A 72,089-nucleotide genomic window follows, 5' to 3' on the forward strand; every position below is an offset into this window, starting at 1 on the left:
CCACCCCACCTGGTAGCATAAAATCCCTAATCATGCCTCAGAGTGCCTTATGGTCATTGATTCTGGTAGAGCAATCACCATCATCCTGCCTGGGAACACCATCACCCTCTTCTTGCCTCTGTACCTGGGACAATGATCTCTTTCATCCTGCCATGGAGAGTCATCTACGAATCCTGCATGGGGGTGCTTATTCTTCCTTCCAGAAAATGCAGTCTCCACCATCCTGCCTCAGATTGTCGTCTGCATCATCCCGCCAGAGGGCATCTTCCCCAACACCTTGCCTGGCAACACGTCTCCTTCATCTTGCCTGGAAGAATGGTCCCCTTCATCTTGCAAGGAACCGCCAACTCTGTCATTCTGCCCAGGAGGACCAAATCCTTTTCATCCTGGCAGAAAGCACCATCTCCCGCGTTCCACCTTAGGACACCATTTCTCTCATCTTGCCTGGCAGTGCAATGTCCCTCATCCTGCTTCAGAGTCTTTATCGACATTTCGCCTGGGAGAGCCATATCTGTCATCCTGCCTGGGTGGATGGTCTCCCTCTCCCTCTTGACCTGAAGGAGTTCAGTGTCCTTCATCCTGCCTTATAGCATGATCTGTCATCCTTTCTGGAAGCATGCTCTCCATTCTGTTCAGATGACGATCCCCAACATCCACCATGGAACTGTTTTTTGTCATCCTTCCTAGGAGTGCTATTTCTTTCATCCTACTTGGGAGCATCCTCTCCCTCATACTTTTTGGGAACATGCTTTCTGTTCTTTTACCTGGGAGTGCTTACTGGGGCATGACCTCCATCCTTCAGGGTAGGAGCTCAAGCTCCGTCATTGTGGTGGGGAGCATGGTATCTGCATACTGAATGGGAACACGATACCCACTCTTACCTAGGGACATAAACCCCATCATCCCATCTGAAAGTGCCATTCTGTTATTTTGCCCAGGAGCGCAATGTCACTGTAGGAGCCATTTCTCCACCATCCTTTTTGAGAGTTGATCTCCATCATCCCTTCTGAGAGCATGGTATCATTCACCCTACCTGAGAGCTACAAGTGCTTCTTTATGCCTGGGAGTCCTATTTCCTTCAAACTGACTAGGAGCACTGACTATCTTCTCCTGTCAATTGTGAACTCCATCATGCTCCCTTGGTGTGTCTTCTTTCATATTTCCCAGAAGCCCTATGTCCTGCTTTCTGCCTGGGACCATCATCTCCTTCAACCTGTTGGGGGAACTCAGTCTCGAAATCCTGCCTGGGAGCGCCTTCAACGTCTCCATTTCTGGTATCGTGTTACATGTCACCCTGCCTTGGAACACCATATTCATCAACCTTGCCATTAGGCGCCGTCTCGGGTTTACTCCCTGGGAGCACTATATCCACCATTTTGCCTGGCTAGGAGTATTGTGTAGGTCCCCCTGCCTGGAGGCCTTATTTCTTCCATCGTCCGTGGAAGTGCTGGCTCTGTCTTCCTGCCTGTAAGGGTGATTTGTTTCTTGATGCCTTGAAATGCAATTTCCCTCAACATGCCTGGCAGCGTGATCTCTGTCATTCTACCTAGAAGAGGATCTACAACATATTAATTGGCAGAGCAATCCTGGTCTTCATGCCTGGGAGCATTTTCTCCTTTTGGGAATGTGATTTCCATCATTTTGCCTGTGAGCACCCTCTTTGTCACCCTGACTGGGATCATGATCTCCTACTTCCCACCTTGGAGTGAAGACTACAACTCCTGCCTGACAGTGCCTTCTGCTTCATGCTGTCAGGGAGAAAGAAATTGTCATCGTGACTAGAAAGGCCACCTCTATCATCCCGCCAGGGAGTACTCTCTCTTTCATCTGGCTTAGGAGTGCTTCTCCCTTGTCCTGCCTGGGAGAGTGATGTCCTTCATCCTATTTTGGAACTACAGGGTAATCCAGCGTGGAAACGAGGTATGACACATACTGTCTGGAACATGATCTCTGTCAACATGTCTGGCAGCGTTTTCCTCATACTACCTGATAGCACAATATCTCACATCCTGCCACGGAGTGACCTACAGTCATTTACCCTTGTGGAGCAATCATGGTAATCCAGCCTCAGAGCACAATCACTAGCATCCTGCCTAGGGAGTCTGTATCAGTCATTTTACCTGGGAGCATCTTTTCCAGAATCTTACCTGTGAGTGTTGTCTCCCTCATCTTGCCTGGAAGAATGGCCCTCCTCCTCTTGCCTGGAACCACCGTCTCTGTTGTTCTGCCTGGGAGTGCCAACTGCTTCCTCTTGGCAGGATGAATAATCTCCCTTATTCTGCCTTGGAGCACCATTTCTGTCCTCCTGTCTGGTAATGCAATATCAGCCAGTCTACCTTGGAAGGCCGAATCTGTTAATTTGCCTGGAAGCATTATTGTCATCCTCATGCCTGGGAGTGCCTACTTTGTCAGTCTCTTTGTAGCACTGTTTCCATCATCCTGCCTGGGGGCATGGTCTCCTTGATCCACGTGGGAAAGTAGTCTCCTTAATCCTGCTTTACAGCATGATATCCATCACCCTGCCTAGGAGTGTGATAAACGTTATCTTGTTTAGAGCATGAACTCCAAAAGCCAGCCTGGGACAGTGGTTTTGGTCATCTTATTTCAGAGCATGATTTCCTTCATCCTATTTGGGAGTGTCCTCTCCATCACGCTTTATGGTAAAGTGATTTCTTTTGTTTTACCTGGGAATGCTCTCCATCACTCTGCTTGGCGGCATCATCTCCGTCCTTCAGGGTGGAAACAATATCTCCATCTTTGTGGCAGGAAGCATTGTAAAGGCAGCCTGCCAGTGAACACGATATGCACCATTGCCTGGGGACACAAACTACATCATCCTACTTGAAAGAGCCGTTCTTTTAGGTTGCCGAGGAGTCCAATATCCCTTATCCTGTGTAGGAGCACCTGCTCTGTCATCCTTCCTGCTAGAGCAGTCACTGTCATCCTTTCTAGGACCACGATACCTTTCATCCTACCTGACAGCGCTGTGTCCTTGATTATGCCTGTGAGTGTATTTTATTCAGCTTTCCTGGGAGCACCACCTGCTTTATCTTGCCTTGGAATGAGATCTCCATCATGCTTCCTTGGTGTGCGGGATCTGCTGAACTGCCTTAGAGCGCTATGTCCTTCATCTTTCTTGGGAGCATGTTCTCCTTCACCTGCCTTGGAACTCGGTCTCTGACTCATGCCTTGTAGTGTCTTCTCCATCATTCTTCCTGGTATCATGTTCCCTGTCCTCCTGCCATGGAACACCATCCCTACCACTTTGCCATGGAGAGCATCTCAGTCTTCCAGCTTGGCAGCACAATATCGGTCATCCTGCATGCCTATGGATGCTCTGTGCAGTCTCCTGCCTAGAGGGCCACCTCTTTCATGATGCCTGGGAATGCAATCTCCATCATCCTATATGTGAGCGTGATCTCCTGTCACTCTGCCTGATAATACGATCCCCTACTTCTTGCCCTGGGGCACAGTCTAGGATTCCTTGCTGAGATTGCTTTCTTTGCCATCCTGACTGCGAGCAAGGAAAAAAAAAATGACATTCTGCCTAGAAAGGCTGTCTCTGTCATCCTGTCAGGGAACACAGTCTCCATCATCCTGCCTAGGAGCGATTCTCACTCTCCTTTCTGCCTGGGAGAGTGATTGAGGTACTTCATCGTAGTTAGCAGCACCAACTGCATCACCCTCCCTGGAATCAAGTTCGTAGACATACTGTCTGGAACATGATCCTCATTATCCTGCCTGAAAATGTTTCAGTCATCCTGAGAGATGACCCTTCTGTGTAGCACAATATCCCTCATCTTGCCTCAGAGCCCTTACAGTCATTTACCCCGTCAGAACAATCATCATCATCATCATCATCATCATCATCATCATCATCATCATCATCATCATCATTTCTGGACAGCCATCTCCACCATCCTGTTTTGGTGACAGGGAGAAGAATCTCTTTCATCTTGCCCTCAAGCACCCTCTCTGAATACTGCCTGGGAGCACTTATTTGTCTTCTTCCTGGGAGCATGATCTCCATCATCCTGCCTAGGAAGGCAGTGTCTGTCATCCTGCCAGGGAGCATATTCTACAACATCTTGATTGGGTGCTCATCTCCCTCAATCCTGCCTGGAAGAGTGGTCTCCTTCACCTTTCCTTTGGCTGACTTCTCCATCACACTACCTCAGTGCCTGGGAGAATGGTCTCTTTTATCCTGTCCTGGGGCATGGTGTACCAAACCCTCCTGCGAGTGGTTATCTATCTTCCTTCCTGGAACCACCATGTCCAACATCCTGCCTCAGAAGACCATCTCCTTCATCCTGCCAGGGAGCATATTCTCCAGCATCTTGCCTAAGAGGGCACCACTCTTATCCTGCCTGTAAGAGTCATTACCTTCATCATGGGGCACCTGGGTGGCGCAGTCGGTTAAGCGTCCGACTTCAGCCAGGTCACGATCTCGCGGTCCGTGAGTTCGAGCCCCGCGTCAGGCTCTGGGCTGATGGCTCGGAGCCTGGAGCCTGTTTCCCATTCTGTGTCTCCCTCTCTCTCTGCCCCTCCCCCGTTCATGCTCTGTCTCTCTCTGTCCCAAAAATAAATAAAAAAACGTTGAAAAAAAATTAAAAAAAAAAAAAGAGTCATTACCTTCATCTTGCCATGGACCCGCCAACTTTGTCATTATGCCCAAGGGCACCAACTCCAGCATCCTAGAAGATCTCACTTGCTTCTCCCATCCCGCCTGGTATTAAAAAATTCCTAATCCCTATGAGGGCCTTACCTTTCATTTTCCCCAAGAGCACCATATTAATAATCTTGCCTGGGTGCATGGTCTCCCTGGTCCTCCTGACCTGAACGAGGGAAGTCTCCTTCATCCTGCTTTGCACAGTGATCTCTGTGATTCCGTTGTGAGCATGATCTATGGCATCCTGTTTCATGGACGATCTCCACTATCCAGCCTCAGAACATGCTTTTAGTAATCCTACCTAAGAGTGTTATTTCCTTCATTCAACTTTGGAGCATATTCTCCATAATCTTTTTTGGGAACGTTATTTGTATTGTTTTACCTGGATTTCCATTTCCTTCAGCCTGCCGGGGACATGAGCTCCGTCCTTCAGGATGGAAGCGCCATCTTCACCATCATGGCAGGGAGCATGGTGTCCACATCCTGCCTGGGAACATTATATGCACCATACCCTGGGTACACAGACTCCATCATCCCTGAAAGGGCCGTTCTCTTGCCTAGTAGCACAATATGTCTTATCCTGTGTCAGAGCACCTTCTCTGTCTTCCTTTTTGCAAGTGCAGTTTCCATCATCCTGCCTGAGACTATGATATCCTTCATCGTACCCAAGAACACCATGGATTTCCTTCCACCCACCTTCAAATGCCATCTACGTTAGCTCCTCTAGGAGCACAATCTTCATCATGCTTTCTTGGTGTGCTGTGTCTGTTTTACTTCCAGGGAGCACCGTGTCCCTCATCCTGCCTGGTTACATGACCTCCCTCAAGATACCTGGATACTAAGTCTCCAACTTCCTGCCTCGGAAAGTGTTTTCTTCATCCTTCCTGCTATCATTTTTCCTGTCCTCCTGTTTGGACCTTGTCTCCCTCATCTTCCTTTGGAGCACCATTGGTGTCTTTTTGCCTGGAAGTACTTATCCATCCTCCTGCCTGCCGTGGAGTGCTGTGTCCATCCTCCTGTGTGGAGTTGCAATCTCTGTAAATCTTCCTTGGTAGTTCCATCTCCTTCCTGCAGTCTGGAAGGGACATTTTCATCATAATGCCCAGGAACACAAGCCCCCTCATCATGCCAGGGAATACAATCTTTCACATTTGCCATGTATAGAATGTCCAATTCCCCCTCCCCCCCCGGGATATCACTCTCTCCCTTCCTGTCTGGGAGTGTAATCTCTGATCTCCTTTCGGGAAGGTTATTTACATCATTTTAGTGGGAGCACCCTCTCCATCATTCTGTCTGGGATCATGATCTCCATCTGCCGGCCTTGGAGGCTCTTCTACAATTCCAGCGTGTGAATACATTCTCTGTCATACTGACTGGGACCAAGAAACCATATTCTGTTTTGAAAGGCCATGGATATCATCTTCCCAAGGAGCACCATCTCTATATCATGCTGCCCACAAGTGCATCCCTCTCTCATGCCTGGAAGAGGGATCTCCTTCATCATACCTGAGAGAGCCATCTCCATCATCCTGATAGGAAGCCTGTTCTCCAACCTACTGTGGGGAACATGATTTCCATCAGCCCACCTGGGAGCAACGTATTTGTCATCCTATCTGGTAACGCAGTAACCCTCTTCCCGCCTCAAATGCCTTACTATCATTTACCCCAGTAGAGCCATCATTGTCTTCTTGCCTGAGATCCTGTCTCCATTTGAGATCCATCAGATCCTGAGATACTGTTTCAGTGCCTGGAAGAAATATCCCTTTTATCCTGCCATGGAGTGCTCTCTATGAATCCTCCTGGGAACACTTATCTGTCATCCTCCCTGAGAACATATATCCATCATCGTGACTAGGAAGGCCATCTCCATCATCCTGCCAAGGAGCGCCTTCTTCAGAATCTTGCCTGGGAGCATGTCTCCCTCATTCTCCCTGGAAGAGTGGTCCCCATCATCTTGCCTGGGAGCAACAATCCATCATCCTAGCAGGAAACATAATATCCCTCGTTCTTCTTCTTCTTCTTCTTCTTCTTCTTCTTCTTCTTCTTCTTCTTCTTCTTCTTCTTCTTCTTCTTCTTCTTATTATTATTATTATTATTATTATTATTATTATTATTATTATTATTACTATTATTATTACTATTATTATTATTATTTTTTAAAATTTACATCCAAATTAGTTAGCATGTGGTACAACAATGATTTCAGTACTAGATTCCTTAGTGCCCCTTTACCCATTTAGCTCACCCCCCTACTACCCCTCCTGTAATCCTCAGTTGATTCTCCATATTTATGAGTCTCTTATGTTTTGTCCCCCTCCCATGTTTTTATATTATTTTTGTTTCCCTTCCCTTGTGTTCACCTGTTTTGTCTCTTAAAGTCATCCTATGCGTGAATTCATATGACTTTTGTCTTTCTGTGACTAATTTCACTTAGCATAATACCGTCCAGTCCCATCCACGTAGTTGCAAATGGCAAGATTTCATTCGTTTTGATTGCCGAGTAATACTCCATTGTGTGTGTGTGTATGTATGTATGTATGTATGTTTACATACATACATATATGTGTGTATGTAATATGTGTGTGTGTGTGTACACATATATATCTTCTTTATCCATTCATCCATTAATGAATATTTGAGCTCTTTCCTTACTTTAGCTATTGTTCATAGTGCTGCTATAAACATTGGGATACATGTGTCCCTTCGAAACAGCACCCCTGTATCCCTTGGATAAATGCCTACTAGTGCAATTGCTGGGTCATAGGGTAGTTCTAATTTTAGTTTTCTTAGGAACCTCTATACTGTTTTCCAGAGTGGTTGCACCAGCTTGAATTCCCACCAACAATACAAAAGAGATCGTCTTTCTCTGCATCCTCACCAACATCTGTTGTTGCTTGAGTTGTTAATGTCAGCCATTCTGACGGGTGTAAGGTGGTATATCATTGTGGTTTTGATTTGTATTTCCCTGATGATGAGTGGAGTTGAGCATTTTTTCATGTGTCTGTTGGCCATCTGGATGTCTTCTTTAGAGAAGTGTCTATTCATGTCTTTTGCCCATTTCTTCACTGATTATTTGTTTTATGCGTGTTGAGTTTGATAAGTTCTTATAGATTTTGGATACTAATCTTTCTCTGATATGTTGCTTGCAAATGTCTTCTCCGATTCTATCAGTTGCCTTTTAATTTTGCCGATTGTTTCCTTTGCTGTGCAGAAGGGTTTTTGTTTGTTGGTTTGTTTGTTTTTGTTTGTTTGCTTCTGTTTTTGTTTTTTTACGTGGTCCCATTAGTTCATTTTTGCTTTTATTCCCCTTGCTTCTGGAGATATGTTGAGTAAGAAGTTGCTGCAGCCAAGATCAAAGATGTTTTTTCCTGCTTTCTCCCTGAAAACCTCCCTCATTATTACTTGGAGCATCATTTCCCTCATCCTGCCTTGTAGTACAATATCCCTCCTGCTGGTTTGGATAGGCTTATCTGTCACTTTGTCTGAAAGAGCCATTGCCACCGTCTCGCCTGAGAACACCTTCTTTGTCATCCTCCTTGGAGTGCCATATCCATTATCATACCTGGGTGCATGGTCTCCATACTCCTGCTGGGGGGATAGCCTCCTTCACCCTGTCTGTAGCATGATCTCTATCATCCTGCCTGAGAGAATGATCTAAGCCTTCCTGTTTAGAGGATGATCACTGATATTAAAGACTGGGAGTATGGTTTTGGTCATTCTACTTGGGAGTGCAATTTCCTTCATTCAAATTGGGAGCATCCTCTCCATCATCTTTTTTGGAAATGAGATTTACCTTGTTTTTCCTTGGGGTTCCATATCCATCACCCTGGTTGTGGTCACCATCTCTGCCCCACTGGGTGGAAGCAACATTTACGGCTTCATGGCAGGGAATGGGCTAACTACCTCCTGCCGGTAATACTATGTCCATCATTGCATGGGGACGCAGATTCCATAATCCTGCTTGAAAATGGCATATTGTCATCCTGCTTTGCAGTGCAGTATTCCTTGTCCTATGTGGGAGTGCTCGTCCGTCATCATTCCTTTGAGCAGCAGTCGTCATCTTCCTTCATGGGAGGACATATTGTTTCTACATGAGAGCACCATGTCTTTCATTTTTCCTGAGAGCATGACCTCCTTCAAGCTTCCTTGGAGCGTGGTCAACCTAATCTTGCCCCAGAGCATGATCTCCATTATGCTCCCTTGGCCTCCTATGTCTGTCATACTGCTGGGGAGCACAGCATCTTTCAGCATGCCTAGGGGCATTATCTCCTTAAACCTTCCTGGGAATCTCAGTTTCTAAATTCCTGCCTACGAGATCCTTGTACATCATCCTTCTGCCATCGTGTTCCCCATCACTCTGCCTTGGAATACCATCTCCATAATGTTGATATGGAGCACTCTCCCCATGTCCTCCTTCCTTAGAGCACCTTATCCTTCATCATGCCTGCCTAGGAGTGCTGTATACATCATTTATCCTGGGACCTCCCTCTTTGTCATCGTTTCTGGAACCATGATCTACTACTTTCCACACTGGGGTGTATTTGGCTGTCATTCACCCTTGACAATGTGGAGTGCTATTATTATCAGGGCTTTATTAGGGTAAGATACAATGAAAATTAATTTTCTTAGGTATCCATAATACAATTGTTTTATGAAGTCGCGTTTTGTCTTTAGCAATTGAGATTTTTTATGTTTATGATCTTGGTGGGGTTTTTTTTGATGTCCCTAAATTTGGATTCACATCACCTGACTTCAATTTATCGTGAGGAGTTATACTTCTAATGTGCTGTGAATTCAGTACGTATTATCACATTGCTGATGCATGTGGGTATACTGCATGAGAAATAACTTTCAGTATAGGTGAAGAAGGCATTCCTTTTCTTTAAACTCATACAGAATCATGCATTGGTTTGATTGTAGTTTTAGTGAAATGCCATTTATGTCTAGATTAAAAAAATGGGTTAGTGTGCATGGGATTTGCATAGCCACAATATAGAAATGATGTTTGCGACCTGAAGAACTTAGACCTTTCCCCGAGTCAGGATGAGAGAGGTGACACTCTCAGGCAAAACAACAGAAAAAAGCATCATAGACAGAATGATCCCAAGTAAGATGAAGGAAACCGTGCTCCCATGATGGATGTAAGAGATCATTCTCTAAACAGGATGACAGAAATCGTCCTCCCACACAGGGGGACAGAGATCATGTGCAAAGCAAGATGAAGAAAATAGCCCTGTCAGGATGATCAGGGAGACCATGGACACAGTAGGAGGACAGATACGTTGCTCCCAGGAGGATGACAAAGAAGGTGCTTCAAGGCATGATGACTACAATGTCACTCCCAGGCAAAATGACAGAAAAGACCCTGCAAGGCACGATGGGGGATATTGCGCTACCAGGCAGGATGAGAAAAACGGTGTTCCAAGGCAGAACAAGGGAGATCATGCTTCCTGTAAACGTGATGGTGTTTGCATTCCAGGCACGATGACAGAGATGGTTGTCCCAGTAAAGAGGAAGGGGACTACTCTTCCAGGCAGGATGAGGGAAATGTACTCCCAGGGAAATTCTGGAGAAGTTTCTCCCTTGAAGGACAATGGACACAGCCTTCTGAGACAGGGTGATGTACATCATGCTCCCAGAAGTGTGACAGACAAGCACTGCAAGACAGGTTTGGTCAGTGAGGGGTACTGTGCCTCCAGGTGGGATGAATAAAGGACAGTTCCGGGCAGGATGATGATGACCATATTCTACACAGGATGTCTGAGAACTCACTTCCTTACAGAATGGTGCAGTTGGCCCTCCTATGCATGACCAAGGACATTGTTCTCCCAGGCCATACGAGGAAGAATCACTCCTAGTCAGGATTATGGAGACTGTGCCCCCTGGCAGGATGACAGAGATAACCTTTCTATGCAGAATCATGATGTCCCACTCCCAGTAAGTATGACAGAGAGACGCTCTCAGGCAGGAATTGTAGACTGCACTCCAGCACAGAAATTAGGAGATCATGTACCCTGAAAAGATGACAAAGAATGAGCTCCCGGGGAAAAAAAAATGATGGGAATCAGGTTCGTGAAGAGGGAATGGAGATGATGCAGGAACACCTAGATAGCTCTCCAAGGCAGTAAATCCAAGATCTTCCTCTAGACACAATTACAGAGATTGTGCTGTCAGGCAGGATGGCAGGCATAGCAACCAAGGGAGCATGATGGAAATCACTCTCCAAGACAAGATAAGGTAAACGGCACACCCAAGCAAGCTGAAGGTAATCACACTCCCAGTTATAATGAAGTGTGCAGCACTCTCAAGTAAGATGAATGATATCCTGTTCTCAAGAAGGGTAACAGAGATGCGCTAGCAGGAAGGATGATGGACAAGGCCCTCCCACACAGGATAAGAGATATGGCTCTCCTGGCCAAGATGACAAAACGGTGCTTCCCAGGAGGATGATGGAGTTCATGACTCCAGACGATGGTGGATATCATGTTCCTATGAGTGATGTGAACACCACGCTCTCAATCAGGATGACAGAGATGGCCTTTCCAACCTGAAGGACAGAGATATTATTCTCAGTCATGGTAATGGAGATGGCATTTCCAGTTAAAACAAAAGAAATAGCTTTTCCAAATGGATGGTGGAGAGGACACTCTCCAGAAGGATTAAAGAAATCGCGCTTCCATGTAGTATGTCTTCATAGGCAGGATGCTGGAGACTGTGCTCTGAGGAACGGTGACAGATATGCAGTCCCAAGTAGAATTTGTAGATGGTACCCAGCGCACTGATGAAAGAGGTGCTTCTTCCAGACCCTGATATAGGATGAAAGAGATGATGCTCCCAAGCAGGATGACGATGATTGTTCTAGCAAGGTAAATGACCATAGGGTTCTCTGAAGCAGGATGCAAGATATGTGCTACCAGGTAGGATGAATAAAACAGCAATCCCAGGCAGGTTGACCAACATCATGTTCCAGACGGTATGTCTGAGAACTTGAATTCCAGACAGAATGAGATAGTTCGTGTTGCTAAGCATGATGAAGTACGTCAGTCTCCCAGGCTGGAAGAGGGAGAGTCACCTGTAGTCAGGATTATGCAGACTGTGCTCAATGGCAGGATGAAAGAGATGGCCTTTCTATGCAGAATTATGGTTTCTCACACCAGTAAGTATGACAGAGATGACACGTTCAGGCAGGAATTGTAGACTGCCCTATAGGGAGAAATGTTGGAGATCATGCTCCCAGGAAAATTTATGGAAATGATGGAAACCATTTTCCCAAAAGGAGAAAAAGGTGACACTCCCATGTTAGGAGACTGGGATTCCTCCTCAAGGCAATAAATCAGAAATCTTACTCTAGACATAATTAAACAGATCATGCTCTCAGGCAGTATAAGAGACACAGCAACTAAGGGAACGTAATGAATATTGCTCTCCAGGGCAGGAAAATGTAGACAGCACATCCAGGCAGGTTGAATGTATTCACACTCCCAGGTATAATGAAGGATACTGCACTCTCAGCTGAGATAAATGATATCCTGGGGGAGGAGCCAGGAGGGCAGAACAGCATGGAAGTTTTGTGTGTGTCTCACATCCATGAAATACAGCCAGACCAACAGTAAACCATCCTACACACCTAGAAACTGATTGGAAGTATAACACAACAATCTGCACAACCTGAACCACAGAATTCAGCAAGTATGTGACACAAAGAGCTGAACTTGGGGAGCAAGAAGCCCCAAAAGGTAGGGAACCGGTTTTGTGGTCAGAGAGAGGACAGAGACTGGGGGAGGGAGAAAACATACGGGAAAAGGACGCCTCCCCAAAAGCAGCTGGAGAGAAAGTAGAAATTTGGAAACACCCACAGGAACTAAACTAAAAAGGGAGAAAGGGCCAAGGAGAAAGCAGAGGGTTTAAATTCCATGAAGACTGTAGACAAGGGGAGTTGCAAAGGCTGCAACTCCTCAGCTCGATACCTGGCAGTGCCCTGGTGGGAAAGGTGAATCCCCAGGAACAGAGTGGGGTCTGGGAGGTTCTTGGGCCACATGGGGAAAACTGGTTTCACTGCTGGAAGACCATTTGGTAGAGACTGTTGATGTCACCTGTTCCCAGCTGACCCTGGAAGACAGCCACATTCGCTGGTGCTGGGGCAAGGTTGTTGAGGGTGAAGCCTGGTGCCAGATCTGTGTTGCGATTTTCCATAATCCCTGAAAAGCTGATGTTACACTGTCTTGCGACCTTATCTGGGGGCAGGCTGGCACCTGGCCGCAGTGTCGGGACACTGGCAACAGCAGAGTCCGGCGGGCATTCCTGGGTGCAGCCAACCTCCGCCATTGCTCATTTGGCCATTGCTCGGTGAGACCCTCCCACAGAGGGGTGCAACAGATCAAAGCCGCAGTCTGTCAGAAGTAAGCGGCTGGGGAAAACAGCCGCATCTGAGACAAAACTTGGGACAGAGTACTGCCTGGGGCCTGGTCATGGAGAGTGCAAAAGTGGGGAGTGGATGAAAGCTGAAGATGGAGGACCGGTGAGCGATTGAAGATCCAGAACAGACTGGGTAACTGGGTGGCGCCTTTTTCACCACTGGCACAATGCCTATGCCCACCTAACAGCCCTGGAACAATCAAGCACAGTAGGCTAGCAGCGCCATCTAGTGGAGAGCAGAGCTGTTACACGAAGCCCCGCCCAACTGGGCCAACTTTGCTCTTCAAAAACAAAAACCTCATCCCCGGCTTAATTTATGGACTACAAAGAGCTACATGGACTGATCTGTAGGGGAAAATGAAGCCATTTCAGTCCTACTTCAATCTGTGAGCAGTATCATCTATTCATTTTTTTTTCTTTTTTTCTCTCTTTTCCTTTTTCTTTTTTAGAATTCTTTTCTTTTTCTTCAATACAGAAAGAAAAAGAGTCATTTTATTTTCAATTTTTATTAAATATATCTGTCTTTAGTTTTTATTACTAAAAATTTTTCCTTGTGTAATTTTTTCAAATTCTACTTTACATCCATCATTGTATTTTAATCTACTTCAGTGTACTCACCTTTTCAAATTTTCAAGCAATTTACTTGTTTTCTTTTTTCTTTTTCATGTCTTTTTTTCTTGAATGCAGAAAAACAGAAAAACTTCATTTTACTTTAAAATTCTTTTAAAATATTTTTATTTAATTTTTATTATTACATTTTTTGCTTTTATATTTTCTTTTTCAAATTCTATCTTACTCCCATCATTTTTTTTTTCAACATTTTTAATTTATTTTTGGGACAGAGAGAGACAGAGCATGAACGGGGGAGGGGCAGAGAGAGAGGGAGACACAGAATCGGAAACAGGCTCCAGGCTCAGAGCCATCAGCCCAGAGCCTGATGCGGGGCTCGAACTCACGGACCGCGAGATCGTGACCTGGCTGAAGTCGGACGCTTACCCGACTGCGCCACCCAGGCGCCCCATTATTTCAACTACTACAGTGTATTCACTTTTACAAATTTTCAAACTATTTCTTTTTTTTTCTTTTTTATCTTTTTACTCTTTTTCATTTCTTTCTTTTTTCTTAAATACAGAAAACTAAAACATTCATATTTCTTATTAACTTTTATTAAAAATTTTTTCTATAATTTTTATACTATATTCTCTACTATTGTGTATAATTTTTTCAAATTCTATTTTAATCACATCATCTCATGTTAGTCAACTTAAGTGTAATCATTTTCTCAAACTCTCAAACGATTTCCATCTTTTTTCACACACCCCCTTTTTTTTTTTCATTTCTCTAATCTGTCAAACCACGTTAACACCCAGACGAAAACACACCTAGGGTCTAGCATCATCTATTCGATTTGTGTGTGTGTGTGTGTGTGTGTGTGTGTGTGTGTGTGTGTTTAATTTTTGATTCTAATGTTATTTAATTTTAATTTTTTTAATTTCAATTTTTCTACTTCATTAATTCCTTTTCTCCCTTCAAAAGGACAAGATGAAGGATTTCACCCCAAAAGAAAGTGCAAAGAAATGACAGCCAGGGATTTAACCAACACAGATACAAGAAACATGTCTGAACCAGAATTTAGAATCACGATAACAAGAACACTAGCTGGAGTCAAACATAGATTAGAATCCCCTTCTGCAGAGATAAGAGAAGTAAAAACTATCCAGAATTAAATTTAAAATGCTATAACTGTGCTGCAATCACAGACGGATGCAGTGGCGGTAAGGATGAACAAGGCGGAACAGAGAATCAGTTTTCTGAGAATATAGAGCACAAGCTTATAGAGAATAACGAAACAGAAACAAAGAGGGAGATTAAGGCAAAAGAGCACGATTTAAGAAGTAGAGAAATCAGTGACTCATTAAAAAGGAAAAACATCAGAGTTATAGAGGACCCAGAGGAGGAAGAGAGAGAAATAGGAGTAGAAAGGTTATGTGAGCAAATCATGGCAGAAAACTTTCCTAAACTGTGGAAAGATACAGACATCAAAATCCAGGAAGCACAGAGGACTCCCATTAGATTCAACAAAAACCGACCATCAACAAGCCATATCATAGTCAAATTCACAAAATACTCAGGCAAGGAGAGAATAATGAAAGCAGCAAGGGGAAAAAAAAAGTCGCTAAACTACAAGGGAAGACAGATCAGGTTTGCAGCACACCTATCCACAGAAACTTGGCAGGCCACAAAGGAGTGGCGGAATATATTCAGTTGGCTGAATTGAATATGGCTGAAGTAGTAAAATACACAGCCAGGAATTCTTTACCCAGCAAGGTTGTCATTCAAAAATAGAAGGAGAGAAAAAAAGTTTCCCATACAAACAAAAATTAAAGGAGTTTGTGACCAGTAAACCAGCCCTGCAAGAAATCTTAAGGGTGACTCTCTGAGGGGAGAAAAGATGAAAATTATATATACATACATATAAAATATAATATATAACATAATATATAATATAATAAAATGTAATAATCTTATATGAATAATATATCATGTAATGTAATGTAATATAGTATAATATAACATGATATAACATGATATAACATGATATAACATGATATAACATGATATAACATGATATAACATGATATAACATGATATAACATGATATAACATGATATAACATGATATAACATGATATAACATGATATAACATGATATAAGATGATATAAGATGATATAAGATAATATAAGATAATATAAGATAATATAAGATAATATAAGATAATATAAGATAATATAAGATAATATAAGATAATATAAGATAATATAAGTTAATATAAGATAATATAACATAATATAACATAATATAACATAATATAACATAATATAAGATAATATAAGATAATATAAGATAATATAAGATAATATAAGATAATATAAGATAATATAAGATAATATAAGATAATATAACATAATATAACATAATATAACATAATATAACATAATATAACATAATATAACATAATATAACATAATATAACATAATATAACATAATATAACATAATATAACATAATATAACATAATATAATATAAATATAATATAACATAATATAATATAATATAATATAATATAATATAATATAATATAACATAACATAACATAACATAACATAACATAACATAACATAACATAACATAATATAATATAAATGCAAAAATATGTATACATATACATATATATGTATATGTATGTATATAATATATTTACTATATATATGTGTGTATATATATATACACACACATATTTATATATATATATATATATATATACACATATACATATATATATACATACATATACATGTATATATATATATATATATATATGTGTGTGTGTGTGTGTGTGTATACCAAAAGGAATAAAAGACTAGAAAGGACCATAGAACACCAGATAATTCAACTCTACAAGCATCATAATGGCAATAAATGCATATCTTTCAGTACTCACTCTAAACACACAATGGACTCAATGCTCCAATCAAAAGATATGATGGATAAGAAAACAAGATCTATCTATATGTTACTTACAAAGGACCCCCTTTAGACCGAAAGATATCTTAAGATTTAAAATAAGGAGGTGGAGAAGGCAGGAATAACCATACGTCTATCAGACCATCTAGACTTTAACATAAGGACTGTATCAAGAGATGCAGAAGGGCATTATATCATAATCAAGGAGTCTATCCACCAAGAAGACCTAAAAATTATAAACATTTATGTGCCAAATGTGGGACCATCCAAATATATAAATCAATTAAAAACAAACATAAAGAAAGGAATCAACAGTAATACCACAATAGGAGGAGTCTTTAACACCCCACTAGCAGCAATGGACAGATCATCTAATCAAAAATCAACACAGAAACAAAGGCTTTGAATGACACACTGGACCAGATGGACTTCACAGATATATTCAGAATATCTCATCCTAAAGCATCAGAAAATACATTCTTGTCCAGTGCACATGGAACATTCTCCAGAATAGACCATATACTGGGAAACAAATCTGCCCTAAGTAAGTACAAAATGATCAAGATCATACCGTGCATATTCTCAGACCACAATGGTATGAAACTCAAATCAATCACAAGAAACAATTTGTAAAGGTAACACATTCTTGGAGACTGAAGAACATCCTACCAAAAATTGAATGGGCTAACACAGAAGGGAAAGAGGAAGTTAAGTATATGGAATTCAAAGAAAATGATAGCACCACAACCGAAACATCTTCGATGCAGCAAAGGTGGTCATAAGAGGAACGTATATAGCAACGCAGGGCTTCCTAAAAAAGGAAGAAAGATCTCAGAGACACAACTTAACTTTATGCCTTAAGGAGCTGGAAAACAACAGCAAATAAAACCCAAAAACACCAGAAGACAGGAAATGACAAACATTAGAGCAGAAGTTAATGTTATCAAAACCAAAAACAAACAAACAAACAAAACAAAACAGTGGAACAGATCAGTGAAACCAGAAGCTGGTTCTTTGAAAGAATTAACAAAATTGATAAACCACTAGTCAGTTTGATCAAGAAGAAAAAGGAAAGGAACCAAATAAGCAAAATCAAGAACGAAAGAGGTGAAATCACAACCAACACAACAGAAATACAAGCAATAATAAGAGAATATTATGAACAATTTTATGCCTCTAAAATGGACTATCTGGAAGAAACGGACAAATTCCTAGAAATATATACACTACCAAAGCTGAAACAGGAATAAATAGAAAATGTGAACAAACCCATAATCAGTAAGGAAATCGAATTAGTAATAAAAAAATCTGCCAAAAAAAACACGATTCCAGGCCCAGATGGTTTTCCAGAGGAATTCTACCAAACACTTAAAGAAGAGTTAACACCTATTCTCTTGAAACTGTTCCAAAAAAAACAGAAATGGACAGAAAACTTCCAAACTCTTTCTATGAAGCCAGCATTACCTTGATTCCAAAACCAGACAGAGACCCCACTAACAAAGAGAACTATAGACCAAATTCCCTGATGAACATGGATGCAAAGTTCCTCAACAAGGTATTAGCCAACCCGATCCAACAATATTAAAAAAAAAAAAAATTATTCACCACAACCAAGTGTGATTTATACCTGGGATGCAAGGCTGGTTCAATATCCACAAAATAATTAACGTGATTCATCACATCAATAAAAGAAAGGACAAGAACCATATGATCTTCTCAATAGGTGCAGAGAAAGCATTTGAATAAATACAGCAACGTTTCTTGATAAAAGCTCTCAAGAAAGTAGGGATAGAAGGAGCCTAACTCTAGATGATAAAAGCCATATTGAACGACCCAACGCTAATATCATCCTCAAGAGGGAAAAACTGAGAACTTTTCCCCTAAAGTCAGGTACAAGACAGAGATGTTCACTATCTCCACTATTATTCATCATAGAATTAACCGGAAGTCTTAGCCTCTGCAATCAGGCAACACAAAGAAATAAAAGGCATCCAAATCAGCCAGGAGGAGGTCAAACTTTCACTCTTCACAGATGACATGATACTCGATATGGAAAACCCAAAAGATTCTGGTCTTCTGGACCAGAGAGGGGAGGCATTCCTGATCAACTTCCAGATGAGAGAGAGGGAGGGCTCTCCTGACTGACTTCTGGGCGAGAGAGAGGGATTTTCCTGCCTGACTTCTGGATGAGAGATGGGAGGTTCTCCTGAATGACTTCTGAACGAGAGAGGGGAAATTCTGCTGACTGACTTCTGGACCAGAGACTGGAGGTTCTGGTGACCAACTTCCAGATGAGAGAGAGGGGAGATTCTCCTGGCTGACATCTGGACCAGAGACCGGAGGTTCTGCTGACCGACTTCCGGATGAGTGACAGGGATGTTCCCCTGATTGACAAGATTCTCTCTGGATGAGAGAATGGAGGTTCTCCTGACTGACTCTGGACCACAGAGTGGAGGCTCTCTTGGAGGAGAGACAGGGGTGATTCTCCTGACTGACTTCCAGGCGAGAGAGAGGGGAGGTTCTCCTGACTGATTTCTTGACCAGACAGGGGAGGTTGTCCTGTCTTACTTCTGGACAAGAGAGAGGAGAGGTTCTCCTGAATGACTTCTGGACCAGAGAGGGGAGGTTCTTGAACGAGAGAGAGGGGAGGTTCTCCTGAATGACTTCCCAACGAGAGAGAGGGGAGGTTCTCTAACTGACTTCTGGAGGAGAGAGGAGAGGGTCTGCTGACTGACTTCCAGACAAGAGAGGGGAGATTCTCCTGACTGATTTCTTGACCAGACAGGGGAGGTTCTCCTATCTTACTTCTGGACAAGAGAGAGGAGAGGTTCTCCTGAATGACTTCTGGACCATAGAGGGGAGGTTCTTGAACGAGAGAGAGGGGAGGTTCTCCTAAATGACTTCCCAACGAGAGAGAGGGGAGGTTCTCTAAATGACTTCTGGAGGAGAAAGGAGAGGGTCTGCTGACTGACTTCTGGACAAGAGAGGGGAGGTTCTCCTGACTGACTTCTGGATGAGAGAGGGGAGGTTCTCCTGAGTGACTTATGGACGAGGGACTGGAGCTTCTCCTGACTGACTTGTGGACCAGAGATGGGATGTTCTGCTGACCGACTTGCGGATGACAGAGTGGGGAGGTTCTCCTGAGTGACTTCTGGACGACAGAGTGGAGGCTCTCCTGACTGACTTCTGGACCAGAGAGTACAGGTTCTGCTGACAGTCTTCCAGATGAGAGAGAGGGAATATTCTCTTGACTGATTTCTGGACCAGTGCCGGGATGTTCTGCTGTCTTAATTCTGGACAGAGATGGGAGGGTTTCCTGACTGACTTCTGGATGAGAGAGGGGAGGTTCTCCTGATCGACTTCCAGATGTGAGAGAGGGGAGGTGGTCCTGAATGACTTCTGGATGAGAGAGGGGAGTTTCTGCTGACTGACTTTTGGATGAGAGAGAGGGGAGGTTTTCCTTACTGACTTCTGGACCAGAGAGAGGAGGGTCTTGAACAAGATGGAGGGGAGGTTCTCCTGACTGACTTCTGCATGAGAGAGGGGAGGTTCTGCTGACCGACATCTGGATGGGGGGGGGGTTTCTGGCAGGAGACAGAGGGGTGATTCTCATGACTGACTTCCAGGCGAGAGGGGGGGGACGTTCTCTTGACTGATTTCTGGACCAGACAGGGGAGGTTCTCCTGTCTTACTTCTGGACGAGAGGGAGGGGAGCTTCTTCGGAATGAATTCTGCGCCAGAGATGGGAGGTTCTCCTGACCAACTTCCAGATGAGAGAGAGAGGGGAGGTTCTCCAGACTGACTTCTGGATGAGAGAGAGTGGAGGTTTTCCTGCCTGACTTCTGGTTGAGAGATGGGAGATTCTCCTGAATGACATCTGGACCACAGAGTGGAGGTTCTGCTGACTGACTTCTGGATGAGAGAGAGGGGAGATTCTCCTGACTGACTTTTGGATGAGAGAGGGGAGGTTTTCCTGACTGACTTTTGGACGGGAGCAAGCGGAGGTTTTCCTGACTGGCTTCTCAACCAGAGAGTGGAGGTTCTTGAATGAGAGACACTGGAGGTTCTCCTGAATGATTTCTGGACGAGAGAGGGTAGGTTCTGCTGACCACAGTCCGGATGAGAGAGAGGGGAGGTTCTCCTGACTGACTTCTGGACGAGAGAGGGGAGGTTCTCCTGACTGACTTCTGGACGAGAGAGGGGAAGTTCTCCTGAGTGACTTCTGGGTGAGAGACTGGAGTTTCTCCTGACCGACTTCCGGGCCAGAGAGTGGACAATCTTGATTGAGTGAGAGAGATGGGAGTTTCTCCTGACTGACTTCTGGACAAGAGAGTGGAAGTTCTCATGAATGACAGAGAAGGGAGGTTTTGCTGACTGACTTCTGGACAGCAGAGAGGAGAGGTTCTCCTGAGTGACTTCTGGACCAGAGAGGGGAGGTTCTTGAACAAGAGAGAGGGGAGGTTTTCCTGACTGACTTCTGGATGAGAGAGAGGGGAGGTTCTCTTGGCTGATTTCTGGACCAGACACGGAGGGTTCTCCTGTCTAACTTCTGGACGAGAGAGAGGGTAGGTCTCCTGATTGATTTCTGGATCAGAGAGGGGATGTTCTCCTGACTGACTTCTGGATGAGAGAGGGGAGGTTCTCCTGACGGACTTCCGAATGAGAGACAGGGGAGTTTTCCCTGAATGACTTCTGGACCAGAGAGGGGAGGTTCCTGAACGAGAGAGAGGGGAAGTTCTCCTGAATGACTTTCGGACGAGAGAGAGGGGAGTTTCCCCCGACAGACTTCCAGATAAGAGACAGCGGAGGTTCTTCTGACTGACTTCCGACCAGAGAGTGGAGGTTCTCCTGACCGATGTAGGATGAGAGAGACAGGACATTTTCCTGACTGACTTCGAGGCGAGAGAGAGGGGAAGTTCTCCTGACTGATTTCCGGACCAGACAGAGAGTTTCTCCTGTCTTACTTCTGGATGAGGGAGAAGGGAGGTTCTCCTGAATGTCTTCTGGACCAGAGAGGGAAGGTTCTTGAATGAGAGAGAGGGGAGGCTCTCCTGAATGACCTCCAGACGAGAGAGAGGGAGGTTCTCCTGACTGACTTCTGGACCAGAGAGTGGATGTTCTGCTGACCGACTTCCAGATGAGAGAGAGGGGAGGTTCTCCTGACTGAATTCTGGATGAGAGAGGGGAGGTACTCCTGACTGAATTCTGGATCAGAGAGTGGAGGTTCTCTTGCTGGAGAGAGAGGGGAGATTCTCCTGACTGACATCCAGGAGAGAGAGTGGGGAGTTTCTCCTGACTGACTTCTGGACCAGAGAGGGGAGGGTCTCCTGACCGACTTCCAGATGAGAGAGAGGGGAGGTTCTCCTGACTGACTTCCAGAGTTGAAACCAGGCAGGTGCTCCGCATGGCTATGTCAGCGCGAGGAAGCATCTTTACATTTGAAGGTGCTTGGGGAATGATGGCAACTGGGAAGTGCCAACTACCTCTTCTCAGGTGTAACAACAGTGGTTGTAGTGTTTGCTCCTTTCAACTACAGGCTGACTTCACTGATAGCAGATTCAGACAAATTGTGCCCAGCCAGCTCCAGGGGGCTGGTGTGAGCAGGACTCTGTCAGGATGGTCAGCAGGTGTGAGCAGGTGACCCACTGGGATGGTCAGCAGTTCCGAGCAGGTGCCCTGACAGGATGGTCAGCAGGTAGCATGTTGCAAGGGCCTGGCAAGGACAGTGTAGGTGAGCAGTGTTCCGGGGATTATTGCCGGGCTCCTATCTTTCGAATGGGATGGATGTTGCAACTGCTCACAGACACACCCCAAGGGGAATTACAGGGGATTTGGAAAAAGTTGTAGGGACTAGCAGTCCCAGAGGGTCTCAGGGCCTGAGTGGACGGTCTGTCAGCCCAGGTCATGTGTCAATGTTTTCAGGAGGTCAGTACTTACTGGGGACACCCTGGTTCTGTGTTTAGAGGATGGGTCAGGGGCACAGTGGGAGATGCCAGCTGCAGATCAGAGGAGGGGGCTGGACTGGAGAAAATCATGTGAGAATCACACATTCCTGTGTGGCTGAGGCCAGGGCCTGGGTGAGGTTCCAGAGCAACAGTGAGGATGTCACCCATGAGGGAGTGAGGCCCACCATCTCTCTGTCTCTCACTCCACTCTTCTCTCTGTTTCTGTCTCCCCCTGTCTCTCCATGTCTCTGTCTTCTGTCTCTCCCTCTCTCTTTTGTCTCCCTCTGTCTCTCCTCTCTCTCCCCTCTTCTGTCTCTGATGAATGCCATGGCTGCCAGCTGGGTAGAAGAGACTATGCCTTACCAGCAGGCTGAGGAGCAGCGGGAAGGTCACTGGAGACTGTAGCCAGGGGAGGAGTGTTTCTGGAAGGAAGTCGGTGCTGGGAGGTCCAGCAAGGGTATGGAGGATGGCGGTTGGGTGTGGACGGGTGGAGGCCTCAGGAGACCCTGGGGAGGTTCCTGGGCCAGCTGAGGGGTAGGAGCAGTTTGGAGTGGATGCAGCAGTGGATGACCTAAGAAGCTGGTCTGGTGCCCTCAGATGCCTCCAGAGACTGTAGCTGGGGGAGCACTCGAGAGAAGTGGAAGGAGTTTTCAAAGGGAAGTACTGAAGCTGCATACAGGTGGATGCAGCCAAGAGGGGAGTTTAAATGTGAAAGGAGAGAGAGAGAGAGAGAGAGAGAGAGAGAGAGAGAGAGAGAGAGAGAGAGAGAAGGGAAACAACAGAGTAACGACCTCTGAATGTCACTCTCCCACTAAGAAAAGATGGCCAAAATGGTCAGAAGAAACTTTTCCACAACTCTAGAAATTAATCAAAGTCTTCCAGGAACATAAGTTTTTCTGTGTTCTGGTATTCCGTTGTTGTTTCAAGGAAAAGCAGTTGAATTTTGTTAAGAATGGTGAGAATTCTGACTTTCCCCATATCGCTCCTGCTCTGCAACTCTGGGTGACCTTGAGTACCAGCAGTGCCACCCAAGGGGTGAACAGAGCCGGGGCTCGCCGAAACCTCCTCCTCAGACCACTGCCCTCACTATACGTGTCCTGCAGTTGCTTGGACCCCTCTGTCTATGAGGCTGTCTGTTTGCCTTGACTGGAGCTCACCTGGCGTGAAGTCAAGGAGGGGCAGGTGACAGACAGAGAGCCGGCCACTCAGTGATGGAGCACAAGAGCATTTCAGGTGGAGGGCACAGGTGCAGGCCCTGAGGCTGGAGTGAAGCTGGTTGGGAGCCCAGAAGGAAGATCGGGGGTGGGGCAGGTGGGGGAGTGCCAGAGAGGAGGGCTGGGGACCCTGGATCTCACCCCATGGGCACTGACGAATTCTGGCTGCGTTTTGAGTTGGGGAAACTGCTCTGAGGTGGGGTGTTACTTTGTCTTTGAGCCACGATTCCCGCTGGGAATAGAGACTGCCTCTTACATCCTCAAGACAGAATCCTGTCATCTGTCACAGGTCCTGTCATAGGGGCATTTAGGGAAAGAAAGAAGGAAGGAAGTTAGGAAGGAAGGAAGGAAGGAAGGAAGGAAGGAAGGAAGGAAGGAAGGAAGGAAGGAAGGAAGGAAGGAAGGAAGGAAGGAAAGCTAGCCGGGTGGCCGAAGCTCACGCTGTTGCGCCTCTGCCCTTAGCATGCTGGAGGGGGTGCTCTGATTTGGGATTTGAGGCCTTTCCTGACTGTTTAGTTTAGCATCTGTGCCTCTTGGGCCTGACATGCTTCTAAATTCAATACCCTCTTCCTCTCATATTTTATGCCAAATTTCTTTACCTTGGAAATTCTAGATCCTTTCTTCAGGGAAAAAAAATGCATGTTTTTGATGCCATAAAATATAATTTGCTGGGAGTTACAGATATCTTTTCCATTTAATCATTATTCATTTGATCAGTTTTCCATTTCTTCTATCAATTTTATACGACTGCGTTTCTCTCGGTTGTTAATTAGAGCCAGTCTGTATTCCAGGCATTCCTGGAGTCAGAACGCACAGGTTCGTTGTTTGCAAAGTTGAATGGGAGTTGCCAGCCTGTGTCTGCCCCCAGTATTCCCCAGTATGCCCCAGTATGCACAGTATACTCTGCATTTGCACATTCTCAGAAGGCACCATATGTCCCCATATCTGGCTGGGGAAGCCGTTGGTGGCAGTGATGGTCCTCACATGGTGATGATCTCTTTACTGAGTCTGTTAAATAATGTAGTCACTGTTATTAATTCTCAGTCCATCTATGCAGGAGAAAATACCTGAACAGGCATATGGTTGACTTAAAAAAAATAATGTTTATTTATTTTTAGAGAGAGACAGAGCCTAAGTGGGCGGGGGCGCTAAGAGGGAAACACAGAATAGAAGCAGGACCCAGGCTCTGAGCTGTCAGCACAGAGCCTGACACGAAACTCAAACCCATAAACCATGAGATCATGACCTGAGCTGAAGTCAGACACTTAATCAAGCGAGTCACCCAGCCGCCCCCATACGGTTGACTTTTTAATGACTGCAAAATTCCTTTTTTTTTCTTTTAGGAAATTTATTGTCAAATTGGTTTCCATGCAACACCCAGTGCTCATCCCAACAGGTGGTCTCCTCAATGCCCATCACCCACCTTCCTCTCCCCACCCCCCATCCCCATCAACCCTCAGTTTATTCTAAGTTTTTAAGAGCCTCTTATGGTTTGGTTCTCTCCCTCTTTTTTTTTTTTCCTTCCCCTCCCCCATGGTCTTCTGTTAAGTTTCTCTGGATCCACATATGAGTGAAAACATATGATATCTGTCTTTCTCTGCCTGACTTATTTCACTTAACATAATACCCTCCAGTTCCATCCACGTTGCTACAAAAGGCCAGATTTCTCATTGTCAAGTAGTATTCCATTGTGTATATAAACCACAATGTCTTTATCCATTCATCAGTCAATGGACATTTAGGCTCTTTCCATAATTTGGCTATTGTTGAAAGTGCTGCTATAAACATTGGGATACAAGGGTCCCTATGCATCAGCACTCCTGTATCCCTTGGGTAAATTCCTAGTAGTGCTCTTGCTAGGTTGTAGGGTAGTTCTATTTTTGTTTTTTTGAGGAACCTCCACACTGTTTTCCAGAGCAGATGCACCAGTTTGCATTCCCACCAGCAGTGTGAGAGGGTTCCTGTTTCTCCACATCCTCGCCAGCATCTAGAGTCTCCTGATTTGTTCATTTTAGCCACCTTGACCAGCGTGAGGTGATATATCAGTGTGGTTTTGATTTGTACTTCCCTGATGAGGAGTGATGCGGAGCATCTTTTCATGTGCCTGTTGGCCATCTGGATGTCTTCTTTCAGAAAGTGTCTATTCATGTCTTCTGCCCATTTCTTCACTGGTTTATTTGTTTTTTGGGTGTGGAGTTTGGTGAGTTCTTCATACATTTTGGATACTAGCCCTTTCGATATGTCATTTGCAAATATCTTTTCCCATTCTGTTGGTTGCCTTTTAGTTTTGTTGATTGTTTCCTTTGCAGTGCAGAAGCTTTTTATCTTGATGAGGTCCCAATAGTTCATTTTTGCTTTTAATCCCCTCGCTTTTGGAGATGTGTCAAGTAAGAAATTGCTGCAGCTGAGGTCAGAGAGGTTTTCTCCTGCTTTCTCCTCTAGGGATTGACGGTTTGCTGTCTCACATTCAGGTCCTTTATCCATTTTGAGTTTATTTTTGTGAATGGTGTAAGAAAATGGCCTCGTTTCATTCTTTTGCATGTTGCTGTCCAGTTCTCCCAGCACCCTTTGTTAAAGAGATTATCTTTTTTCCATTGGATATTCTTTCCTGCTTTGTCAAAGATTACTTGGCCGTACTTGTGTGAGTCCAATACTGGAGTCTCTATTCTATTCCATTGGTCTATGTGTCTGTTTTTGTGCCAATACTATGCTGTCTTGACGATTACAACTTTGTAGTAAAGGCCAAAGTCTGGCATTGTGATGCCTCCTACTTTGGTCTTGTTCTTCAATATTACTTTGGCTATTTGAAGTCTTTTGTGGTTCCATATAAATTTTAGGATTGATTGTTCTAGCTTCTAGAAGAATGCTGGTGCAATTTTGATTGGGATTGCGTTGAACGTGTAGATTGATTTGGGTAGTATTGACATTTTAGCAGTACTTACTCTTCCAATCCATGAGCATGGAATGTTTTTCCATTTGTTTTTTTTTTTTTCAATTTCCTTCATAAGCTTTCTATAGTTTTTAGTGCACAGATCCTTTACATCTTTGGTTAGGCTTATTCCTAAGTATTTTATGATTCTTGATGATGATTGAAAAATTCCTGATGTCACATGAAAGATTCTGGATGTGTGCACATTAAGACTGATTTTCTGCTAACTACCAAACCTAGTTCAAATCCCCTCCTGGGGGACCTTTACTACGTGGCTGTGTATTTAAGAAAAGGGGACAGTTCACAGAGCAGGCACAGAGCTGCAATGCATACTTAATGGCTTGTTCCAAGGAGTAAATTAAGCCTGGAACTGTCAGTGTATTAAACTTAGCAGAGCAGGTCCTGAGCATTAAGGAGAGACATTTCTGAGAGAGAGGGTTCATTCTTTCACATTGACTCAATAGTAAAATAAAGTGAACTCTGACAATGTGATTTAGCAAAGACTCTAAAACATAACATGTTGGAGTGGCTGTGTATCAAAAGTTATTTTTCTGTTCTATTACCTTTAATGAATAGCTTAGATCACCAAGTATATTCACAGAGCTATGGCCCAGTACATTTTTGATAAGGAGAAAAAAAGTACCCTGGGTTTTGGTGTAATTTTATATATGCCGACGTTGCGTGCTCAGTGTCCTGTGTGTGCAGAAGTGCCTGTCCCCGTGCACAGTGTCCGTGTTTGTTTACACACAGGGGCACGTGAAGATTTTACCTGTGGGGCTTCAACTGAATCAGGATAGGTTTGATAATAAAGAGCTTTATTGTGTTTTTCATCTTAAATAAATAGAGGCGCACAAAACCCTTTCTTGGAAATTCACTAAAGGGAAACACGTCATCAAATTAGTCCCCACAAGGCCAGCTGTGAGGTGAAGTGGTGAATCTATCTCAGATGAGTCACTGCTCTGTGAAAATGCCTCAGATTATTTAGCCCATGGCCTTGAAAGGACTAACTGTCTCCCAATGCATAGTTTCAAGCAGAGTTCAAACCACCCATTCCTTATTTTCAGAGTTCAGGTGGGAAGTTTCCACTTGCCTTCTGGGCTGAGTCTCTTCTCCCCTTCCAGCAGCGTCTTCAGCTGCTGGGTGGGGAAGACAGTCCGTCTGCCTCCCAAGGCTGGGTCGGCCAGTGACTCCTCTGCTATAGGACCCCATCCTGTACCGGGGACCACTACCTGGGTAGAGAATCCTGGACAGGAATACTCTCCGAGGGGGTTGTGGTAAAGCCCTCTCCCCCACCCGCCGCAGTCTTCTGCCTGGTGTGGGTCAGCGTGCCTCAGCTGGGACCACAGCTTTGCCGACGCCACAGTCACTGGAGGCGCCCCCGCCACCACCCCTCTAGCCTTTCTTCAAGCTGCCCACCCCTCAGGGCTTTTGCTCTGACTGCACCTTTTAGCTGGAACACCCCCAGCCTGGTTGCCTTCTCCACATTCCTCTAAGACTTTTTTACCTTCTGAATCTATGACCATTCATTCATTCATTCATTCATTCATTCATTCATTCATATACTTATAACGTTTATTTTTGAGAGAGAGAGAGACAGAGAGAGAGCGTGAGCACTAGCAGGGAGGGGCAGAGAGAGAGAGGGAGACACAGAATTGGAACCAAGCTCCAGGCTCTGAGCTGACAGCACACAGCCTGATGCGGGGCTCGAACTCAGAAACCATGAGATTATGAACTAACCTGAAGTCACACAACTGATTGAGCCACCCAGGTACCCCGACACATATTTTTTAAAGTTTATTTATTTTGAGAGAGAGGGAGAGAGCAAGAGCGAGCAATCAGAGTGCACATGAGTGGGGATGAGGCAGAGAGGGGGAAACCCAAGCAGGCTCCACGCTGTCAGTGCAGAGCCCCACACAGAGCTCGAACCCATGAACCGTGAGATCACAACCTGAGCCGATATCAAGAGCTGGACTCCCAACCGACTGAGCCACCCAGGCATCCCACGTCCAACCCATTTTTTTGATGACTTCCTCTGGATGGGAGGCACCAGGTATAGGTGTGTCTCTGAACGAGCCATATGGGGGACTCATGTTCTAAGCAGGGGAGACAGTATACGTTTCATGGATGAGGACAGGCATCACACACAATCTGTCCTGTGCTTGGCACAAGCCAGGCGACACATGGGTTCAGGGGCCCTCATTCGGGCTGTCATAGGCATTTGTCATGGTGTGCACCACGCTGTATGAGAAAAGACCTTTGCCACTCCACTGTAAGTTCTGCAGGGCAGAGCCATGCTGTTTTGATCTTTTTATACATAGCATGGTGCCTTCTTGGCGGCTTCTAGAAAATACTTTCAGTAATCCATCCCACAAATATTTACTGAGCTCCTGCTGTGCAGCTTGCCTCATTCTAGGTACCAGAGATGGAGATAGGTGAGGCTGCCACCCCCTGGGGAACGAGGGGAGGAAAGGAGGCTCAGTCAACTAGTGCACCTGGGACCCACCATCTCCAGAGTCTCTGATCAGGCAGGCGTGCCACGGGGTTTGAGAGTGTGCATTTGCAGCAATCCCTGGAGCTGCTGCTGCCAGTGCATAGGACATTCTGAGGAGGGGACGTGGAAATTGAGGCCTGGAGGAGAGGAAGGGGGCAGAGTATTTCAGGGAGGGGCATCGAGGGCAAAGTCCCCGAGGTAGGAACAACCCGATCATAACACCACGGGCCCCGAGGCTGGCGTCCAGTGAGAGGGGAGGAGGGACGTGACACACGGGGGATTTGGTGTCAGGTAGGTCCCCCAACCTGGGGCCACTGAGCTCAGCAAGGAGCTGAGATTTTTGCAACAGCAGTGAGAAAGTGCTGTGGCCTGTTAAGCAGGGAGTGGCATCAGCTGATGTACATGACGGTAAACAGTGGCTTCAAGCAACACTGTTCTTCCCAGCTCCGGGCTCACCTGTGGTCTCACGGGGCTGAAGTCATGATGCCCACACGCCGCATTCGTCTTGGAGGCTCCCAGGGAGACTCCCACCTCCTGGCCTCTTCCAGCCGCTAGCGGCCCTCGTGGGCTGGAGTCCGCCTGCTCGGTGGTTAAGACCCATGACGGTGCACCCGTCAGTCTTTCTCTGCTCCCTTTCCCACCTTCAGGGCTGACCCACTTGGGTGACCCAGGGTACTCTCCTAATCCTGCGGTCCACAGATGAGCCATCTTTGTGGGGAGCACTGTTCTGCCCGCACATCTGGTTTACGTTTAAAGTGAACACTGTGGATACAGTTCAGAGGTGGCAGCACATGGGTCCCAAACTGGTCCAAGCGTGGGATGGGCGGGCAAGGATGCCATGAACTGAAGGACGAGGAAGATGAGGGTCAGAGTCAAGTCTGTTCAACCTAGCTCACTTACCAGTATACACACTGGGCTTTAGAAGCACATAAACTTTATTTTTTGAACCAGAAGATGAATCTTGGGCTCTAGTGTCTTAAGGAAATCCATCACTCTGTGGGCTGGCACTGATTGACCTGTGGGACAAAAGGAATCTGCATCAATTCTGGAATGTTTCATAAAGAGAAAAAAGATGTTGGAAGACTGTGCTTGAAAGGAAGTGTGGACTTCTGGGATGGGCACAGGCTGACCTGAGTTTGAATCCAAGTTGGTCACTTACTAGTTGAGATATTCCAAGAACTTGGCTGACTTCCCTGACTCCTTCATCTGGAAATATGCCCTGAGAAATCATCCTGTGGGGTTGTCTAAGACTGGGCATGCTGTACGTAAATGCCTCACAGCTCCTGAGAGTTCATTCTTACACTCTTCTGGTCTCTGTTGAGTTCTAATGAGTTGGAAATCATTTGTTCTGACATTAGTACTCTGAGGCAACGACTTTTTTAGGGTGCTATACAATTACTGATCCAATTGATATGCCCTATGAAGGCTCCTCAAAGCAGCCAATAATTAAAAAATTAAGCTTTGTAAAAAAGTTCAGCATCCTTAAAAATATTTGTATTGTTCGCTCTTCTTTATAGGCCAGCAGGTGTTAAGAAAAGTTTTACTTTAAAAAAAATTTAACTTTTTTTTTTATTTTGTGAGAGAGAGAGAGAGAGAGAGAGAGAGAGAGAGAGAGAGAGAGAGAGTGACGGTGAGTGGGGAAGGGACAGAGAAAGAGGGAGACACAGAATTTGAAGCAGGCTCTAGGCTCTGAGCTGTCAGCACAGAGCCCAATGTGGGGCTGGAACTCATGGACCATGAGATCATGACCTGAGCCAAAGTCAGACATTCACCCGACTGAGCCACCCAGGTGCCCCAAGTTTTTCTCTTCTTTTTTTTTAAATGTTTATTTTGAGACAGAGAGAGAGAGAGAGAGAGAGAGAGAAAGGGAGAGAGACAGAGAGAGAAAGGGAAAGAGAGACAGAGAGAGAGCGCGCAGTAGAGGTGCAGACAGAGAGGAAGAGAAAATCCCAAGCAGGTTCCGCATTGTCAGCACAGAGCCCTACATGGGGCTTGAACCTTGAGATCTCACGAACCCTGAGATCATGAACTGAGCCAAAATCAAGGGTCAGATGCTTAACTGACTGAGTCACCCAGGTGCCCCCCTGAAAAGTTTTTCTAATGAAAAATTTGGGAATCTGTGAAAGTCCAGCAGCCCTCTTTGAGAGGTAGGAAACGTTATGTACAAAAACAATACATCATCTGATGTTTTCCAAACTGCCTTACTTCTCTCCTCCTGTGTTCTCATCTCTGTGTACTCTCCCATCTGGCGATGCGCACAAGTACTCATCAAAAGTCAAAGCCATATTAATATGTTTGTTTTCTCAGACGGTTGGCAGTGAGTGAACAATTAGCAGGTCTGATTATGGTTTTAAATTCAGTCCCGCCTCCTAGTTGCCAAACAAGACAGGCTTCACGACCCGCAGACACTGTGAGTTTATTTTTCATTTGTATTCATGACACTTGTGATCTGAAATGGCCATTTTCATGTGTCCCCACTCCTCTTTGCAACACATGAGTGGATTCAGGTGCTTCTGACCCGAGGTCTCGTTTGTTGTGCCAAATGTGACCTGGATGCCAAGTTCCGTCTCAGCATTGGCCTTTATAGCACATTGGACATAAAGAGATCCTGACGGCCCTTATCTGCGGTTTGGGAAGGGGCCAGCAGTGCAGTACCACGGACAGCTGCCCGAACGCGCCTCCAGACACTTTATGTCTGGGGATGCAGTGACCACAGGCTGTCCCTCCCACACAATGGTTGCTGATGAGAGGGGACAGCTCACAGGCTCTACTCCAGCACTGGCGTGTTGATGAGATGATTCTTGGTTTTGGAAGGGTTTGGGGCTAAGGAATTTCAAATACCTTTACTTTCATTGTGATTATTGATGCAGAATCTTCAGGTTGCTGAGTGTAGCATTTTAAAAAATAATAATGTTTATTTATTTTTGAGAGAGAGACAGAGAGCAAGTGGGGGAGGGGCAGAGAGAGAGGGAGACACAGAATCTGAAGCAGGCTCCAGGCTCCCAGCTGTCAGCACGGAGCCAGATGTGGGGCTCCAACTCACAAACCGTGAGATGGTGACCTGAGCCGAAGTTGGACGCTTAACTGACTGAGCTCCCCAGGCGCCCTAGTGTGGCATTTTTCACCACTATTTAAAAATATTATAAAGGTAATATATACAACATATGACTTTTACAAAGTCAAATGTAGAGAAGAAGGTAGAAGACAGATGCTACACTCAGGAGTGGTTTCTACCGTTCTAAGTAGGATCTCAAAGATGGGGAGGATGTAGAAGCCTAAGTTAGGGTTCTCTCCACCCCTTCCACTGTGTGCTTGTTTTCTACACTTGACCTTCCACTGTGTACTCATTTTCTACACTTGATCTTAGCCACAAGGATGAGAAGCAATGTAAGTTTATTTTCTAGAAGTAGTATTTTTAGCTGCTAGCTACTTTATTTCTTATGTACCTTTATAGAAATATGTATGCATTTACCACAATGTCATCTATATAATACATCTCTATGGTACTTATAAGGCATCTCCATATGTATACATATGCACATTTGAGAAGCCTGATTTAGATGAACTTTTCCCATTCTAAATGCACCTTTTTCCTTATCCGATCTTGAATATTTCATATGTACAGAAGAGTACATATACTGGGTGCATTCCTTAAAGAATGGCAATGAGTGGATTCTTTACCCTACTCAGGTAACACAAGGAAGCCCATGAACACCCATCAACTGTACCCCTTCTCCTGTTACCCCAAATGCTATAATTATTTCTTTGCTTTTCTTTTTTTTTAATTTTTAAAAATTTTTTTTAACGTTTTATTTATTTTTGAGACAGAGAGAGACAGAGCATGAACGGGGGAGGGGCAGAGAGAGAGGGAGACACAGAATCGGAAGCAGGCTCCAGGCTCTGAGCCATCAGCACAGAGCCCGACGCGGGGCTCGAACTCACGGAGCGCAAGATTGTGACCTGAGCCGAAGTCGGACGTTTAACCGACTGAGCCACCCAGGCGCCCCTCTTTGCTTTTCTTATAATTCATCACATATGCATACATCTCCCCCTCCCCCCAAAACTCAATATTTTCTTTTACACACATGGAATCCTCTGTTGTTCTGCAGTTTTCTTTATTGGGGGTAGAATATTTTTGTAAAATTAATCTCGATTGATGGATAAAGGCAGATATTTGGATTGGAGACAATATGGGCCAATCAGGGGCGATCGAGGATGCTGACCGGGACGCTGAGAATAAACACGCCCCTGAGGTTCCCATGGCTGATTCTTCAACGCATCTGGTTGGACCAGAACCCCGTGCTGTACCCACACAGCGCCACCCCTCTGGCCTGGGCCACCAACATCACTCCTGCCTGGGTTATGGCAGCCAGCCATCCTCACTGCGCCCCCTGTACCCAAGATCATGTCCCATCAGCCTGCAGAGCAGCGAGGGCCACATTGTATCTCAGCACAGAGCCCGTCCGTGGACTCTCATGTCACCCCAAGCAGAAGTCAGGGTCCCTACAATCCTCTCCACGTCCTGACCACGAGTCTCCTGGACCTCTGCACCATACCCCTCCCTGCCCTGCAGCCTCCATCTGCCCCCGACACTCCTCCCCAGCCAGCTTCCTGCCAGCTCACTAGTCTCTTCCAAAATGTAAAATGGGGCATCTGGGTGGCTCAGTGGGATAAGTGTCCAACTTTAACTCAGGTCATTCATGATCTCATGGCTGGTGGGTTCGAGCCCCACGTTGGGCACTGGGCTGACAGCTCAGAGCCTGGAGCCTGCTTTGGATTCTGTGTCTCCCTCTCTCTCTGCCCCTCCCCTGCTCCCGCTCTCTTTCTCTCTCTTTCTCTCTCAAAAATAAATAAACATTAAATTAATAAAATTTTTTTAAAAAGTGTAACCTTCTGCCAAGGGCTCCTTGAACCATCCTCTAAAGAACTACATCCTACTGCCCTCTCCCCCAGCTCCCTGCCCCATGGCCACGGTATGTTTTCAGTACTACTTGTTATCCGCTAACATATCGTGTAACCTAGTCATTTGCGCTGTTAATTGTCTTTCATAGCAGAACAGAATCTCCTGCTAGAATATTAGTGGGGAGCTGTGTTTGTTTTATTCTCTGATACATGTCTAGCGTGCAGAAGAACGTGGGGCACGTGGTAGGTACTAAATCAGTCTGTGTTGTATAATTGAAAGGAGGAATAAAATGGGACAGCCAAGTGTGCCCCGGATGTTTCTCTGACTGCGTCAGTGATGTGGGCTGCAGGTAGAGCTGTAGGACAGAGATGGACACATAGCTGGTGCCGGTAGCCTGAGCGAGCTCACCTGGGAATGAGCAGTGATGCAAGAAGAGGATGGAACAGTGACTGTCAGGGTAGGAGGTGTCCCAGGTGAGCGTGAGCCCTGGGGGCGGAGGAAAGAACATGCAGGGTGCCACCCTGGTGACAGTCTGACTGTGAGATTTGGTGATGGGATCCCTCGGGTCTTGCTGGAGGAGGTGATGGGAGTAGGGGATGTGAACGCCCTTCTGTGGGAAGGTTTCAGGGAAAATGGGAGGAACAGAGGTGATGACATTGAGTATGGTACAGCCTCTGAGACCTTTTCCATAAAGGGGAGAAGAGAGTGAGGTACCTGCTGTGGGAGAAGGGAGCTTACGTGGTTTGTTCAAGGTGGGAGGTATTTTTGGCACATCTGTGGCCAGAAGGAATTCTGTAGAGAGGAGAGTTGGTAACGAAAGACAAGATGACCGTGATTGAGAGGTGTCCTTGAAGTTGTGAGGGGCCCAGCGCTCTGGTGTCCACACAGGGTCCCCAGCCTCTGCATGGCACACGGGTGTGTGTTTGCAGGAGTGAGCAGGCGGAGGAGACATGGGGACATGGGTGCCAGGCGAACGATGGCTGGGAGGACCTGTGTCTCTTTCTTGTTGCTTCTGTCTCCCTTGGTGATCTGGGAGGGAAGGCTGTCATGGGGAGAGGGGAGGCCAGCAGCCCCCGGCCCTTGCAAGATGGGTGGCCTTGAGTCCTGGAGCGACCTGGACACACGTCTGTGCTGGCCTACTGCCACGGTCAGCTGGGTGGGTGCAGGCACACATAGGCAGAGCGTTTGGGTTAATCAGGGCAGGGTCTTCTGGGGACATAGGCCATGTGGGCAGAGGCCAAGGGGGTTGACTGCTCAGGAGGGATCAAGCTGCATGAGGAAGGAAGGCGAGGGACCCCAGACAGGCCCCCAGATCTGCATCTCAGAGACTCTCAGAAATGGCTGGGGTTTGGTTGTAAAATGACCAGAGCGGGTGAGTCACTCTGATACGTGTCTAAATACATGTGGTGTTTTGAGAGTGCTGTGCTCGACGTGATTGTATGGAGGTGGTGTGTCTTCACCAGCCACAGGGTCAGGAGAGAGCCATGGGGATGGGTGACTGAGGCATGGAGGGTGAGGTTACTGGAAGAGAGAAGCCAGGAGCTATACCCAGTGTCTTCATAAATGCTGTGGCTTGAGCATGTTGAGGGCAGAGGTGGGCTGGCTACTGGGACAGGCATCCATTTTCTGAGGTTACTTTTATGGGGAATTAGGATGTTGGCTGAAGGAGTTGGGGAGTGCTTGTATGTCCTTGTGTCGGAGGTGAACAGAGAGGATATGAGAGTCACAGAGCGACAGTGACAATGACGATGGTGCTACTCACTGTTCTTAGTCACTTAAAAGCATGGGTTTGGTATGTTTTTCGTGACAACCTGAGGAGGAGGGCACTGTATTACCCACACATTGCAGACAGTGAAACTCTGGCACAGAGGGTTTACATCACCGGCTTGAGATTGAATAGCTCATCAGAAATGGAACTAAGTCCACACCCCAGAGATCAGATTTCAGAGCCCATGTTCTCATGACTTGGAGTCCGTGCTGGACCCCACCTGCCTGCCGTGCCTGTGCACCCCTCTGAGGGAGGATGACGGCCAGGGAGCACCGAGCAGGTTGCCTAGCCACACGGCATCTCTGGTGGGCTCAGGGCTCAGGGCCACCGTCTGCAGAGCCAGCTGCATCCAGCAGAACGGAACACAAGTGCCTGAGCCCAGTGTGCACTCAGCCACTACTTTGTTTCCCCTCCAACGTTCCACCGTACAAACTTCACACGTACGGAAGAGCTGACGGAATTTTACAGTGAAGGCCTGCATGAGATTCCTCCATGTAGCTTTTACTATTCTTGTTTTATCACAGCTTCATCCATCTCTCTATCCCCTCCAAGCATCAAACCATCATATGCTTTTTATGTATTTCGGAGTCACTTGTGGAAGTCAGTGCACATTTCCCTGGGTTGTTCAACATACGTGTCATAAACTAGAGTTTCGTATTGATTTAGATTTTTTTCTTTTAAGGTAAAATTTGCATAACACTAAACGCACACATTTTAAGTGAATCATCCCATTTCACTCTGACAAATGCACGTGTGTAAGTAACCCAGACTCCTGGCGAGACGCTGAACATCCCCCTCACCACAGAACGTTCCCTTCTGCCCATCTCCCATCACCTCCCGCTCCCTTCCCACTCCCCAGAAACAGTCGCTTGCTGGTTATTTTCCACCGTGGATTGTTTTTGCCTGTTCTAGAACTTTGGATAAATGCTACCATACTGCGTGCTGTTTTCTGTAGACTTGTTTCACTTGGCATAATAATTTTCAGGATTCAGTCAGGTTATGTCCCTACTCTGTTCGATTAAGTTACTGAGCCACAGTCATTGTGTAGATAGACACACAGATTGTTTATCCATTCTCCCATTCACTGATGTCAAGATTATTTTTAGTTTTTGGCTCCGGTGAATAAAGCTATGGGGTTTGTAAGTCTTTTGTGGACACCTGTTTTTATTTTTCCTTGGGAAAACGCCTGGGCCGCAGAATTGCCAGGTCATGCTGTATATGTGTAGCTTCTTTAGAAACACTGACTGACAGTTGGGGCACCAGAGGGCTCAGTCGGTGACGCATCTGACTTGGGCTCATGTCATGATCTCTCAGTTCTTGAGTTTGAGCCCCGCATCGGGCTCTCTGCTGTTCAGGGCATAGCCGACTTTGGGTCCTCTGTCTCCATGTTTCTCTGTCCCTCCCCTGCTCATGTGCTCTCTCTCTCTCTCAAAATAAGTAAATAAACTTTATATATAAATGTTATATATATAAAATTTATATATATATATATAAATATATATGTTATATATATTATAAATTATATATATTATAAATATATTATAAATATATATAATTTATATATATTTATAAATATATATATAATTATATATAATTAATATATATATAATATATATTTATATTATATAATATATATAATATATATATAATTTATATATAAACTTATATACTTATTTACTATATATAGTAAAATTTATATAAAGTTTATATAAAGTTTATAAAGTTTATAAAGCATATAAAATTTATATATAAACTTTATATATAAAGTTTAAACTTTATATATAAAGTTTATATATAAAGTTTGTATATAAAGTATATAAAGTTTATATAAAGTTATATAACTTTATATAAAGTTATATAAAGTAAAATTTATATAAAGTTTATTATATATATATATATATATATATATATATATATATATATATATATATATATATATGGAGAGAGAGAGAGAGAGAGAGAGAGAGAGAGAGAGAGAGATGGATGAAACACTGACCAACAACGTGTGAGAGCCCCAGTCCTTCGACACACACATGGACATGTAATGTTGCCATTCTTTCAGTGGTAGTCATTTCGAGAGGGTGTGGTCTTTTCCCATTGGAGTTTCAGGTGTACTATAGAGTGAGTGATTCACATCTCTGTACATGACTCCGTGCTCATCATAAGTTTACTCTCCATCCCCATCACCTGTCTCACCAATCCCATTCCCTGCATCCTCTCTGGTGACTGTCAGTTTGTTGTCTAAAGTTAAGAGTCTGATTTTCTTGTTTGTCTCTTTTTTTCTTTGTTCGTTTTTTTCTTAAACTCCACATGCGTGGAATCATATGGTATTTGTCTTTCTCTGAGTGACTTCACTTAGCATTACACTTTCTAGCGCCATCCATGTTGTTGCAAATGGCAAGATTCCATTCTTTTTTATGGCTGAGTAAAGTTCCATTCTATGTGTATGTATATATAGCATATACACATATATCCATGTATACATATATGTACATAGACCAAGTCTTCTGTATCCACTCATCTATTGATGGACACTTGGTCTGCTTCTGTATCTTGGCTATTGTCAATGCTGCAATAAACATGTATCTTTTTCATTTTCTTTGGGTACATATCCAGCAGTAGAATTTACTAGATTATATGGTAGTTCTATTTTATTTTTATTTTTCTTTAATATTTATTTATTCTTGAGAGAGACAGAGAAAGAGACACAGAGTGTGAGCAGGGGCAGTGAGAGAGGGAGACACAGAATCCGAAGCAGCCTCCAGGCTCTGCGCTGTCTGCACAGAGCCCGATGTGGGGCTCGAACTCACAAACCTGAGCCAGTCAGACACTCAACCGACTGAGCTACCCAGGCACTCCACGGTAGTTCTACTTTTAATTGTTCAAGGAACCTCCATGCTGTTCGCCACAGTGGCTGCACCAGTTTGCATTCCCACCAATAGTGCACAAAGCTCTCTTTCCTCCATATCTTCACCAACACGTTATTTCTTGTGTTTTTCATAATAATAAGCCTTGAAGTCAGGTGACTTTCAATTTTGTTCTTATTTTTTGAGATTGCTTTGGTGATTCTAAATTATTCACATCTGCACATACATTTTTAAATAAGCTGGTCAGTTTCTCAGAAATTCTTCTAAATATGCTTGAAATCTTGTTGAATTTATAGATCAGTTTACAAAGAATTGATATCTTAACATTCTCAAGTCTTCCAAGGTACATGTGCATGGTATACATTTTCATTTATTTAGGACTTACTTCATTTCTGTCAGCTATATGTGAAAGCTATCAGTGCATATGTCATGTGGATTTCATCAAATTTATTTCTAACCATGTTTCTATTGTAAATGGAATATTGTGAGTTTGTTACTTAAAGTTTTAAACTTAATATTCTACTTGTTTGCTAAGTACAATGGAATTTATTTATTTATTCATTTATTTATTTGTTTGTTTGTTTATTTATTTATTTATTTATTTATTTATTTATTTATTTATTTATTTATTTATTTATTTTTGTAGTGAGCTTGTATCCTGTGATTCTGCTAAATTGTCTTATTAGGTCTAATGGTTTGTTTGGGTTTGTTGTTGTTGTAGTTGTTGTTGTCGTTGTCGTTGTTGTTGTTGTTGTTGTTGTTGTTGTTGTTTTGTAGATTCCTTAGGATTGTCTCTGAAGCAGTCTTTGTCCCACTCCCTGGCCCAACACTGCCATCTCATGTAGAGCAGAGTTGGCAGAAGTGGGTATGTCCGCCTTGCTCCTGATCTCAGGTGTGCTAGCCTTTCATAGCTCACAGGTATGATGTTAGCAGTAGGGTTTCTGAGATGCTCTTCAGTAGATCAAGGAGACTCCTTTCTGTTTCTGACAGGTTGCTGACATTTCTCAATTGTAAATAAGCACTGAATTTTGACAAAAGTTTTGTTCTTTATCGTACTGATAGGGTAAATTATGTTGACATTGGAATGTGAACATGTATTTGTGATCCAGGGATTTAGTTGTGACATGCCTCCCAGTTTGTGTATTTCTGCATTCAGGGTGTTCATGTTGGCCAAGGAGTGTTATTTCCTGAGGGATATCGGTCTGTAATTCCCTTGTTTATATCATCTTCGTCAATTTTTGATGTCAGGGCGGTGCTATCCTCATAACATGATTTGGAAATTAATATCCTCACATTATTATTTTCTATAAGAATTAAGTACAAATTGTGCTATCTCTCCCTTAACATTTTTCAAGTGTTTATTTATTTTTGAGAGAGATAGAGAGAGAGAGAGAGACACACACACACACACACACACACACACACACACACACACACACACACACATACACACAGAGTGCGAGCAGGGGAGGGGCAGAGAGACAGGGAGACACAGAATCCAAAGCAGGCTCCAGGCTCTGAACTGTCAGCATAGAGCTCGACACAGGGCTCAAACTCACGAACCGTGAGATCATGACCTGAGCTTAAGTCAGGCACTTACCTGACTGAGCCACCCGGGCACACCTCTTCTTTAAATATTTGATGAAATTCACCAGTGAAACCATGTGGTCTTGAGGTTTTCTTTTCACACATGGTTTTGCTAACAAATTCAGTTCCTTTTAAAAGACAGAGATCTACCCAGAGTTTCTGCTGCATCTTGCCTCAATTGTGCTAAATTTGCATTTTCAGGGACTTTGTCCAATTCGTCTAAGCTTTCAGATTTCATTCATGCAATGTTACTTCCAGTATTCCGTATTTCCCGTGTACACTTGTAGAATACAAGTGAGGATGGCACTCCCTTTATCTCTGGTATCAGGAGCGTGTGTCTCTCTCTTTCTCTGTGGACCAGTTTAGGTAAGACGAGTTTTGTTCACCTTTTCAAAGAACCACATTTGGGCACTATGAAATGTCTCTATTGCTCATCTGGTTCCTGCGTCCTGGATTTTTATTGTTATCCTTATAATTCCTGGATTTGCCCAGCACTCTGTTTTCTGGGTATCCCCAGGTGGAAAATTTAGGTCATCAATTTTAGACCTTTCTTCTTTTCCAATATAAACATTGAAGGCTATCCATTTCCCTCAAGTACCACCTTATCTGATAGGTTGTATGTTTGTTTCCATTTGATTTTGAATTACTTCCTAATTTTTCCCTTGACCCATGGATTAATTAGAGGTGTGTTGTTAAATTTCCAAATACAGAATTGTGTTTTCTAGGAATCTTGTTATTGATTTTTAATTTAATTCCGTTGGAGTCAGAGACCATACTTAGTATATCTCAGTACTTTTAAGTTAACTGATACTTAATCTGTGGCCCAGTGTGGGGTCTGTCTCGGGGAGCTCACTGCATGCCCTTGTAAAGAACATGCCTTCTGCGGTTGTTGAGTGTGGTGTTCTGTACGATCCATGAAGTCAAGGTGTTCGCTAAGGCTGCTCGTATCTTCTAGTATGCATTTATGTATTTCGATGGTTTTGCAATTCCCAAACTGTGTCCAAACTGATGACCTCGGGTGTTGTAATGAACCCACAAGTGTACCCTGGCATATTTAAACATGCTGACGTCTGTCGGACTCTTTGTGCGTTAGTGCTGGTGAGTCTTGGGGCAGATCTCCCAAATGTGGACATGGACCATTATGCAATATCAAAATCTCATATTCATCAATATCACCACTGACTTATTCAGAAAAATCATTCAGTATTGGGAAGCTGTAAAGTTCATGGAGAAAAATGGAAGTTTTCCAAATTCTTCACTTTTTCATTTGTTACATTTTTATTTATTTTTGAGAGAGAGAAAGAAACAGAATGTGAGTAGGGGAGGGGCAGAGAGAGGGAGACACAGAATCCAAAGCAGGCTCTAGGCTCTAAGCTGTCAGCACAGAGCCTGATGCAGGGCTTGAACTCATGAACCACGAGATCATGACCTGAGCCGAAGTTGGTCGCTTAACCAGCTGAGCTACCCAGGTGCCCCAACATGTTCCAAATTCTAATTTTGATATCGGTTCCATAGACCTAGGTCTGAAACACCACAATTTGTCTCTCAGTCATTTTTGTTTGTTTGTTTTGTTTTTCAGGTAAGAATAGTGGTCTCCAAAAAGGCATCGGTTTAATAAGCAATTCACACAATCACACAAATGTGTTTTCTTAGACAGCTGCCATTGCTGCAGATGTGTTCCAGAAGTACTTTCTGTCACATGGGCAGCAAAAGGGTATGTAGTCAAGTTTTTTTTTTTTTAATTTTTTTTTTCAACATTTTTTATTTATTTTTGGGACAGAGAGAGACAGAGCATGAACGGGGGAGGGGCAGAGAGAGAGGGAGACACAGAATCAGAAACAGGCTCCAGGCTCCGAGCCATCAGCCCAGAGCCTGACGCGGGGCTCGAACTCACGGACCGCGAGATCGTGACCTGGCTGAAGTCGGACGCCTAACCGACTGCGCCACCCAGGCGCCCCTTGAGACATCATAAAGTTAATATACCCCAAACTAATCATCTCTACTCCTTTCTCAAGAACATTTTCAAGAGACACCAGCTGTGTGTGCCATTGCACGGTGAGTGTGTGGCAATGTGGAGTGATTGCTGGCAGTGCAATCAGGAGTGGCCCCTGCCACATCAGATCACCTCTGGTTAGAGTCCATGAGGTGTGGGTCCAGTCTTGGCCTCACTCACCAAGAGTGTGACCTTGGGCACATCTTTCTATGCTGAGACGTAAATTTGCACCTTACACAACATTTGTGAACATTAAGCATGCAAAGTATATCAAATTTCCAGCAAAGAACCTGATTCATATGAAACAGTTGAGAACTGGTGGTGGTTCTTGCTGGTTTAAAATTAACAAAGGGAGGGGTGCCTGGGTGACTCAGTTGGTTGAGCATCTGACTATGACTCAGGTCATGATCTCACTGCTTGTGAATTTGAGCTCTGCGTCAGGCTCTGTGCTGACAGCTCAGAGCCTGGAGTCTGCTTTAGATTCTCTCTCTCTCTCTCTCTCTCTCTCTCTCTCTCTCTCACTCTCTCTCTCTCTCTCTCAAAAATAAACATTAAAAAAAAATATATATATACATATATATATATATATATATATATATATATATATATATATATATATATATATATATATACATATATATATATTCATATATATTCATATATATGAATTCATATATATATATATTCATATATATATGTATATATCAGCAAAGTGATCAAGAGCCTGGACATTAGACCCAGACCATCAGAGTTTGCACCAAGTCCCCTTTATTTATTAAGTGTAACTTTAGAGAAGTTACCTAATTTCCCTGAACCCCAGTGTCCTCATTGGTAAAGTGAGAAACAGTCATATGTGTTGCATGAGATCGTTGTGAGGGTCGAAGCAGTTAACATTCTGGAATGTTAGAACAGGGCCAGCCCATAGCCAGAGCCGTGCATGTGTTAGCAGTTGCTGTCGCTAGTATTATTAAAACCATCATTGTGCTGTTGTCTTTGGCACCAACATCATCATTGTCATCTAGGGTGACCAGTGGTCCCTGCTGGGCCCAGACTCTTCTCTGGTTTTAGCACTGAAAGTCTGGGGTCCCAGGAAAGCTCTCTGTCCTGGGAAAGCACTCCATTGGACCAGAGTGGAGCCCTGGGTCATGCGAGGCCATGACCTCACTTTAGTGCCCACTGCCTGTCATCACAAACCAGAGAGAATCATCATGGAGTTCATGTGGGCAGGCACCCATGGATGTGTCCCCCCACACACACCCTCACACACCATGACAAGGGCTCTCCAGCCTTTCCCTGGAGATGTCCAAGATTTACTGGTCGTCTGGGCACCTAGAAGGAAACATTATTTTGCTGTAGGAACATTTTAGCGTGATAAACCCTGCAAGCGAGTCTTAGTTTCTGCTCCTCTGTTCTGGAAGGAAGCACCATCATTTAGAGGAGGCCAACAGCTGTGAGTTTCACTCTTGCAAACCAATCATTTCTAAATAGAGCAATACCACAATCTTAATTTTCCACTCAATGGTGAAAGCAGTCACATTATTCAAAATTATTCATCAACACTTAGTGATTCACATTCTAGAGCAATCTCAGAGTACTTTAATGTATATATTATGGGCGAGATTTATGGTGGGAATTACAGTATGGCAAAGCATTCTTTAAAATGGTGCATAAATCACACAAGTTTAAAATACTAATTATGTAAAATATATTCTGAATTTCTAATTTCTACCTTTATTTAACAATATTCTCATTACCAGCATTGGAAACAGGATAGGTGCACCTTCAGAAGCACTCAACCCTGAACCCATCTGTAAGGCAAACAACTTAGTGTTTTCACAATGCTGCCTGTGTCCCAATGCCCCCATTAAAAAAAAAAAAAAAGTGAATACTGATCATGTAAAAGTTACAATCATTGCAAGATAATGGGGCATGAAATTCCGTTCTGAGACAAAATCATCTCTAGAAAGTGCTTGAGAAGCCTTTGATGGCCATGAAATAACTATTTAAGTTAAAAAATAAAATGTAGGGAATATTTCTACTAACGATGTATCTCTGGGGAAAAAAAACAACAACATTATCTTCACTTGATTTCTCTTGTATACCCACAAGGAGAACCTCTGGGAGATCTAGAACCACTTAATTTTCTGTAGCCATTTGTGACAGCCTGGTGGGCTTCTGGGAACCCCGTAGGGTGTTCATTGCCTCGAGGCTGGAGTCTGGCCAGAGGCCACGTTTACATACCTCCTGTCCCAGAGAACAACTCACACACACTGAAGACCAGGCTTTGTTTAAAGCAGCTCTTTCTTCCTCATTGCCAAGTAGTATTATTCCATTGTATATATAAACCACATCTTCCTTATCCACTCATCAGTTGATGGACATTTGGGCTCTTCCCATAATTTGGCTGTTGTTGAAAGTGCTGCTCTAAACTTTGGGGTACATGTGCCCCTGTGCATCAGCACTCCTGTATCCCTTGGGTAAATTCTTAGTAGTGCTATTACTAGGTTGTAGGGTGGTTCTATTTTTAATTTTTTGAGGAACCTCCACACTGTTTTCAAGAGTGGGTGATCCAGTTTGCATTCCCACCAGCAGTGCAGGAGGGTTGCTGTTTCTTCACGTCCTCTCCAGGATCTAGAGTCTCCTGATTTGTTCATTTTAGCCACTCTGACTGGTGAGAGGTGGTATTGAAGTATGAAGGGAGGGCGGGGGAGGGGGGAAATGGGTGATGGGCATTGAGGATGGCGCTTGTTGGGATAAGCACTGGGTGTTGTATGTAAGTGATGAATCATGGGAATCTACCCCCCAAACCAAAAGCACACTGTATATGCTGTATGTTAGCTAACTTGATGATATATTTAAAAAAAAAAAACAATAAAGTAGTTCAAGATAGCCCCCTGCTACAGCTCCACCCCAGGCCCAAGGTCCAGTCTCTTGGAAACATGGGGATTGATTGCACATTGGTGGGCAGGCTGTGTCAAAGTCATGCTTCTCCAAGCATCAGTGTCCAGAACACAATTCTGTTGGTGGAGGGGAAGTTGGGGAGGGATACAATAGGAATAATGAAACCCACCCATATTACTCTTCACAGTGGGCTCTTCAAGAAAGGTGACCTTTCAGATGACAGCCAGTAGACAGGGATGCCACACACACATAGAGTAAGCATTTACATCGTTCTCCACAGAAAGGAGTAGTTTAATGCAAGGGTTTCATGAACCCTGAGGATGTGTCTGCCGAGTTAGATGGGGGGCACCTTAAGGCTGGCACTAAGACACATTCATCTTTGTCCCTCCCACTGCACAGAGCCGAGGACCTAGCCCAGTGGGGCGTGTCAGTGAGCGTCTGCTGGCTGAACGTGCAGATGAACTGTGCCCACTGATAACAGGAAGAGTGGCTCGCTCCGGCTTCTCATCTGTAACAAGGCCCTCCTCACCAGGCCTGGCTCTAGAAGTTTCTTCTGTTTGGAACTTTCACTGTGCAGTTGTCTTTAGTAGCATTCTGGACTCTGATGTCATGTGCTTAAAAATGAGCCAAGGCCTGGGGCACCTGGGGGTCTTACTCAGTTAAGCATCTGACTTCAGCTCACGGTTCATGGGTTCAAGCCCTACATCCAGCTCTGATCTTCGTGCTGTTTGCACTCACAGTTGGCCATTTGTGGCCCACTGCTTCTTTTGGATCAGGGTGTCATCCAGCCTTGGAAGGGACAGGTTCAGGAGCAGGGTCTGTGCACAGGGGTTTGGTCCCTGCGCCACCGCTGGGAGCGCTGACCCACTGTTTTCCTCTCTTGGAGTAGCTGATTCAGATTAGTCAGTTAGCAGCAGGCACCCTGTGCCTACTCCAGGAAGAGGTTCATGCACCCAGGCTTACATCGAAGAAGAGAGAAGAGAGGTAGGCGACAGACGGCAAGGGCGGGTCGGGGACACGACTTTCTTTCCCAATGCGGTTGTTTCTTCCAGGGAGGGGATAGCCCTTTCTTAACATTAACATCCATGACTGTGTTCCATCCTGAGAAACATTCACCACAACCTATTGTGTGAACAAACACATCCATCACCTCCCTCACATAGCATTGTCTTTATGGGGATGCTTACGGTCTACTCTGTTAACAAGTGTCAAGTATAGGATATGGTATTGTCAACGGCAGTCGACCCCAGAACTTACTCCTCTGCACCCTTTGTCTGGCCTCTCCCCATCGCTCTCACCCTGGTCCCTTGTAACCACCAGTCAATCTCTGTTTCTGTGATAATATGTATGCACAGCAGTTGGGATGCATAGGGAACCACCTGTGTCTGTTGAATGAATGGGCATCTCCAGATATATAATATTTCTTTGTATATGACATATGTAATATTCCATTATGCACAATGGAATCTTGCGGAGCCATAACAGGGAAGGAAATCCTGCCGTGTGTGACCACATGGATGAACCTGGAGGCATTATGATCGGTGAAATAAGCCAGAAAAAGAAAGATGGATACTGCATGGTATCACCTACATGTGGATTCTTGAAAAGAAGGCAGAGTAGGAGGAGGAGGAGGAGAGGTCCTTGAGCATCAGGGACTCAAATCCCTGTAGCTTGGGAGCAGCCATCCCTACGTCTGACATCGTTTGTCGGCCTGGATGGACTCCGAGGGTGAGTTGGGGAACACGACGCTGTGAGCAAGTGTGGCGTGGCGGGGAGGACAGTCCGTGGGTAGCAGGAGCAACCTGAGGCTTGCAGAGTGAGAGGACACAGCTAGCAGTGCTGTCACTGTGACAGACGCATTCCCTCCGTGGCAGGGAAACCCTGAGTTAGCACCAGAACGAACTGGAAAGAGTGCGGAGCCATGGCATGGCAGGTTTCTAAAATAGCCGCGAGATGGCCTAATTTCCCACGTTCATTTTGTGGAATATTAACTTACCGGACAGACGAACAAAGTGTCCGTTGTTCCCACCTAAGAGGCTCAGACCCTGGGAATCTGCCTGACGAGGGGATAACAGTCGGAGTCCCCGATGGGGGTGAGCATCACACCGCTTGCTCAGGCTGGGGTGTAAACTCATTCCAGGTAAGTAAACACATGACCTCTCACCAGGGTGGCCACATGCTCTCCTCGTGTTGAATCTGCCCCATTGTTGCCCAAATCTCCTAGTCACACCTGAGATGGGAGCAGGTTCTATGCTTCAGGCATACCCTGGTTCTGTGCAGCCTTCCTCTGGTGATTAAAAAAGAAGCTTCTTTTCTAAAGTGTGTGAAATGTGTAAAGAAGGGGTGTTGTGATTGAACCTGAATGTGGCTTAATTAAGCTGAATCTCTCTGCAGCCCTACAGCCCGTCGGATGCTCCAAACAGGATTCCCTTCGGATCTTAAGAGGCTGAAGCTCCTTGGATAGGAGTGGAAGCCAAGTCCGGAAGCCAGCTGGCCCTTCATGCTGCTTCTTCATTAACTTTGATGAAATCCCTGGCACGTCCCTGGTTGCCACATTTACGTCCCAAGCATTAATGGGTTGGGGGGGCTTCAGTGGAAGAGAGGCCCTGAGAAATCAGTCTCCGATTTTCTCTCCCAGTTTGTCAGTTTGCTAATATTACAGTGGCCCAAATAGACCCAAAGTAAAAGTGTGTGTGTGTGTGTGTGTGTGTGTGTGTGTGTGTGTGTGTGTGTGTGTATCCAGCAGGAGCATGTAGTGTGAAGTGCTCCCACCTCGCCAGGAGTGCTCTCCACACACATTTGGGGCATCATTGACAGCCCCCACTCTGGGCAGCCTCCTGAGGGAGAGGGGGTCTTCCCTCCGTGTGGGGGCTTTCCGGGAGGCCCCTTCACCTGTGGTTATGCAGGGGATGGTCTGGCTTCCCCGATGGAGCCATCACTCAAGACTCCACTTCTTTTGTACACAGAGTCTCCTTATGACTTTAATTCCTAGCTTTGGGGTATTTCTTAAGAAGCTGGAAGGAACAAAGTAAATTCAAATTCTCTGTCATATCTAAACATAAGGCCTGGGCATTCTTGTTTTTCCTCCACCATCTTGTTGAATTGGGGGAATGTTTAAACCGACGTCAACCTGATCATCTTCTGCAAGATACCAAGAGTTTTCCGATTTTTCTCCGCAATAGTTTCTCTACTTTTTTGTGAACACGTACATTTACACACTATATACGCACAGCACCCCCCACACAAGTGCATGCACCACCTCTTCTAATATTTGTACTGTTTCCTACTTAGCAGAATATTCCCTTCTTAGAATATTCTCTGAAAAGTATTCACACCAAAAACCCTGCAGCTTTTTAAAAGATGTATTTCATTTTTTTCCCTTGTGTCGCACAGAATTAATCAAGGTTCTAATGATTGCTCTGCAGGTGTTATTTCAAAAACAAAAAGTACCCCCCAAAGCAGTAAGTTTTCAGGTAGACTTTTGATTACAGGAGCTGATGACTATTATTTCTAAAATAGAAGATATGAAGTGTGACAAAAATCAATGACACCGCCATTAGGTTGGAGCTAAATTTACCCAGGTTTTACATGTGTGAGGTTCTTACCCCCTTCTCTGCAAATACTCACCACATTGTGACTTGTGAGTGTGTACACTTGGATATTTCTAACTTATGCTGATGATTTGGGGAAGAATTTGAAAGAATCAATGCCCAGAGATCTACCCAACAATATTACTGAGGAGCTGATCAGTGCAAGGCTTGACCGTGGGCCGCAAAGGATTTGACACAGGGCTCTTCCCAATGGATTTTCCATTTGAGAGAAGAGACAGACATTAAGCCCACAGGTACCTGCGTGCATACATAATCCCAGGATTGATAAGAAATACACGTGGGCACCTAAATATGGGAGTCATATTATGGGAAGAGACCCCAAGGAACAGACGGAGGGCACACCTTGAATTATTTAGGGCGTGGAGTCGTCCCTAGGAATGTGGTTGCAGAGAGAGAAAACTAATCTGCGTTTTGAACAACTCTCTTTACCCCAAATCCTGTTCCCTCATGTCAATTTCCAGGACGGCGTGGAGAGCTCAGGTTTCAGGGTTCTTAAAATGTGTGCTGTTGCACACCATTATGAGAAGGCAGGGCCTTCCTTTGCACAACATTCTACAAGGTTGTCTCTACTTTGCAAAACTCACATGTCCCCAGTGTCAGGGGCTGTCAGCGGGGTGTGACTCTGCCCCTGCCCCTGCCCCAGGGGATGTGTGACAGTGTCTGGAGACACTTTCCGGTGGTCATAACTGGAAGGGAGGTGGTCCTGGCATCTAGTGGGTAAAGACCAGGGATGCTGATAACCACCCTGTAGTGCCCAGGATGGTGACAGTCTCCCCACGCCCCGCCCCCAACCCCCAGGACAGAGAATCATCTGGTGTGAAATCTCAGTGACCCTTCTTCTTTTGTGTCCCTCACTGGACGGCAAGATCCTCGTGGACAGCATGGCAGGTAACACGGAAGCGGCCAATCACACGTCTGCAGGTTCTGTGGGAGCCGCTGGGCAGCTCCAGCTTCTGTCCTGCCGCCTACCAGCTGTGCATGCATCCTGAAAGCTTAAACTCTCACCCCTCCCTTTCCTCCTTGGGAAAATAGCAATGCCTGTGTGGCCACAGGAGCCGAAAGTAACTCCTGGGTGGGCTCCTAGTAAGTGCTCAGTAAATACTGCTGGTCATTGCTAACCCTGGAGGAAGTTCACAGCTTCCACAGCCTTATCTTAAGCCTTGTCCTTCTCCCTTTGAAAAGCCAAAGAAAAGGAGTACATGCCCCACATTGGAGTTGAAGTGAGAATGTAAAAGGTTTATTGGCCTTTGGAAAGGCTCTGGGCCTGAAGGAGGCACAGGTTAGAGATAAGGATTATCAATGTCTCCCCCCACTGGGGTCCTGGGTGCCTCCTCCGGATGCCTGTCATGATCACTGCTGCAGGCTGCCCCTCAGATTCTTTTATGTGCACACCTCTGAGATCACACCATTTGGTTAAGGACTGTGCTGTCACACTTTGTCCTCAGAGCTCAGGGGGCTGCCCCCCAGCCCCAGACACAAAGCCTTCTCCTCTAGGTCTGAGCTGGCCTCCTGCTGGAGAGAGAAAGAGAGGGGACCTCGTGACTGAGCCCCCCCCAACCCCCGCCCCGTTCCCCTGACTGTCGTGTCTTCAGCGTCCATGTACCCACAGCCTTCTGCAGGTGTGTGGGTACGTCAGGGCTCCAAAGCTCAACCCAGACCCTCTGTGACATTCCAGACCCTTGGCCAGTCCATTTGGGGCCCAGGGATCCAGTTGCAAATTAGGTCCAGCTCCGATCTTTCTGATGTATACAGTCCAGAGCAAGGGAAAGGATTAATTTTGAGGAAATCATGCAAATACATGTAAAAAATGATAATTGGACCAAGTGCTATGGAGAAGGGCAGGTGCTATAGCTACAGGTGACTATGGTCTGATGCAGTGAGCTCATGGGGGCCTGGCCTGAGTGAGTGGCCATGAAGGGGATTGGCCAGGAGACCTGGAGGAGTCAGGGGAGGAGACCGCTGTATGGGAGGTGAGGCTGGTGAGAGCAGAATCCCCTACTGGGTTGTCTCAGGCCAACGCCACTGACGAGCATCTCCATCCGGGATATGATGGACCAGGGTTTTCTCCATTAGAGGAGAGCCCCATGTAGACTTGTTGTCCTACCCCACTAATCCCTTCCTCCCACAGATGGCACTCTTCGGATCCCACAAGCAAGGGCACAGTGGAGTTTCTGCAGCAGAGGGACATGACCAAACCCATGACTGAAAACTTCCTGGGTGCTTCACAGGGGCTGGATTGAAGCTAGGCACAAGTTGGGTGCCGTTGGGGAGGACGTGATGGTCCTCTGGATTGGAAGGTGGCCGGGGCGGGGGGGGGTGGGGGGGTGAGTAGAGGCACATTTCCCAGACTTCTGGGAGTCAGAATTCTTGGACTCAGCGTTTGATGGGTTTCGAGGCTGCGGGAAGAGCCTGCAAGCGTGACGTCCAGGTTTTGGGTTTCAGCACTTTGGGTACAGTGGCTACATGGACTAGTGTGTGGAGGGCTCAATGAGAAAATCCCCTAGAACAGTGCCATGTTGGGGGAGGTGGGGGCACTCCAGAGGCGTGCTGGGGACATGCGGCGCAGTCTCATCCCTATACGTCATGTCCTACACATAGTCCATGCCTCCCCAGCTGGCCCTCCATCCCTGCTCGAAGTACACCTCCCTTCCCTCCCCGTCCCCATGCACTGACCCTGTGTTCCTCCTTCCTCTTGCTTCCTGCGCTCTGCACGAAGCCACCCCGCACACCTCCCGCCACTTGTGGACTCACAGGTCCACGTTATCTCAATAGAATGTTGGGGCTCAAAAGAACTCCAGGTCACCAGTTGCCATGACCTTTTCCAGTGCTCCACTCCTCAAGGTCAGTGGCCATGGATCCCGTCGTGTCCCATAAAGGACAACTATAGAGTTGTTCCCTCTTCCCCGCAAGAATGTCATCAAGTCTTCTCTGCCAGGCAGTCACCTGGCCTCTGCTTGTGTGTCTGTGGATGCTGGAAAGTTCCCCCTTGGGGCTGTTCTGCCCCAAATGCTCAGGTGGGGATCTTCTCCCACCAAGTGGAGTGTCTTTTCCAATTGGGATCTCAGGAGTTGGCCGCCTTCTCTGTGGCAGGACCGGCCTTTCCCCAAGCAGGAACCAGGGGACTTGTGACTTGGTAAGTGGTCCTAACGCGGAGTTGTCCCCCAGCTCCTGAGGGCAAAGTCCCCTTTGTGCCCAGTGTTTGCTTCTGGGCTGTCCTTGTGTGTTGCTCCTGGAAAAAGGGGGACAAGCAGGGGAGTTTCACCGACTAATGCAACCCCAGTAGACCCAGAGGGTTAGCCCAGTGACAGCGTCTGTCTCATGTCTCCCTGCCCATCTCACGGGAACCTCGCCTCACATGATTCTGTGTCCCTAGAGCACATCCCTGGAACACGGTCAGTACACAGTGAATGTTTGCTGAGCCTGTGTCTCAAGAAGGAGGAGATTCCGGATAGTTGAACATCTCCAGTCCTCACCGCACAGCCACCTCCAGGAGGATCCACATTCTAGCACATTCTGTTCATTACAAGCAAGCCACTAAGTACACCCCTTGCTTAAGGAGACAGGAATTACCCCCACCTTTTAACATGAGGGTTATCAAAGGGGCTCTTGTGGACGTCCTAACAAGAACAAAGGGTCCAGACATGGAGGGACTTCCTTGTAGAGATCTGTCTCTTGGTCCTTCCGTGCTCTCCAGACTCCGTCCGCATGTGAATCAGAAATAAATCTTCTCATCTTCCAGGTGTGCAGTATGGAAATTGAGCCTCCCCATGCTTTAAATTTGGCCCCAGCAGATCTGAGCTGTGAACTCTCCCTTTGCTGACCATTTACACCGTGGACCATTCACTCTGCCCATCAGAGTGTGCGCACAGTACTCACCTGCCCGCAGCTTAGCAGCTGAAATTTAGACAGCCACGCCCAGGGACCTCCACCCTGCCGGTAAGGTGTGTGCTCTAGCCTGTCCAGTGGGGAGCGGGAGGATTTCTCCATTAAACAAAGAGGCCAGCCCTCCAAAGCAACGATAAAGCCAAAGCCACACTTGATATTAGCTGATCGGTTTGGCAAAGGCATATAAGTTCTCCCAGGTCCCGCTGGAAAACACCGCGTTCCCACATCTCGCACCATGGATTTTGTTGACTGTTGTGGGTTTCTGCCTTGGATGGTGTCCTGAAGGCCTGAGTTCTTCTCCAGAGAATCATGCAAGGGCTTCAGGAACTTTCTGAATTTTTATGCAAGCTCTGTGTTCGTTATATATATATCTATAGATATAGATATAGATGATAGATATAGATAGATATAGATATAGATGATATAGACAGATATAGACATAGATAGATAGATATAGATAGATTATAGATATAGATATAGATATAGATATAGATATAGATATAGATATAGATATAGATATAGATATAGATATATATAGATGATATAGATATAGATATAGATATAGATATAGATATAGATATAGATATAGATATAGATATAGATATAGATATAGATATAGATATAGATATAGATATAGATATAGATATATAGATATATAGATATATAGATATATAGATATATAGATATATAGATAAAGATATAGATATAGATATAGATATAGATATAGATGATATAGATATAGATATAGATATAGATATAGATATAGATATAGATATAGATATAGATATAGATATAGATATAGATATAGATATAGATATAGATATAGATAGATACAGATACAGATACAGATACAGATACAGATATAGATATAGATATAGATATAGATATAGATATAGATATAGATATAGATATAGATATAGATATAGATATAGATATAGATGATGGAGATGGAGATGGGATGGAGATGGAGATGGAGATAGATGATGATAGAGATAGAGATAGCGATAGAGATAGAAATAGAGAGAGAGAGAGAGAGAGAGAGAGAGAGAGAGAGAGATTAATGGAGAGTCAAAATCTTTTTCAGATCCTTTAGAATCCCTGATGAATTCCCACTGACTGTCCCTCTGTCCCCCATGCAAACACACTCACATCAAAAACAGTAGGTAAGTGACCCCCCACAACCGTGACTCTCTAATAGAAGACGTGCTCTCTGTCCTGAAGTTTACACCACTGGTGTGTCTGGCCAGTGGACGTGGGTCGACGCTCTGAGAGAGTTGTAGCAGCTGCATTTCCCCGATCCCCCGCCATGGAGTCATGAGCTTTGACGGAAAGGGCCATGACTGCGTCTGCTCTTAGCTGTGGTTTCTCAGCACCTGGCTCTTTGTGGAAGAGAGTCTCCACGACCTTGCCAGAGCTTGGCTTCCAGGAGCTGGTTCTGGGCACAGTTGTTCCTGCTGCCATATGCTGGTCTCACCCAAAATAGAGCAGAGTGTTTGCTAAATGGCTATCAGCTTGTCATGTGCAAAATAAGCAAGATAAACCAGGAGGCAGATCCGAACAGAATCTAGGAAATAAATGAGATGTTACGGACTCGGCCCCTTTCTGACTGCGGAACTGTCACCTCCTTCTTTCCCTCCTCCCCCGCTCCCTCAGCAAAACTTACCCCGGATTCACCCAACACTGTGCAGAGGGCCAGGAGCCTGGGACAAACGGGGCTGTCTTGGATGTCCCTGTCTGGAAGGGGGGACGTAAGGAACCACCCAACACCATTCATAGCCTGAGAACATCCTGGAGGCAGGAACTTGGTACATCCTTGACCTGCCCTGTGATCTGATTTCAACATAACAGCCTGAGTGTCCTTCAGAATGGGTTGGACCACGTCACTTGTGTGCTTAAAACCACCGGCTGCTGGATATCACTCAGAGCAAAAACCACATTCTTATGCCAGCCTGCAGGGCCCACATTGTCCCCTTCCCTACCAGCTCCTCCTCCTTCCCCCCCGCCCCCATCCTCTACCTCTCTGCTCTCTCCCCTGTCTCACTGCTGCCCAGCCCTCTCCTCCTCTCCACTCAGGTCCTTGAGCACTTTGTCCTGGGGCTTCCTCCTGCCCCAGGGCCTTTGCGTTGGCTCTTCTCTCTAACTAGCATGTTTTTCCCAGATGTTATTTTCTCTCTAGTTATTCTGTTCTCACCTCAAAAGGCACCCCTCATGGAAGCCCTCCCTACTTATTATTTTCCGTGGGACCCTCTCACTCCATCACTCTACGGCTCTGTTAACCTTTGACTGTATCTGTCCTTGCAGGTACACAGGCTTTCTTGGTTTTGCACATGTCAGCTACTGGAACACCATGCAGGGTGGGGAAGGGCAAATTGCTTGTTCACGTCCGGGTCCTCAGTGTCCAGACCGTGCCTGGCAGTGAGTGGGTGCTGCTTAGTGGCAGAGGAAGGAGAAAGGGGGACACCGTTATTTGTGATTCCCAATCCCTGGCTCCTCCCACTGCCCGCTCCACCCCTGCCCTTCTTCCCTTCTAGAAGGTGGAGCTGGAGTGCAGCTGCACCTGGAGTAAGAATCCCTCACATTTATACACTTGTGTTCTCAATCTATGATGTCGACTCCCAGAAAAAAGGAGGTGCTCAGTGGGCATTGGTAGGATGAGTGAAGGACTGAATGAGTGAATGAGTGAACGAATGCACAAATTTTAATCAGAGCTCGTAGGTTCCAGCCAAGGGAGTCAAGGGGCCTTCCCAGGAGAGTGGAGTTGAGCTCTTTCCTGAGGGAAGACCAAAATCGGCCTGGGAGCTGTGCCCAGGTGTGCCTGCGTGTCCCCTGCACTGGTGGGTTGGAGACCCTCTTCCTGTGTCCTCCCTCTGCCTTGAATAGCTCAGCCTTCCCCTGTGAGGTAAGCCCAGCCCTGCCCTGGCTGTGCCTCTAGGCCCGCCCCCTGTCCCCCCTTTCCTGCTCTCTGAAGTGGACGCCCCCTGGGGCTTCCCTCTCCTCTCCACCTGCTCCCTTCTGAACTGCTTATAGCATTTCTCCCGCAGAGACATTGTTCTCCTTTGCAGCGTGAACCCTGTGGAGTAAAGGTGGGCAGGAGAGCTGAAGATCAAGAATGTCTGTGAAGAATGAGGGTGACTTTTGAAGACATTGAGGCCGTGGAGATTGAGACGGCAGAAGGATGCTGCCTACGACCATTTAGGAAGGCGGAAATGGGTCCCGTGAGCCCAGGGAAAGAGGCCACCATCCCCATTTCTGAGAGGCAGTGTCTATTGTTAGTGTGCTGGGGTCAGGTGCCTGCATCGGGCCCTGTGATGGGGAGGAGGAAGGAGACTGTGTGTATAAATAGGTAGGTGCGTGAGCACGTATGCACAGACACCCACAGACACACACGGCATAATTGTATGCGTCAAGCTAGTGCTTTAAAGCCGTAGATCTTGCCTACTATTGCTTCAAATGTAAAGGTATCTGCACAGTTAGATGCAGAAATTCTACTTCTAGTTATGTGTCCTAAAGGGATACTTACGTATGTATGCAAAGATGGGTAGTCAACAATGTTTATCGTAGCACGGTTGTAATAGCCACCACCATGCCCCCCCCCCCTCCATGCACAGGAGACTGGGCAAGTCCAGGTCAAATGAGATGAATAAGTACAAATAAGTAAGCTCTCTGTGATGAGGCAAAAGCATTTATGCCAATACAGGAATATCACCAAGCCCCATCACTTTGTGAAAGAAAACAAGGGACGTTTGCATGTTTGAAAAGCTGCTGGGGGTACGCATCCTTTTTTTTAAATTTCCACTACTTTAAAAAAAATTGTTATTATTTACTTATTTCTGTGAGCGAGACAGAGTGCGAGTGGGAGAGGGGCAGAGAGGGAGGGAGACACGGAATCCGAGGCAGGCTCCAGGCTCTGAGCTGTCAGCACACAGCCTGAAGCGGGGCTCAAACCCACGAACCGTGACATAGTGGCCTGAGCCAAAGTCAGATGCTTAGCCGACTAAGCCAGCCAGCCAGCCCCTCCAAATTTTCACTACTTTCTTGTAATAACGTAAGAATGTCCAGTTTTCTTAGGTAATTTAAAGTCACCTCTCCGATGGCAGAGATCGTGGGGATGGTTGGGGCTGATGTGAAGCCATGTGCACGCTCAGTGAGGAGATTCCCCAGAAGCTCTTTCTGTCGGTATTTTTTACAAGGAGGAGCTATGCAGGCTTTGGAAGCAAAATGGAGTAGAGTGTTGCCTGTCTCCATATTTGAAGGAAAAGGCTCTCCTTTATGAAGCTTCCCTCTGGGACACAGCCTGTCGTTTGGGTTTGAAAATCATTCAGCCTCCACAAGTTAGAGGCTCGTTCAGACAAGACTACCACATGCCTCGTGTTCCAAATCTCCTTCTGTCTGCTGATTGTCCAGTGTACATCTTTGAGCACTTACTAAGAATCGAGAACTAGGCTAGGAATAGAATATGAGCAAAATTAAACATGTCTCTGCCTGCAAAGACGCTGCAAATATGTGTTCATAGCACACGCAAAAAGCGTGCTATGGGAATGAGTCACGGAAGCTCTGAAGGGGGCCACCTGCACCGTTGTGTGGTCTGTGTACTGACCAAGGGCTTTCTCAAGAGGGTATAATGAGAGGGGACTGAAATCTAGCCCACACATTGCTGACCAAACCCTGCGCCCTAATGTAGGGCTGTATCCACCCGCTGGGGGCACCACCATCCCTCCCCAAGCCATAAGTCCCCAGGGCTATGTTTGGCCAGAGGCAGCATCCTTCCTAATCATCTACCCAGAAGGGGAGTCGCATATTAATGCTTCCACTATTGTCTGTAGGCTAGATGTGTCTGTGGATACGGCCTCGTCGGGGATATCAGGGAGGGCTTCCTGGAGGAAGTGACACATGCTCTCTGGATGAGGAATGAGAAGAGCTCTCCAGCCAAGAACCAGTGGAGGCCGAGGGTGGGAAAGGTCATGGTCGTGTGGGTGATGGTGATGGGAGGGGCATAGCGGCAGACGCTGCCTGAGCATCCCTGCCTCTCTGTCTTTCGCACACTTGTGTGAGCGTTCCGCATGACAGATGACTGGACACCGAGCTGCTGACTAAGAGCCCGCACTTTCTCCGAACGCAGCAGAAGCACACAGGACTTACCAGGAGCCTCACTGGGCCCCTGTGGAACAGCTCATCCTGACCCCTGCTGGCCAGAGCCAAACCAAATTTCCCCACTGGCCTGAAACCTCATCGTCTTGTTCTTCCAGGACATTCTAGTGAACAATTTGTTTTATCAATTTTTAAATTTTTTTAATGTTCATGTATTTTTGAGAGAGAGAAAGAGAAAGACAGAGAGAGAGAGAGAGAGAGAGAGAGAGAGAGAGAGAGAGAGAGAGAGAGAGAGAGAGTGAAATTGGGGAAGGGGCAGAGAGACAAGGAGACACAGAATCTGAAACAGGCTCCAGGCTCCGAGCTGTTGGCACAGAGCTGGACGCAAGGCTCGAACCCAGGAACCTGGAGATCATGACCTGAGGCAAAGTCGGAAGCCTGACGGACTGTGACATCCGGGTGCCCCTCAAAAACTTTTTTTTTTTAACGCACCCTCTGAGGGGCGCCTGGGTGGCTCCGTGGGTTGAGCGTCTGGCTTCATCTCAGGTCATGATCTTGCTGTCGGTGAGTTCCAGCCCCGCGTCGGGCTCTGTGCTGACAGCTCAGAGCCTGGAGCCTGTTTCGGATTCTGTGTCTCCCTCTCTCTGACCGTCCCGTTCAGGCTCTGTCTCTCCCTGTGTCAAAAGTAAACAAAACGTTAAAAATAAACAAACAAACAAACAAACAAACAAATAAGTAAGTAAATAAATAAAAGCACCCTCTGAGCATGGCTTGTGGGCGCCGCTGGAAGAAAAAGAGAGGAACCCCCTTTGACCGTCAGTTAAGTAGCTACAAGGAGGCGTCAGAAGGTCTCACTATGGACAGGTGCAGATGGCAGTGTGGGGAGCGCTGGAGGCCCCTGCGCATTCCACAATGTCAACCCCATCGGTGGGCGGAGACTTACAGTGGGGCTACAGGGCACATCAGAGGCACGAAGCCCGTGACTTGCCCAAGGCCCCAGAACTCTGCACAAGTGCCTCCAGGGAGCATTGGGGGAGGACGGGTGTTCCTGGCTGTTTCTGCTTAATCACAGACACTCTGAATTTAGCTCCCTCCACGATGGGGTCCCCTGGGCATGATGTTTTCAAGTCTCACTGCACAAATAACTTTGTAAAAGGATAGAATCCACCTCCCTTGTTTTATACAGAAGAGTAACCGAGGGAACAGGGAAACGGAGGTTGTCAGTATCACAGGTGATTAGTGGCAGAGCCGGGCCGGGACCCAGAACTGTTTAGGAGATGGAAGTTTTTGTACACTTGAGTTCTGAACCCTGGCTGCACATGAGAATTACCTTGGAATGTTTTAAAAATTCCCATGTCTGGGCCCAGTCTGCTCAATTGCACCAGAATTTTTAAGGGTGACACGCACATTCAGTATCTTCGAAAGCTTCCCAGGATATTCAAACGCACAGCTCTGACAACACTGCTGGGTAGAAACCTTCAATGGGAGGAATCGCAGGTCCTCTGGATGGAAAAGTAGCACTGCTGTCCTGCTGGACTATTCAGACGTTCTGTTTCTACTTGTGACAGATTTGGTAGGTTGTGTTTTCTTTTTCATCTAAGTTGTCAAATTTATTGGTATAAAACCACTTAAACATTTCCTTGTCCATTTATTTATTTATTTATTTATTTGTTTGTTTATTCATTCATTCATTCATTCATTCATTCATTCATTTTATTGACGTGTTTTATTTTTTATTTTTATTTTTTTAAATTTACATCCAAATTAGTTAGCATATAGTGCAACAATGATTTCAGGAGTAGATTCCTTAGCACCCCTTACCTATTTAGCCCATCCCCCCTCCCACTGCCCCTCCAGTAACCCTGTTTGTTCTCCATATTTATGAATCTCTTCGGTTTTGTCCCCCTCCCTGTTTTTATATTCTTTTTGTTTCCCTTCCCTTATGTTCATCTCTTTTGTCTCTTAAAGTCCTCATATGATTGAAGTCATGTGATTTTTGTCTTTCTCTGACTAATTTCACTTAGCATAATATCCTCCAGTTCCATCCACGTAGTTGCAGATGGCAAGATGTCACTCTTTTTGACTGTCAAGTAATGCTCCATTGTGTATATATACCACTTCTTCTTTATCCATTCATCCATCGATGGATATTTGGACTCTTTCCTTGTCCTTTCAATGTCTGTAGGGTCTGTAAGGATGTACATATTTTTATTCCTTATGTCAATAACTTATGTCCTCTTTCTCTCTCTCTTTTTAAAATTAACACAGTATTGGGCACTTGGGTGGGTAAGTCGGTGAGCATCCGAGTCTTGATTTTGGCTTGGGTCATGATCCCAGGGTCGTGGGATCAAGACCTGTAGTGAGCTCCACACTGAGCCTGGAGCCTGCTTAAGGTTTTCTTTCTCTCTCCTCTCTCGTCTCCCCCGTCCTGCACTCATGCTCTGTTGCTCTCTCTAAAATTAAAAACTAAATAAATAAAAGTTAAATTAAAATAAGTTAATACAGTATTAATAGGGGGGTCTAGCAATTTTATTACTCATTCCAAAGAAAAACTTTTGAATTTGTTAAAATTCTTTCTGCTTTTGTCTATTTCCTATTTTACTAATTATTGCTGTCCTACTTATAATTTCCTCAGGTAAGTCAATTGATTTCCTTAATTACTCCCCATGGGTCCCCTCCCACCAGCCCTTGGCAGCCACTAATCAATCTACTTTCTGTTTCTGTGGATTTTCTTATTCTGGACATTTCATATGATAGTCATACAAACTGTGGCCTTTTCTTTTACATAATTTTTTCAGGGTCCATCCATGTTGTTGTAGCCCTGCATTCCTTCATTAGCAGCCCTTCATTTCTTTTTATGTTCCACTGTATGGAAATCACACTCTATCTTCTGATATGTTGATGGACATCTCAGATTGTTTCCACTTTTTGGCGATCATGAGTAATGCATCTAGGAAAATTTGTGTACAAGTTTTTGTGTGGAAATACGTTTTCAGTTTTCTCAGACATACTTGGGAGTGCAATTAATTGCTTGTGTCATTAGGAACTCTATGTTTAACATTTTGAGAAAAATGTCAAAATGTTTTCCAAGATGGCAGCGGTTCCATTTTACAATCACTTAGCAAAGTCTGATCGTTCCAATTTTTCCATATCCTTGGCCAAGCTTGTGATGTTGTCTTCTTCATTTTAGCCATCCTAGTGGGTGTAGAGTGTTATATCTTTCAAAATACTCTGTTTCACTTGTGATTTATTCCTTGATCTCTGGCTTGCTTCAAAGTGTGTTCTCCAATTTATAAGATTTTAGAGTTTTTATCAGGTTATTGATTGACATTAATTTCTGTTTTAAATATAATTTATTGTCAATTAGGCTAGCATACAGTGTATATACAGTGTGCTCTTGGCTTCGGGAGTAGATTCCCATGATTCGTTGCTTACGTACAACACCCAGTGCTCATCCCAACAAGTGCCCTCCTCAATGCCCATCACCCATTTCTCCCTTTCTCCCCCACTCCCCAGCAACCCTCAGTTTGTTCTCTGTATTTAAGAGTCTCTTATGGTTTTCCTCCCTCCGTTTGAAATTATTTTTCCCCTTCCCTCCCCCATGGTTTTCTGTTAGGTTTCTCAAGTTCCACACATGAGTGAAAACATATGCTGCTTTCTGTGACTGACTTATTTCACTCAGCATCATACCCTCCACTTCCATCCACGTGGCTGCAAATGGCAGGATTTCATTCTTTCTCATTGCCAAGTCGTATTCCTTTGTGTATATAAACCACATCTTTATCCATGATTGACATTAATTTCTAACCTCATTCCAGTGTGGTTAGAGAACCTACACTATATGATTTAATTCTTTTGAAATGTATACATTTAAAAATTATATAAATGGAATAATTCACTATATAGCATTTCGAAATTAGATTCTTTTACTTAATGATATGCATTTGAAATTCTTCCTGTGTTGCACATGTCAATAGTTTCCTATTGCTGAGTAGTTTTTCATTGTGTACATAAACCACAATTTATTCATCTATTTGGGTTGCTGAACAGTTTTGACTCTAAGGAATAAAGCATTTACGTAGAAGTCTTTATGTGGACACACAGTTTCATTTTTCTTAAAAAGCTAGAAATGGAATTGTTGGGTCATTGGTTGAATGCATGTTTATACTAAATTGACAAGGAATTTTCTAACATAGCTGACATGCTTTCCATTCCACTGGCAACATTTAAGAATTTCATGTATTCCAACACTCTACAAAATCCGGAATTCTCAGTCTTTTTGTTTGGTGCTCTTATGTTAGTTGTGCACTGGTATCTCATTGTGGTTTTCATTTTCCCTATCTCTAGTGATCAATTCTGTTGAATGTTCTTTTAGCTGTGTCTTTAACAATATACATGTTCTTTGGTGAATTGCCTGTTTGGGTCCTTTATTGCTTGTTTAATCTTGTTATTATTGAATTGTAAGTATTCTTTACGTATTCTGGAAACAAATAATTTGTCAGGTAAATGTTTTGAAAATCCTTCCTCCTACTCTGTGGCTTGGCTTACATTTTATTTTCCTAATAGTGTCTTATGAAAGCAATGTTCTTAATTCTGATAAAGCCCAATATATCTTTTTAAATTAAAAATTGTATTTGAGATACATGTACATTTGAGATTGTAAGAAATAACACAGTTGTCAGAAATAATACAGAGAAGTCCCGTGTACCCTTTACTGAGTTTCCACCAAAGGCAACACTTTGCAAAAATATACTTCAATATAACCACCAAGATATTGACATTGCTATAACCAAGGTACAGAACATTTACATCCACAGGGATCCCTCATGTTGCCCTGATGTAGCTACAGGCACTTGTCTTTTTCTACCTCCACCTGCTTAACTTAACCCTGGAAACCATCAATTTGTTCTCTATTTCTATAATTTTGTTATTTTGAGACTGTTATATAAATGGGATCATACAGGATGTAACTATTTTGAGATGAGCTTTATTGCACTCAGAGTAAATCCCTTGAGATTAATCCCAAGTAGTTGCTTGTATTCCTTTTTATATTTCCCAGTAATATTCCATGGTATGGATATACCACAGTTAGTTTAACAATAAACCCACTGAAGGATATTTAGGTAACTTCCCATTTTTGACTGTTGCTAATAAAGCTATGAATTGTGTCTATAAGTATCTACATGAACATAAGTTTAGAATTTTTTCCCGGGAGTATTGTTGCTCGATCTTTGATAATTCCATCACTAATTTTAAAAGAAACTTTCTAATTATTTTCCAGAGTAACTCCACCATTTTAAATTCCCACCATCAATGTAGGAACAATTCAGTTTCTCCAAATCTTTACTAGCTTTTGGTGTACTCACTATTTTTAAAATTTCTCTTGTGTTGATGGTGTGGATTTCAGTATGCTTTTAATTTCCATTTCCCTAGTGGAAAAGAGGTTGAACATTGTTTCATGGGCTGATATAACATCTTTGTATCCTATTTAGTGAGATATCTGTTCCTATCTTTTGCTCAGTTTTTAATTGGATGTTTTAAATGTTGACTTTCACAGATTCTGTATATAGTTTAAAATAAGGCTTTTGTTGGAAATATAATTTGAACATATGTGTCCCAGTCTCTAATTTGTCATTTTGTTATCTTGACAGGGCCTTTTGAAGAGCAAAGTGGTTAATTTGGAGGAAGTCCACCAAATTATGCTGGTGTCAAGATCTTTGCTTAACCCTAAATCCCCAAGTGTTTCTCTCCTACTATAGTTCTTCAAGTTTTAGTTTTGTGCTTTATATTTTCTACCCACGATTCATTTCTATTCATTTCTGTGTAAGTGATGTGACTCAGGTCGAGTTTCAGATTCTGTGCTATTGTTGTTGTGTATTTTCCTCCGCGTGTGTTACAAACACCACGCCTCAGTGTTGTTATTCTTCTCTAAGGAGCTAAAAGTCTCTTAAAGAGACTTGAATAATGAGTAAATATATGTTTTCTCACTTATTCCCCACTTGTGGTCTTCATTGGTTTTCACGTAAATCCCTGTTTCCATCTATTACCATTTCCCTCGTTCCCGAAGAACTTCTTTTACTATTTCGTGTACCAGGTCTGCTCATCACGAATCCTTTCAGCCTTCCTTTTACACATAAAGTGTCTTTATTCCAGCGTCACTTTTGAAATATACTTTTGTTCTGATTAGTATCCTAAGTGGACAGGCTTGTGTTTGTTTTCCCTCAGTGGACATGCTCTCTGCTGTCTTCTTCCCTGGGGTCTTTAGACTTACCTTTCTTCCTGTTTATGGAATGTTTCTTTGTTCCCTGAAAGCTTTTTTTTTTTTTTTTTGCTTTTTAAAATATCTTGTTATCTTTTTCTCAACTTAGTATGTTTTCATTTATTTATTTTTAAGTTTTTAAATGTTTATTTCTTTATGAGAGGGACAGAGACAGAGCGTGAGCAGGGGAGGGGAAGACAGAGAGGGAGACACAGAATTGGAAGCAGGCTCCAGGTTCTGAGCTGTTGGCACAGAGCCTGACATGGGGCTTGAATTCCCAAATGGTGAGATCATGACCTGAGCTGAAGTCGGATGCTCAACCAACTGAGCCACCTAGGTGTCCCATCGACTGGGTGCGTTTTTAAAGATTCTACCACAATCTGTACATTTATCTGAAGTTTTGTCTTTTTCATTCCTAGATAACATCCCCATCTCTGAACCTGTGCTCTTTGTTAACTACAACTTAGACGATGAACCTGTGAGCTAGTTTTAGTCTAGAATCTCTGATTGCTTTTAAGATTTTTCTCTCCATCACTGGTTTTGAAGAAATTAGTTATGCTGTACCTTTGTGTGGTTTTCATGTTTCTTGTGCTTCAGGGCCATTGAGATTCTTCCATCTGGGAGTTTATAGTTTTCATCCAATTTAGAAATTTTTCACCATCATTTCTTCAAATATTTTTCTCTTTGAACTGCTTCTTATTCTAGGGCTCTTAAAATTATGAGGTAGCTAAATACTCCATTTTATGTTTTGAATCTTTTTAGTCCCTGTGTTTCATTCTTCAGAGCTGGTATCACTGTGTCTTCTGGGTCGCTGATTTTTTCTTCTGTGACATCTACTCTGCCACCCACACATGTGTCACATGTTGACCCTGTTTTCATGAAATCCATAGTCTGGTCAAGGAGACCCAATTCCCTTGCCCATTTTTGATGTGAGTTTCCTTTCTTCCTTCCCCTGTAATCTTCTGAATACAGAACCTTTAACTTTGAAAGTATATGTTCCCCCTTAATAAATCAGCCGACTGGTTCCTCTAAGACAGAGAGGTTTGTTTGTAATACCGTAATAATGAATGTGGCAAAAAGTATCATTGCTTGATTTTTAATGTTTATTTAGTATTTACAGAGAGAGAGAGAGAGAGAGAGAGAGAGAGAGAGAGAGAGAGAGAGAGAGAGAGAAACCAAAGCAGGCTCCAGGCTCTGAGCTGTCAGCACAAAGCCTGTCAAACTCAAAACTTTGAGATCATGACCTGAGCTGAAGTCTGACGCTTAACCAAGTGAGCCACCCAGGGACCGTGTCATTGTTTCTACACTGAAGTACCTTCCTCTTCACCACAGTTACCTTCCTTGTATGAAACTGCTTCAGATTCTGTGCCTCTCTCTCTCTCTGCCCCTCCCCCCACTTGCACTCTGTATCTCTCTCTCTCTCTCAAAAATAAATTAAAAATATTAAAGAGAAAGATGCATAAATTCTAGGAATCTAATGAACAACGTAGTGATTACAGTTAATGGTACTATACTGTACACTTGAAATTTGCTAAGAGACTAGGTCTTAAGTGTCCTCGCCTCACACACGTGATCCTAACTGTGAGATGTTGGGGTTTTTAACCACCTTGACTGTGGTGATCATTTCACAATATATCCTGCATTAAACCAACAGAGTGCACCCCTTAAAAATAAGGTACAGTATGTATTTCAATAAAACAGCCTGGTGTGGCACGAGGGAGGCAGAGAACCTAGAGGAGACTGTCAGGGGGGTGTAAAGGGAGATTGGAAGCAGGCAGAAGGCCCTTACTATGTTGTCCCAGAAAGCATGGCCAGCATCATTGCTCATAGACAACAGAAAATGGTTAGTGCAGTTCTTTACCAAGTGAGTTTTCAGGCCGTGTGTTCACAGGAACCCTCATGTTTTTTTTCCAGCTGACTGTAGTCAGAGGAGCAAAGGAAGAGATGAGCTTTTAAAATAATTTATCAGATGGAGAGGAATCGGGACACGGTGGGTCCCAGATTCAGTACTTTCTCATCCCAGCCCTCCCAGAGAGCCCACAAATCTCAAATCAAGCTATAGCTTCCAGGGAAACCAAACCCGGGAGTCTGTTGTTCAAAATCACGGTGTAAAGAAACAGCCATGGATCTGACTTTAAAATTTCCTTGGGGACGCAGAAAGAATAAAGACCCTTTGCACAGACCATGGCCTCCCAGGCCCTCCCTGTTAGACCGTCGTGTCCCCAGCCACCCCCAGGTCATCATAACCAGGCTGCCTCAGCTCAGATTTGCAGGCATGGCTTCTGTCAAATGGCATGAACTCCAATAAGTTTCACAAAAGATGTGCAGGGTGTTGAAGAGCATTCTGTGCGCAGAAATGCTGCCCACGAGGACTAACGGGAAAAGACACAGTGGAAAAAAAAAAAGAAAGAAAAGAAGGGTTTGAATCCCAAACATGTTGGCTCAGGAAGCAAACAGAGAAACCAGCTGCTCTAGATGTGAGCTATATATTCATGAGAGGGAGGGACAGTTGCGAGGCCTGCACTGGGAGCCCGCGGGCAGAGCCAGGGACTGGGGACAGCCACTGAAGCCAGCAGGACGGGGCAGCCTGCCTCCATGGCCCGCCACATCACCCTATTAACAGGAACGTCGCAGAGGGAGTGGTGGCCCCGTGCCTCCTGTGGGGGCAGGTGACTTGCTGCAGATCAGGGGTCTTTGAGAAGAGAGCTGGAACAGAGGAGTGATCCGAGAGCAGCCTCATCCAAAGCTGGACCTGATTTGAGGTCAGGATCCTGACCTCCAGCTTGAGCCTAATGCATGATAACAGCTTTCGACAGGTATGGGGGACAGTGCGTGGATTTGGCGTGTGGGAGGAATATACGTAATTTGTGACCTGAGGAACGACCACAGGGGTTTTGAGACAAGACCCCAAATTCTTCATTTCTCTCATTAGTCAGTGGAGGGGTCTGACACCCCTTTCCTTTTCACGTGGGTGGTCGAGGACCTTGCTGGTCGTTAATGGAATACAGCCAAGGTAGACACTGAGGCCCATTTAGGAAAGTGAATAGAGCATCCTTGCCGTCTATCGGGTTACTCACTCTTAGAAGCAAGTTGCTTTCCTGCAAGCCTGGTTTTGCAGAACCCAAGGGCGGACCTTCCCACAAAGAGCCCTTGCTGAGATTCCAGCGGAGGATGGCTGCCCATCATGACGCGTAAGTGAGGAAGCTTCTCTCTACCGCCCGCCACTGTGGGACCGTCGCCGCCTAAGGAACCCCAAGTGAAAACCACCCAGCTCGTTCCAGCTGATCCCCAGAACTGTGAGAATTAATAACAGCAATAAATCCTTGGTATCATTTAATGCCACCAAGTTAGGGCTGGATTGTTGTGCAAACATCCAGCCTGTGCATACAGGAGACCAGGGAGGGAAACAGAGGTGTGCAGAGACCGTGAGGCCACGAGGCGTGCACCCCCTCTGATCCCTGTGCTGTTCCACGAGAACCTGGAAACCCAGATTTCTACGCAAAGTCTCCTGATTTTGAGAACACTGAGGTGGCCACGCCAAATGGCAATGGGTATGTGCAGCTCCTCGGGGAATTAGCCCCATTGGTGCTCCTTCAGCATGAAGTCCAAACAGCAGAAGACACGCAGCCTGACCCAAACCTGCCTTTTTTCTTCAGCACTCGCTGCTTTTCCTGCCATCTGGTGACTTCGGAGGATTTCCGTCGCGTGGCAGTTCGCAGACTTGTGGTGTCCGCAGTGTGGCTAGGGGGCAGTGTGTCTCGCTTTCCGGAATTGCTAATTGCTGTCTGGAAAGCCCCACCAAAGACCATCAATGCTAAATACTGATGATGCTAGAAGGCTTTCAGGAGCTGGCTCTCAGCCGCAAAGGCGATGCTTATTTATTCATTCTGCCTAATATACTTCACTAGCCTTTAGAAATATTTTTGAAATATCTGAGAGATGCCGTGTGTCCACTGGTGTCAGTATCTGGACATCTTTCTTTAGCCCGTGCTTGTAGCATTAATTAAATCTCAGGACATGAAGAAACTGTGTCTCCACTCAGTCTTTCAGGGTGACGTCAGAGAGGTAAACTGTTTGGTAAAGTGATGTTTTGCTTTCAAAAATTTAATTCAAAGTTCAGAAATTTTGTTGGGGCTTTCCAGACCACAGCACTTTTGCCCATGCCCAAAAGTCTCAGAAGACCCTTTTCTGAGAGGGCCCTGGCATCGGGAGCAGGGTTTCAGAAGCCCTTGACCAACGTGGCCGTAATGTTCACCTCAACCGAACCGTGGACAGGCTTCTTCATGGCGCTAGCCATTGGACCTCTCTTAGAGAGTTTACTTCAGACAGGTCATCATTGTAAATGCTTTCCCTACCCCACAGAGAAGGATGTCCTTCCAACCCAGGAAAATAATTGCCGGAGGACTTTTGCGATGGCATCTTCTGGAGAGAGTGGGGACCTAACGCTGATGGGCTCCAGGTGGCAAACACAGATGCCCAGTCACACAAGAAGACATGCGTGAACTCAGGAAGGACTCAGCGTGCCGGACACCTCCCTTCCATCAACAAGCCCTCACCGATCCCCCAGGACTTCCCATCAGCCCCTAGTGCTAACAGCCCCTCCACTTCTTGCCCTCGGCACTCCGATGAGTTCTGACCCGTCTCCTGTTGCAGTAGGCTTGCAGAAAGTCTTTCTTCCTGTTGTACTTTGTGTGTTTTGCACCTGCAGGTACACTGTTCCTTACTTTTCAGTTACCGATACTTTTCCTTATTCCTGTTTCCCTTTATTATGTGCCTGAGCTCTGCCACAAGGGGACCCGGTCGCTGCTTGCTGGGATTATGGTGCTGGGATTGGAGGGAAGGTGACGCTGTGCATGGATTATCACTGGTGTAAATTCCGCAGATCACATTGCTCTGTGAGTGAATGAAATACAGGCCACTTATCTTCCAGAAAGGCCTCAAGCATTCTTTAATGTGTTTTGCATTCTTGGGTGGTGGCAGAAGGTGTCCCAGTAGATCCATGGTTTTGAACCCAAGAGCTCTTTGAAAGTCACCTCTAATTGAGACTGTCTCTGCTCTGGATCCTTCATGCATGAGAAATAACTAAGTTTGGAAGGGTTTTGGTTTTGTTTTCTGTTTTTGTTTTTGTTTTTTGTTTTCTTTTTTTTTTAAGGATTCCAGTGACAGAAGAGAGAACATGGATGGATTGTGCCCAAGTGAGCCCCATGGCTGGGCTCACCTTGTTGTAAACGCTGCTCAGCCCTCATTCACCATGTCTGAGTTTGTGATTTGAGCCATCCATTGCCTACCCATTATCAGCACTGCTCCTCAGAGATGATGACTTTGCACCCAGAAGCCACAGTAATGCCCACCCCCAGAGGGGTTGTTGTTGGATTGACTACAAGGATACTTATGCCTGTAACTTGGCTGCCAGTTACCATTTGTCTGAGAACCAGGGGTTTTGGAGAACGTTCCTCAAAATATGTCCTGTGTAAGACCTCTTCCGTCTTTGCCGATGCCTACACAAACACTTATGCCGGGTGCCTATTCTGAGCCAAGAACTGTGCTGGACTCTGGGATGAAAATGTTCATTTAAAAGGTGGCTAACCCACCCACGGAACTTAGAGCAGATTTTCTTCAGTAATAGTTTTTGTCCACCTAAGAATTCCTTGGCTTTGGGGCACGTGGGTGGCTCCGTCGGTTAAACACCAACTTCGGCTCAGGTCACGATCTTGCATTTTGTGAGTTCGAGCCCCGCGGCGGGCTCTGTGCTGACAGCTCGGAGCCTGGAGCCTGCTTCAGATTCTGTGTCTCCCCCTCTCTCTGCCCCTACCATGCTCATGCTCTCTCTCTCTCTCTCTCTCAAAAATAAATACACATTAAAAAAAAAGAATTCCTTTGCTTAGTGAATAGGGGATTTGAATCTTTTAATTTACATGGGCAACTCAGGCACACATCTGCCGTGTACAGGTGAGTTCCCAACTTATATATGTAAGTGGGGCAGTTTTCCCACCAATAAGAGGAGAAACTAGGTATCATCTTAGGTACCGTGATGGCACGTTAGGCAATTTGACAATCTTTGGATATGTGTTTTCCTCTTTTGCTACTACTGTAGCTCTGTGAGTTAGGGACGGTCACTTACGCTTATCCAATGGGCAGGGATGCTGGTGCTCAGAGTAATTAGGTGTCTCAAGTAAGGCCACATGGTGGAGGAGGTGACGTGTGCACCCAGGACAGTCTGTCTGATGCAGAAGGATAACCATAATCCCGTGAGAAGAATGAGAGTTTCACAGATTCTTGAGTCAATGCTCTTTCTTTGAGACCGCATTACCTCTTACTTCGCTTTTAAGAGGCACAATCTAATGGAATATTATTCAGCCATAAAAGAGACAGTATCGACATGCTAACACGTGCATGGACCTTGAAAATGTCGTACTGAGTGAAAGGAGTCAGAACCAAGGTCACATGCTCTGTGATTCCACTGATAGGAAATCCACAGAGACAGAAGAATGAGTGGTTGGCAGGGGCTGTGTGAGGAGAGAATGGCATGGCTGTGTAATAGGTCAGGGTTCCTTTTGGGGTGAGAATGTTTTAGAACTGGATAGGAGTGGTGGTTGCACAGCACTATGAGTGTACTAAATGCGGCTGAATTAGACACTTTAACAGGGTCGGTTTTAAGTTATGTGAATGTCACCTCAAGAGAAAAGAGTAAATGGAGATCGGAAAAGCAGGTCCCCAACCAGCCTGACACACCAGGAGCAACAGAGGACGCTTCTCACCAAGGGCTGTGTCGTTTTCCTACCACCCAAGTTTCCCGCCTGTGACATTGCAACATGGCCAGGTGGTGACACTGCCGAGTGTGACTTGGAGCGTGAGAGCAGACACTGGTCCACGAAAGTGGGTCCTTCCAACATGGGTGCAAGGATCAGCATTGATGTTACCACCCCAAGGACAACACAGCTGTGAAGAGCCCAGGCTCTGGAGGCAGACGAGTCCAGTGTGGATCCCGCTGAGGCGCTTTCCTGCTGTGTGATCCCTCAAAACCTCACTTTCCCCATATGTTATGGGGTCAGTAGTATCTTCCTCGTAGGGATGTTTTGGAGATTAAGGAGACAACGTTCCAGGGTCTAACACAGTTGTGGTGAGTTGCTGGGCTCTGTTACAGACTCACATTGCTCGTGGCACAGCAGTATTGTTGGTAAGGTGAGGGCTGGACATGCCCTGGTTCCCCAGAGCCCACCGAGCCAAATGAATCAGCCTTCCCAAGTGGGTCTGCACATGACCTCCCTCACCAGGGCCCTCCGCCTCCCTGGCACCTGGTTGACTCTAGCTCAGATCATGGACCCCTATCACAGGTCTGATTTTATGCAGTTGATTCCAGTCGACCACATCCACAGGCTGCGGAAACACAGGAGCCTGTGTTCATGCACACAAAGTCCTTGGGGGTGCACAGGCGGTGAAATTGTCAAGTGCCCTTGAGATAATCACACACGGCGACTTGTAGGAACCGTGGTAATGACGATCCCTTCCCTGAAGGACAGAGGGGCTGGTGCGAGCTGCCCTGACCATTGTCTTCAGAAGAGAGTCTCCTGAGAACCCTGTGCTGTCTGAGCCTCGCTGCTGTGTCCCTGTCCACAGAAAAAGGTGGGAACAAAGTTGCCCTCATTACAGATGTGCAGGGGAGCACCCTGCTGTAGGGAAACTTCAGGAAACATTCGGAAACTGAACAATGGCTCCCGGAGAACAGGAACAGATACACCTCAATTTCAGAAACAAATGCACATGAAACATCATCTTTTATTGGAGGACATATATATTAACTTAAACTCTTTTAAAAAACATAACCAGGAAACAGTGACCTTTCCAACGTCTTCATGAGCTGCGGTTTTAGGAGAACATAATAAATGCCACGAGACGCTCTGGAACAGAAAACATAGGGATTCAACAAATGAAACACGGGACACACGGCCAAGATACCCAGTATAGACCTATGTGTACAGTCACTGCTATGTATTATTTTTTCCATCAAAAAGTTGACATTCAGGATATTCAAGAAAT

This window comes from Neofelis nebulosa, chromosome Y (assembly GCF_028018385.1).
Source record: "Neofelis nebulosa isolate mNeoNeb1 chromosome Y, mNeoNeb1.pri, whole genome shotgun sequence".
In the NCBI taxonomy this organism is placed as follows: domain Eukaryota; kingdom Metazoa; phylum Chordata; class Mammalia; order Carnivora; family Felidae; genus Neofelis; species Neofelis nebulosa.